At 39.4% G+C, this 72089-nt stretch overlaps 1 protein-coding gene and 1 non-coding gene across 2 annotated transcripts; both read left to right on the top strand.

Annotated features, from left to right (window-relative positions):
- The first annotated feature begins 18146 nt into the window (after positions 1-18146).
- Positions 18147-20275, top strand: LOC130737474 (isoliquiritigenin 2'-O-methyltransferase-like). The gene is made up of 4 exons (XM_057589240.1): positions 18147-18623; positions 18970-19286; positions 19408-19472; positions 19778-20275. The coding sequence occupies exons 1-4, from the start codon at positions 18199-18201 to the stop codon at positions 20078-20080; spliced, it is 1110 nt and encodes a 369-aa protein (XP_057445223.1). The 5' UTR covers positions 18147-18198; the 3' UTR covers positions 20081-20275.
- A 34334-nt stretch (positions 20276-54609) lies between these two features.
- LOC130741518 (small nucleolar RNA R71) lies at positions 54610-54716 on the top strand. Its single transcript, XR_009020413.1, has one exon. It is a non-coding gene; the product is annotated as a small nucleolar RNA R71 (small nucleolar RNA).
- Positions 54717-72089: the final 17373 nt, after the last annotated feature.

Raw genomic sequence — 72089 nt, 5'->3', positions numbered from 1 at the left:
GATGAACAATTTGGGCATCAAAATGTGTGGACGCGAGTCTGACTTGTCTGACTGCGAGGCTAGAATCGAAGAATTAGAAGATGAGCTTGTCGACTAGCAGAAGGAATTGGACGCTCGGGCCCAGGCGATCGCTGCGGGTAAGGAAACTTGCGTTGTCAAGGACAAAGAGCTTGCGTTCCTGCACGGCAAACTATCGTTAACGAATGAGGCCCTTGCCACGGTGAGAACCCAGATAGAGGCTAAAGACAAAGCTATCGCGGAGGTGGAGACCCGGGCATCCTCCGATGTCAAGGCCTTTGAGAGGAGGCCAAAGATTGAAGCTGCTACTGAAGCCGTGGAAGAGCGTGGTCGTGGCCTCTTCCTTGCGAAGGCCCAAGTCTTGCACCTCTACAAAAAGCTGGATCTTAGCGAGATGGGGGCTTTCAAGAGAGTCACTCCCGAGGGTTTGGTTGGCCTAAATGACCCCCCAGGTTTTAACGCGGAGTACTTCCTGGCTGCCGAAAATGAAAAGGAAAAAGAAGATATTAATTCAGTTGGACTATTTGTATTTATTTTCCTTACCGCTTATTGTAATTATGACTGCCCGGCGAGGCTGACTGCTAATGAAAGTTTGACTCTTTTTATCTTATTTTGCTTTTCGTCTCGCCATGTTCAATTTTGCGTTTGTTTTCGATTTAAGTCTGAATTTCGTTTAACGACTTGGAGGGTGTGTCGGGTTTAACTAGGACTTTTGCTCAGTTTTGAACTAAGGCCTTGTTCACACACTTTTCCCGTAAGATCAGGTGTTGCCTCGCCAGTTTTGCTTGGCGAGGACTTATGGTGGCTTGGGTCCCAATGGCCATGTGGGTTGCCCAAGGCTTAGCCTAGTTAGAAATGCTCGCCTATATTTCGGGGAGTCTTTTGCTCGCACATATTTCGGGGAGGCTTTTGGGATAAGAAGCTTTTCCACACACGTCGCTGATGTCCCTATTTTAGTAGTGTTTTTAGGGTCATTTATTAGTTAGTTTTGTGTCTTTTTGTTGAGTCTCTTGTAGAGTTTCATGCATTCTCATGTCTTTTTATCTTTATTTGTGTTTTTACCTTGTTTTGGTAATTTCATAGTTTTATAGGGACCTTTCTTGCATTTTAATTAAGTTTAGGACTTGCATATCTTTTCTACTTGAATTGAGGGTCTTTTGTGCTAATAAACTCTTGGAGATCCTAGATATTTTCCTTGCTTTGTTCCCAAGCAGCTAGGTCTGAAAACTGATGAAGAAAGAAGGTCAAAAGGCTTGGAAAATTGAAGGGAGGCTTAAAGGGGAGTTAAGAAGAAGGTCAAGAGGCTTTCTAGCATGTAGAGAGCGCTCAGGCGCTCGTGTTGAGCGCCTGAGCTCCAATTGATTCGCTGTTTACATGATGCTAGAAAGGAATTGGCGCCTGAGCGCTCCTTTTGAGCGCCTGAGCGTCAATTACCTCCAGAGGCTGCTTTTTCCACTTGGAATTGGCGCTCAGGCGCTCTGAATTGCCTATAAATAGGCTTTTTGTCATTTCTTTTGTAACTTTTGTCATTTATATACATTCCTAAATAAGTTAGAAGTAGGGTTAGGCTCTGGAGCTTGAGGAGAAGCATTCTCCAAGTCCATGTTCCAGGTTTTATCCTTCTTTTCTTGTATGGATTCTATAGCCATGCTTGGCTAAAACCCCTTTTGCTTTGGGTTCTTTGTAAGACTTTGAATGTTTTAGCTATCAATCCTTTTCTATTCATGATGTTCTGAGTAAACCCTTGAATCTCACTTCTATGCTTTATCTTTCAAGCTTGAATGCATGCTAGCTTCTTACTTTTCTATAATCATAACGATAGTTTGTTATAGAATTGGGACTTGTTGTGAGATTACTCCTTCTATACTTGTTGCTAGGAATAGAGGAAGGGTTGGGGTTTGTTGGCCTGATTTGTATGCTTAGTGCTTCTAGCAAATGTTTAGGATATCAAGGACTTGAACCTATCTTTTGATTAGGAAGGGTTTTCTTTAGGAGGCATCGGTAGATGACTAACTAGGCTAGAACATCAAGGAGAGACTCGGGATTAATTGAATAGGAAGCTTTGCTAAAACTGAAATAGTTGAACAAGAACCCAAGGCAATCTCATCTCTGTTTTTCAATCGCTTTATTACTTGATTACTTGTCTTTTTACAAACTCAAGAAACAACCAATTATTAAAACTGAATTTTACTCGCTTTCCTACTGTGAACTCGAGGCTTAAACTGAATTCACATTCCAATTCCCTGTGGTTCGATAAATTAAAACTGGGTAGATTCTGTGCACTTGCAGATTGACCAACAAGTCGCCAATGGGTAGCAATGGTTGCGCCAGACTTTCCGGAGCGATCCCCAGGGAATTATTCCCACCGAGCCACTGTTACAATTCATTTGTGAATTAGGAGTATTGCTGTGAATATCTTTTGTGTTTAATTGTAAAAAGAGGTTTTTACATTTATTGAGGGATGCCTCGTTAAAAAACTCCAGCGATGGAGAAAAAAATGTACATCTTTATTTTTTTGTCCTAATTTTTGCTCCTTCCCGCCGTGCCATTGATTAGAGTACCACGCCCAGCACATGATCTTTCAGCCTCGACGTGCTCGCCACCATTCCTCATTCCTGTGAGGCCGGTCGCCCCACTCGGCCACCCTGTGGTAGAATGGGCTCTTCCCTAGCTTGTTCCCTTGCTTGACGTACCGGGCCACCTTTATAGGCCTCAAATTCGCGGCCCCCACTGGTTTCCCACACTACACCTTCCTTTTCCCTTTGTTCCCATGGCGACGCGCTTGGCACCGTTCCTCTTCGGCCTCCGGCTCGGCCCGTGACTAGTCAACTTTTCCCAATTTGCTTTGCTCGTCGCGGCTTCGTTGTAGCTTCAACTAGACCGCACCCTGCAGCACTTCCCCCCTCTCACAACTTTCTTCCTGTCACATTCATAGAAGGGTTGGCTTTTTGAACCTGGGCAACCCCCAGAATACCGCATCCTTTTGACTCCAATTGAAGAGGTCAAAATTGTCTTCTACGAACTTCTCCAAGCGCCTTTCCTAATCAGCTGTGAGTCTGGGCTCAATCGTTTACACTCCCCTACTGAATTTATACATTTCCAGGTTCCCAATCACGTTTGCCCAGCGCTCCTCAGCTTGAGCATCGGTAAATTGCCCATCTTTCCTTGTCCTGTCGTCTGGCCTTTCCTGATTTCGGTTCCTTCTTGGTCCCCCGTATCTTTCACTGATCCCCCATCCCTGTCTTCTCGCGCCGTTCTGATCCCGGCCCTGGACGCTCCGCTGATCTTGATCGCCTTCCAAAATCTCAATCTATGTTCCATCCAAGAACATAGAAAGAAGGTATAGTACCTAGAGTGAGAGGATTGCAATGAGATAATCTAGAGAGAGAGAGAGAGCGTGTAACCGCTTAGAAAGAGAGTGTAACTGAGTCTCAAGTTTGTTATTCATCAAATCAACTAAGAGTCCTTTACAATTGGTAACCGCCCCTATTTATAGGCGAGGGGTTGGGCTTGGCGTATCTAACTGTCCTCAGTGGGCCGGTTGGGCCTCTCGGAGGAGGCCCAGACCTTTGCCCTGTGCATCGCCCTTGGGTGAGCAACACTGGGCGAGGGCCTCTGGGTTCTCGCCTAGCCCAAACGTAACTATGATTAGAAAAAACAAATTCAATATATGACTTTGGATTATAAACAAAAGTCAAATGTGATGTAGTATATAGTATAAAATTCGTACTCGCATATGGCGACACACTGATTCTGCAAGGTAGGGCACGTTGGTGGGGTGGAAGAAGCACGACAAAGGAAAAGGGATTTTAGTAAAGTAATATATATTTAATAAATAAAATTTTTTAAATCTAATTAATCTGAACCGTTAAAATATAAAAACAATTAAATCAACGGGTGTATGTGAGTTCAAAACTGGCCAACGGTAGATGAAACCGAAAAGAAGGGACGTGAATGTGGGAGAAAGACAAGAAATGAAGAAGAAAAAAGAAAGCTGGTGGTGATGCTTCTGAGAGAGAGAGGGAGGGAGAGAGAGAGAGAGAGAGAGAGAGAGAGAGGATGTGAGCGAGAGTGAATAAAGTGAGAGTGGAGGGATAAGGTGATTGGGTGGTTGTGAGAAGAGAGGTAAGATATTTTGAAAAAAATCATAAATTAAAACGAATTGATTTAGATATTGTATTATTTAACTCTTAAAGTTAAGTGAAAAATATAGAGATGATATGTTAATATACCAAAAATTATGATGAGCTATATGAAATAATAGAATATAAATTAGGATCACTTTGAGCAAATTAAAATGATACATGAGCAAGAAAATGAGTTAAAACTGAGCTAAACAATAATCGTGAAACAATTAGAACCAATATGATGTTGTCATATTATACATCTAAGCTAAGTATAACTCCATAAAAGGTCGATACTTGCTTCAGATATCATTTAAGTGAGAAAATATTTTGGAAGTGAAGGTATGAAAAACGCTAGAAAAGGGGTGGGGGGGTTTGAATAGGGTTTTACGTTTAAAAACTTTCCCACTAAGATTTTAACAAATCTTCTCGGTTTCAAGAACACAAAGTGCAAGAGATAAAGAGATGAGAAAAGCACACAAGTATTTTATCCTGGTTCACTTGATAAATGTCTCAAGCTAGTCCAGTCCACCCGTTAAGGTGATTTCTTCCTTCGTAGAATGAAGGCAATCCACTAATAAAAAATTGTTACAACTACACTAGCACACCGTGCTCAGTGACTAACAAATCTAAGAACTAGCTACACTACGACACACAAGTCTTAGTCTTCTCATGAAATGTGACCTAACTGGTCTCTCAAGGAACTACAAACAGATTGTAGAAGTTTGGGTTTACAATGAGTTGCTTCTAAACAAGCAGGAGTAAACATAATAAAAACAATGAAGAAATATTGCTAAGGTATTCGCTTGTAGGTTTCACTTGTAATGCAAAATAGTTTCTTAGCCAATTTCTTCTCTCTTCAGCATTTTTATACTCCAAGGTGAGGTGTTGTATTCGTTAAAAGAATCTATCCGTTGGAGGGAAATTCTGGAAATTCCAGAACCTGTTGTGGCTGAACCTCGTAGGTAAGGCGGTCAGAATAGTACACTGTTTTTGTACTATTAACAATGACATTTGCCTTAGCCTAGTTGACTTCTGATCTTGGCGGCTGGACTGGGCGAGAACCCAGGGTCCCTCGCCCAGGAGCACTGGCCGGGGGCGATGAGCGGACCAGGGACTTGGACCTTCATCCCGGAGGCCCAATTGGCCCATTAGGATGATTCAAAGGCGCTAAGCCCAATTCCCCCAACTATAAATAGGGGAGGAATACAAATTGTAAGGGACTCTTAGCTCATTTATGAAATAACAAGATTGAAATTCAGTTATTTTCTCTCCAAAGCGGTTACGCTCTCATTTTCCCTAGGAATCTCACATCACGTTCCTTACACCTTAGGTACTATACCTCATCTCAATGTTCATGATGGAACATTTGGCGCCGTTTGTGGGGAACAATAGATTTTGATTCCCGGACTACGTGGATTGCAATTTGGTTTAGCAAAATTCGATTTTCTGTGAGGTTTTCTACGATTTGAAGGTTTTTGTCGAATTCTTGGTCCATCGACGGAGCCTGATGGATTCGTTTCGCCAACGGTGTAGCGAGGAACCGGAGCGGAGCCACGTTTCTTCCCCGCGCACCGCAAGGTTAGATAGACATTGTCGTGCGGAGGCACGCCGTGCACTGAGTGGCGACTTAAGACTGCAAAATGAGTGTTTGCAGGAGCAATTGGAATACTATCACCTTAGGCAGTGGAATGAGGAGGGGAAGGAGGTTGAGGCTGCTGCGGGGGTCAAACCATTCTCGGCAGCAGTGCGAGAGGTGACCGTACCGGACGGTATGACAAGCCTCGTGTTGGAGACGTACGACGGATAAACCGATCCGAAAGATCATCTACTCCGTTTCAATATGAAGATGGCAATGAGCGCGGTTTCGGACGCGGTAAAGTGTAAAATGCTTTCGTCCACATTCCGAGGCGCAGCAACGACCTGGTTTATGGCTCTGCCACAGGGGTCCATAAAGAAGTTCCACGACTTCGCGACGAAATTTCTGGGCCAATTCTCTGCCGGCGAGGTCGAGGATCTGTTTCAGATTCGGCAGGAGGAGCGAGAGACGTTGAAGCAGTACATGGAACGGTACAGCGCCGCATCTGTAAGATTTGAAGAGGCGGAACCTCGGACATGCGTATGCGCTTTTAAGAGCGGATTGTCGTCAGGAAAGCTAAGCTGCGAGCTGAGTAGGAAACCAGCGCGCTCGATGGCGGAGGTACGTACCCGAGCGAGAGACTACATCATAGAAGAAGACGGCAACGCATGTAAGAGGAAACGGTTGAAGGCGGCAAAGGTGTCGCTGGCGAGGAAATGGATACAGGACAAGGAAGCAAGTAATGTGCGGAAGGTTAAGGAAGTTGACCAATTAATTAAGGAATTCAAGGGAAAGCCACTCTATTCGAGAAAAGAGAGCGTGGAGCGCAAGCGCTCTTGGCGGGCAACTAACTCTCGCCGACGAAAGAGGCCAGAGGGGGACGCGGGCGATGAATTGGCAAAGTCACTCCTGGAGGCGACGGTTGCGGAAACAAGCGAGGATGGCGAGTACGGAATTGACAACTAGCACGACGTCAAGGGTCGGTCCAAGTGGTGTGAATATCACAACCTGGAAGGCCATAACACCAGTGACTGTTTATCGCTGAATGGCCAAATTAGGCAGTTGCCAAAGGCGAGGCAACCACGGGTCGCAGGACATGGGTTGGACAGGGACAGCATGAAGCGAGCGCCAAATACAGGAAACGAGAAGATAAATATGGCAAAAGGAAAGGAAGCAGAGGAAGACGTCGACGACAGGGGCGGGGTGATAGCCAGAACGGTTAACGCAAACACAGGGGGCCTTTACGGCGGCGACAACACATCAGCGGCAAGGCAAAAGCGGGTAGAGGCGGTGGCAACAGTCCAAGGATAACCAGCTCCATTTGGGTGCCGACACCCATATATAGTAGTATCATCCACAAATTTTGAGGGAATCAAGGCCCATACAACTCAGCGGATATCATCTACGGGGACGGATTCGGACAGTTGGGGCTGACAGACAAGGATTTGATGCCATACACAAGAAACCTGGTAGGTTTCTCTGGAAAGCAGGTTTGGGTACGCGGCTATGTGGCTTTAACTTGTATGGTAGGAGGGGAGCTGGCGACGGACACCGGTGTCATGAGATTGAGGTACCTAAAGGCAGGCAAGAGCGTCCGGCTACACAGAGCCAGAGCGACGCGGGCAAGCAGGAAAGGCAGGTCAGCAAAAAGGCGAATAGGACGAAGAAAGGGGGAAGTCAGGGCGAGGGGGCCCGGAAGGCAGGGCGAGACGGATCCTTTACTCGTACAGATAGTAAGCGGTATGGAGAGAGCTGGGACATGGATGCAACCAGTAGAGGCGTACTGGCGATTGAGCCTAGGCTCACCCTTGAGCAAAAACGACGCCTGAGTAAGTTGGTAGAGGATAACGTTGACCTCTTTAGCTGGGAACAAAAGGAAACCACTTCCAGGGGGCTGTCCACATTCAGCCCACCCGCGCAGAAGGAAAAAGAGAGGGAAGAAGAGGCGGAGTTAAAGATAGGAAAAGGGGAAATTCGCCGGCGGACTGAGACTGAAGGAAAGAGAGAGGCAGAAGGAAAGGTTAGTCAGTGGCAGTGTCGTCAGGATAAGAGGAAATGCAAACAACTAGGGGATAGGAGTAAGAGGCTAACGAAGTCAGCCCGGCGTACCGAGCAAGAGGATGAACCAGGATGGATTCCCTTTTACAACAAGGTTGTCAGGCGGGGCGACGAGAATCGAGTACTGGAGTGATACTCTGATCAAGGGAGCGGTCACAAAGTGGGGACATGGCGAGGAAACAACCGAAAAGCTAGGACTAAAAATAAAGATGCACTCTTTTTCTCCGACACGAGTGTTTTTTAACGAGGCATACCTCGATGTAAAAATTTATACAAGTCAAATACAAAAGGATATTCTCAACAATAGTCCTAACTATTAAACTTTGGCGGCAGCCTGGTGGGAAAAATTCCCTAAAGGTGGCGATCGCAACACGACCTTGATGTCTGGAAATCGCTCCGAAAAGTCCGGCGCTGACTGTAGCCCTCGTTGGCGACCTGTGCGGATAAGCCTCTTATCCAAAGAACCTCCTCGAAATATGGGCGAGTCAAGTCTTCTCGAAACGCGGGCGAGCATTTTAACTAGGCTGAGACTGAAGGAAAGAGAGAGGCAGAAGGAAAGGTTAGTCAGTGGCAGTGTCGTCAGGATAAGAGGAAATGAAAACAACTAGGGGATAGGAGTAAGAGGCTAACGAAGTCAGCCCGGCGTACCGAGCAAGAGGATGAACCAGGATGGATTCCCTTTTACAACAAGGTTGTCAGGCGGGGCGACGAGAATCGAGTACTGGAGTGATACTCTGATCAAGGGAGCGGTCACAAAGTGGGGACATGGCGAGGAAACAACCGAAAAGCTAGGACTAAAAATAAAGATGCACTCTTTTTCTCCGACACGAGTGTTTTTTAACGAGGCATACCTCGATGTAAAAATTTATACAAGTCAAATACAAAAGGATATTCTCAACAATAGTCCTAACTATTAAACTTTGGCGGCAGCCTGGTGGGAAAAATTCCCTAAAGGTGGCGATCGCAACACGACCTTGATGTCTGGAAATCGCTCCAAAAAGTCCGGCGCTGACTGTAGCCCTCGTTGGCGACCTGTGCGGATAAGCCTCTTATCCAAAGAACCTCCTCGAAATATGGGCGAGTCAAGTCTTCTCGAAACGCGGGCGAGCATTTTAACTAGGCTGAAAGTCTCGGGAAACCTATATGGCCATTAGGCCCCGAGCAACTATAAGACCCCACCTAATGAGGCTGGTGGGGCCCCACCTGCTCTTACGGGAAATATGCGTGTGAACAAAAGCCTCGGTCCAATACCGAGTGAAAGTCCTAGTTATACATGGCACACTCTCAAAAGCTACTAACGCAAAAACTCGGAGTCAAGCACTGAAAACACATGCTAGATGGCGAAGAGACGAAAGGCGAGGCTCAGGACGGCAACGCCCGCATCGCCTCGCCCCCTTTATGGCAATCGAGCCCAGGAAACCCGCCCGTCTCGCCCGTTTATTTACTCGCTCGTTTTCGTTTTTTTTGTTCATTATTCATTTGCTCATGCATTCATGATAACACACATATAGAGGCATTCATAAAAAACAAACTACAAAAACTCTTTTTTATTCATATCATTCGCGTTACATCTTAAAACGAAGGATTTCTCCTTATAAACCTACATTGATGACGATACTGTTTTTCCTCAAGCTCCAGGCAGTTCTGCTTGTTTCCAGACGGGACAAGCTTCGACGGACCTCCTGCTTCTCAGGACCCTCCGCCATGGCCTCCAACGAAGCCTCCACCGCTCGAATGTCGGCGTAATTATCCAGATCCCGCTGGATTAGATCATGAAGCCCCTCCATAAACGCGAGGAATCCTCTGAGTTTGTTGTCCACCTTGGGGCTTAGGCCCATGCCTAGCAACTGATTGGTCAGTTGATAGACGCTAGGGTCCTCTAGATGCCTAACGTTGATATAGAGGTCTTCATCGAAAGCTTTCTTCCTCAACTCGCTGATACAGTTTTCAAAGGATGCCATTGTGATGCCCGAATTTTGAAATAGATGAGATGTGAAAACTGTTGCAAATTAACTGCCATTTATACTCCAAGTTCAGTCTCCAGGAGTTATTGCCAAAGAAGTTTCTCGAGGAGTTTTCCTTGAAAAATGATGCGGCTCGCAATAAAGACATAAGTATTCCTGGCAAGTGGTCAACGATAACTTTCCGTTGGAGTTCGGGGAAGGAAGCGTTTAAGCGAGGATTATGACTCTCTAAGGAGAACGGCTCGCGTGATTCATAGTCTCAGGGCCTTCTCAGTATAGAGGGAGGGCCTAAGCTTGATTGTATAAAATAACAAGGCAAAACACAAAAGGAACTCCAAATTCTCATTAAAAAAAAAACAACAAGAGAATAAGTCACTATTGCAGAATTGACCTAAGAACCGCTAACATTTTTCGGTTTGTTCTACGTCTTCTTCGTTCAGGAAACGCTCGGTGACGAAGCCTGGGGGATCGTCGATTCCAACCAACCCGGTGGGAGTAACCCTTTTGAACGCCCCCATCTGGCGGAGATCGATCCGGGGACGGAGATGTTCGACTTGGGCTTAGGTGAGGCAAAAACCGCGGCCGCGCTCAATAACAGCAGTAGCAGCAGTGTCTGACCTCATTTCTTTCTTTAAGGCCTTCGCGTCGAGCTGAGCTTGAGACTTCATTGTAGATAAAGCCTTGTCTTTCTTCGCCAGTTCAAAACGAAGGTTTCTAAGGTTGATCTTTGGAAGCCGCCAGATCCGCCTTCGCCTAATATTCCAGCTGCACCTCCTGCTGAAGCTTCGCGAGAGCTTTTTCCAAGTCAGAAATTCTCCTGTCTCGAAACTCCAAGCTAACCTCAGCACGGCAGGTCTGCTCGCTCAACTCTTTGGAAAAGGAGGTTTCTTTGGCTTCCAGGTGGGCAAGGAGCGCTCGGCGTTCCTCAATAGATTCAGCATTGAGGGCGCGGAGGCGCACCACCTCAGATTGCAACTCGTCGGCACCCTGGGCGGACCGTTTATAACAGTGAAAGGCGTGGAGCATTATCGCCAACGCGCTTTCCAAAACTCTGTCCAAGCCTTGCTGCTTGACCACTTCGTCCATCCTCGCGATTAGCGTTGATGTCAGGGATAGAGAATATGGCAATTCTCGGTTTGAAGAGCCCGAAGGCGGGGCGGGATTATGACTGGGCGAGGGTATGCTGGCGGATGGCATTAAGTGTTGACTAGGAAGCGGCGGGATAACTTTCGCACCAGGGGAAGGCCTGTCAACAGAATCACCCTGGGCATCGGGCGAAGAAACTGGAACCGCCTTTGAAGGTCTGACGGGCTAGTCCGACGTGGGAGTCTCCTGGATGGCATTAAGTGTTGACCAGGAAGCGCGGGATAACTTTCGCACCAGGGGAAGGCCTGTCAACAAAATCACCCTGGGCGTCAGGCGAAGAAACTGGAACCGCCTTTGAAGGTCCGGTGGGCAGGTCCGACGTGGGAGTCTCCTCAGACTCATAAAAAGCTGCAGAGATAACAGGAGTTCTTTCCCCGCCAGAAGACGATGCAACAGCCGCGGGGTGCGGTCTTTTTGAGGAAGGGCGAGGGGTTTCCTCGCCGAGAGGCCGTTTCCCACTTACTTTCGACAAGGACGTTTTGTCGCCTTTCTTCTCGAAGGCGGCTAGAAGGCCCTCACTGGCATGGCGTATTTTTCCTAAAGCAAAGAGTGACAAGGATGAGCTAGCAGAAAACAGGGAATATGAAGTAAATAAGGGAGAAGGATTTACCAATTACACGAGTGCAGTCTAAAACCGGGAGTCTAGCCAGGAAGCTGATGACAGCTTTGTCCTCAGGGGTTAAGGAATCCTCAGGTGGGTCAATTACTTGGAGCACCTCTTGGGTCCAGTAGAGGGGAAATCGGGCGGTGCAATCCCTGTGGGTAAAAACCTCGGGATACTCATGGGACACCACGACCCTGAAGAACTTCCAAGCCAAATCAACGGTAATGTTGACCATAAAGGGTTGAAGCGCTGATGTCCGAATCTAGCTTCCAGGAAAACCCAGCTACGTGGCGGCGACAGCTGGGCGAACACGCAATAGAAATAGAAGAAGTGGGAGGGTTCGGGCTCTTGCTAAATCGCGTCGCAGAGGATTTCAAAGCATCGCAGGAGAGCCTAACTGTTGGGGTGAAGTTGGCTGGGAGCGATATTGATGCTATGAAGCACGGAGCAGATGAAGAGAGAAAAGGGAAACCTAATTCCCAAACTGGTGAACATGTATCCATACGCATAGAAGAAGTGGGGAACACCCGCGTGGTTGTCTTGTGGACGGAGCCAAGGACGCTCGGCGGCTGTGCACACACCGTAATACATAAGATTGTCAAGAGGTTTTTCATACAAAACCCACCGGATTTCGAAGAAATTTCACAAATGGATGACCACTGATCCAAGCTAGATGGTTGGTTGGGCATCGTCCCGGCGGGCAGAGCCCTAACGGCGGGGGCCGGCAAGGATTCCCATGTCCTCGTTCGGAAGGCGACAATGTCCTTTTCTTCATGCGGAGCTCCCCCTGGGGGGAGATCAACAGGAGGAACGTACCGTAGGGGGGTGGCGACGGTGACGTCGCGTTTGGCATTTCTGGTACGGCGCTTCGGTTTCATTACGAAAAAGGGTATAAGGAGTAAGGGTTACTTTAACGGTGTGAAGGTCCGTCGGAAGGAAGGGCGGCGGGTGGGAAGCTATGAAAGTGAAGACAGTGGTCTGCGGAGGGAGATTCGCGCGTCGTGAAAAGATTAAGGGGTAAGGGGAACAACGTCTTTATAAGCAAAAGGTAATGATTAAAGAAAACGTGTGAAGGGACGTTGGGGGCAGTTGTTGGAAAATGTGGAGGAAAGGTGGAAGATCGTGCCCAATAAAAACGGGGGAAATGATTGCAGTTGCGGGATTTCGGGAAGTAGAAATGACCCAGTAAGTGGAAATTGCAAATGGTTGAAGATAATTGGCTAGTATCTAAAATTGACAGGTTTCGTGGGGATTCGAGGGGACGTTTCGGGAGAGCAGTTGAATTTTGCAGACCCAGGCTGCCACGTGTCGAAGGCCCTAAGCGCATCGAGATCTCAAGATTCACGGCACGTGCGTAGCCACGATAGTGCGAGCAGATCAAGCATCATCGCCACAAGCTCACTTGTGGACTCAAGCCGCCAGTGGAGCGTGATGGGACGTTCGAAGCTTGAATTTTGAAGCTTTAAATTACCAAGCCATGTTGGCAATTGTCCTTTGATTTCATACCTTATGTTTTAACATTAGTTAGTTTCATTTAGTCGTCGCCTTGTTTCTTCAGTTTAAAGACACACTTAGCTCTCATACTTCGAGCTCGGTGTCTTGTGGACTTGTGGACTAGGTGAGACCCCAAGGTCCCTCGCCAGGAGCGCTGGCCTAGGGCGATGAATGGACCAGGGACTTGGCCTTCATCCCGGAGGCCCAACTTGCACATTAGGATGATTCAAAGGCGCTAAGCCCAACTCCCCCAACTATAAATAGGGGAGGAATACCAATTATAAGAGACTCTTAGCTCATTTATGAAATAACAAGATTGAAATTCAGTTATTCTCTCTCCAAAGCGGTTACGCTCTCATTCTCCCTAGGAATCTCACATCACGTTCCTTACACCTTAGGTACTATACCTCATCTCAATGTTCATGATGGAACAACGGCGCTTCATGTTGGAACTTGTGAAGTAATTTGATCAGAGTCAGAAGGAAGTTTGGATCCTCTGACATTTATAACTTCTGCTTCTGGACCGTTCACCCAGAACTTCGGGTCTTTAGAATCAGAGTCACTCCGGTCTTGAGAGCCAGCTTTTACTTGGACCTCAGAATCTTCAAGTCTTCAGCTTTTAGACCGTTCACTCGGAACTTCTGGTCTTCAGAACTTCAACACTTGAATCATCAGAGCCCACATCAGAGCTTTAATCTTCAGAGCATCTGAAGCATTTACTACCGTTCAGAAGAACGTAGTGATTGCAGAAGTGTTACATTGGTTACTCTTTGGTCTTTAACTTCTAATGGATATGTCTTTAAATCAGAATCAGAACATGTTTGTCAAACACTTAACAGACAAACGTTAGAGTACCATAATTGTTCATACACAAATATGAACTTGTTATCATCAAAAGATAGAGTTGAACCACATGACCAAATCTTGGTCTTACAAGAAGCAGTCTACTAAAAAATCTGACACAGAACTGATTAGGGAATTATTCTCTGGCTGTGAAAACTTCCTTCACGGAATATAAGTCTAGAGATGAAAGGAGTAAGACATCGCGGACAGAAATTCTGAAAGGAGCTCCGAACACAAAATCCTTTGGCCCGAGGGTTCACTTAAGTCCCTGCAGAGGTTAAGTAAAACCTTATCAAGCTTCCAGAATGAGAACCCTATTGATATTACAGTCTAAAGTTCTAAAATGGAACGTACAATCATACAAAAAAATACCTTAATGGTCTTATTTTCACGCCAATTCAGAATTGGGCTTAAACAATGTTCTAGTAGTGGGAAAAACACTTTTCAAATACTTTGAACCTTAGTCGGGTGTGAACACGACTCAGACTAGTATTTAAAATGCCTATGATCTCATACTTATACATATATAAAATATTCTACATTGTTTCACTAGTCAGTTTAACCATTCCCTTGTCAAAGTCCCCCTCACGCCTACATAGAATCCTGAGCGTGAGTCAGAATTAATTAATAATTCTAATAATAAAAATCTAAGTCTTACAATACTCCACTTGAAAATAAACTATCCCAATAATTTCACTTCACTTGGAGGTAAACCATCCTAAGAATTTCTACATGTCGAAACCATACTTAAAATTTATGGTGCTACTTCCAAGTTTGCTTTCTCTAGAAGTTCATTAGCCACCGACAAAACCACACACCTTGCATCAATGCAAACCTATGTTGCACGGTACTCAAAAAATAGCATAGTACCCGTACCGGGTACGGGTACGCCATGGGTACGCCATGGGTACGCCATGGGTACGCCGTGGGTACGTACCTGGTACGTACCCAAATGCACCGCCAAACAAAAAAATCGGGATACGTTTTGGGTACGCCGGATGCTTAAAAAAAAATGTTATGTCTTATGTTATGTCTCTTCCATGTTACTCAATCTTATGTTAAGTTTTTTCAATCTTAAGACTATCTCTAGTGGTATGTGTTTCAAGATATATGTTAAGGTGTTACATATTATTTTGATGATTTTCATTAGGTTGTGATGATTTTTATGTTGGTCTTTCACATGAGTATTGACCATTAGGAGATTTGATATTTTTAATTAATAATATTGTGGTAGAAAACATTTTATTTCTATTTATATATATATATATATTTAAATATATATATATATATATATATAACTGGCGTATCCGTACCCTGATTTTTCAAAAAATGTTGTACCCCGTACCCGTACTAGTACCCGATGCCGGTACCGTACCTATATCCATGCAACATAGATGCTAACCAATGCTCACTCACTATCCCACACATCTTCCATCCATTTCAACAAATGCCCGTGTGCTTTCATCACATACCTTGCATTTAAGAATTTCCCCATATTGAAACCATACTGAAATTTTTTGATGCAACTTCCATTTTGCCTTTCTCCGGAAGTTCATTAGTCATCGTCATTACCACACACATTGTATCAACGCCAACCAATGCCCACTGCTATTGCCACAGACCTTGCTTCCATGTCAACTAATGCTTATGTATGTGCCCAAAGGCCAAAACGCCTATTGTAATCTTGAACTGCATGAGCTTTTTCATGACTTGTCGCAAGGAAAAATTTCAACTGTAAACAATGCAACAGTAGGTTCCTAGGAAATAGAGGTGAGTCACAACAGCCACACTCAAATACCAAGTGACACCAAGCCTGAACCTTTCAAGAGTAACAAATATTTCACAATATTACACTTGTTCAACACCTTCACAATATAACACTATTTTCTAATGTGGAAGATCATACAATGCAACCACAGAGCATACTAAGTATATATGATATACTTCATCAATTCCTAATTATAAGACCTAAAACCAAAAATGACGCTTATTAAGAAGCACTAAATGTGTCCAATTAGTGGGTACTAGTTTAAAAAAAATGCATACATTCTTCCATATTTACCCTCTTGTCATTTTCTCTCACTAGTAATAATGACATTAATGGTAGGTGGTAATTAAAATTTTAGAAATGAAAAAATACAATTAATGTAAGGGGATATGTATGAAAGAGTACAATATATATATATTTTGCTGAATTATTGAAAAAGGTATTATATTTAGGAACATGAAAAATATAAAATTATGTCTTATAATTTGGAACGGAGGGAGTACCATCCAACCAAAAGCTTTAATACCACTAGTTAGGGAGCACAAAACATGAGACCATGAACTAATTAATGAGCCAACACCGAAGACTATCAAATAATTTAGACACCACATCTTTACAAAAAACCGTAAGACATTGAGTTTATGAGCAACATCTCTTATAAATATTTCACATCACTCATACTTAATAAATATAAGACTTTAATTGACACTTGAATTCTGAACATTATTTCCTCATCCGCTGTTAATTGCTGTGAGAAGGAGGCTATGTTGGCCGTATTTTAGTGTCCTCCTTTGTAAAATGGTTCTTTCTTGTAGTGCGGGTTTTTTCTCATGTTATCCAACAATCATTATACAATTAATATCTAAACCCACACTGAATTTGTGGGACTAGATCACTGTGACAACTTTCCGCCTACCTCTTTTGATCAGTTAAGTAGGTGAGCGGATCTAGTCAAATAGGTGAGCACATGGTGCATACTCACTTCAAGAATTATACGACCATTATAGATGCTTATCAAAAAAAAAAAAATACGACCATCATAGAATATGACAAACTACGGTACAAATTTGACGTTCTCATATTAAAGAAAGCCATCATATTTCTATCAGTGATCAAACCGGTTTGTAAATATTTGAATGTCTAATAAGGCTTTGATCACAAATAATAACATATAAGATTTAGAATGGAATAAACGTTAAAATTATTTACCCGCGACTGATTATGGTAGCTATTTCTCTTAGAGATAAGAAAGAAATAAAAAAACTAACTATCTTAATTAATAACCAAAATTCCGTTAAAAACCCTAAAATATATTATCATTGTATCAATTATTATTTTCTCTATAAATTATTGTATAGAAAATAGAGTAGCTTGTGGAGGGTGAGGAAGCATCTATAAATTATTTTCTTCATGCTGAGCTGTGGAATTGGTTTATGTTTACTGTGTTTAAAAGATTTCCAAAAAGTGATTATTGAGTCTGATCCTAATTTTGATTGTACTGGTTCCTACCCTTGTGCTCCGTTGATAACCCAAATTCGTCTTTTAATTTATTTATGCCTTTTCACAAGTGATTTGGGGATATTTTTTTTCCGAAGGCTAATGTTGTCGCAGATACACTTTGATAAATTTTGATGAGATTTGATGTATTTACGAGTTTTTAATGTGTTTTCTAATTTCTGTTTATGTTCAGTTTGTATTAGATAGCTCATAGATGTTTGTAGTTTTTTATTTTACTTGATTTAATTGGTGTTTCTAGCCGGCATTCTTCACCAAAAAAAAAATGTAAAATTTGTTCATTTATGTTTTTGGTCTGAGACATGTGTCATTTTTTGGAGGCAATTCTATTCGAGCCGAAAACATTCATCTCATGGTGAGACTAACTCTCTAAGCGTAAGTTTTTCCATCTACAAAACTCGAACTTGTTATATTTACCCATCCCCTATACACATTTTTTTATCTCTCGAATTTTCAGGTGTCTTCTTCTTCACACAGTTTTGTAACTTATATTTATGGCAATGAGGTTTGAAATATTGATTTCACCTAAACTAATCAAACCTACCACCAATGTAAATTGCTTTTTCTCACATTTCGGCTAGTTTAGTATCACTTATCTTGGTTGTGTACTTTTCTGCTCTAGTGTAGTGTCACTACTAATCTTTGTCGTGGCAAAATGAACAATTTTGAAGAAAAACAACAGCACATGATGATATCTCAAGTACCCAGTCAACCACGGCAACGTTTATAATTATTGAAAAATGCACAAAAAATTAACATATATTCTTAGTGACAAAAGAGACATAAATAATGTACACATTTGAATGTTAAAAGAAAAATTAAAGAAAGGGACAGGTTACATCAAAAGAAAAGTCCAGGTACAAACTCTACTCAAAAGAAAAGTCATAGAAATATATATATATATATATATGACCTGGCTACATCATTGATGATGTCATTTGATTTTAACACAAATAATTTGACTCTAATTCAAACTGATGATTGCATATGTGCAGTTGAAACATCTTGCCTCTCTATATAAACAAGACGGAAATTGAAGAACATAAGCAACAACTTGTTACTGAATTGAAGTAGCAAGAATAAAAATGAGTTCCAATTCCAAACAAAATCAGCACTCTGTTGAAGTAACAGAGGTTGATGATGCTTACCCCATTGCTCTGTCACTATGCTTCAGTCGAATTTTTCCTGCAATTTTGAATGCTGCTGTTGATCTCAATTTGTTTGATATCATTGCAAAGGCACAAAAATCAAGTGGTTCAAGCTTGTCTGCTGCTGAAATTGCTTCTCACCTTCCATTTCAACACTCAGAATTGGCCATTAGGCTTGAAAGGATGTTACCTGTGTTGGCTAGTTTTTCTCTGTTAACTTGCTCCATTCGCACCACTGAAGGTGGTAACAGAGAAAGAGTCTATGCTATCTCACCTGTTGGAAAGTACTTTATATCCGACAACAATGAAGGCTCTTTGGGACCCCTCTCCGCTTTAATGCATAGAGGATTTCGCGATATTTGGTAATCAAGCATTTATTACTCAAACTCATAGCATGTTGGGAAATTCTTATATTATTAATTCTAAGAACTTAGAATGCGTTTCGTTAAACATTGAAAGTGGTAAGAAAGTGGGTAACACGGTTTTTATGTATGTTTTTCCAAAGTTTTAAAATTGTTTCATAAATAAAATAAATTTCCATATTTTTGTCAATGCGTATATAAACATGTTTAGAATACTTAGAATCAATTTATAGGGAGAAACTTATATATGGGGAGACACTTTTAGATATTAGGTATCAAAATTAATTTTGGAGAAAATGGATTTATTGATTTTTAATATGATCTCTCATTTTGTTTCTTTTTTCAGGAATGATGTCAAGGATGCCATTGTTGACCCTAACAACAATAACCAATTCAAAAATGCCTATGGATCGCTACCTTTTCAATATATGGAGAAAAATCATGGATTGAATGACTTGTTCAACAAAGCAATGGCCGGGGCCAGCACCTTGGAATTGAATCAAATCCTTAAGATATATAAAGGATTTGAGGGAGTGTCAACATTGGTTGATGTTGGTGGTGGAGTAGGTCAGGCCTTGGAACAAATTCTCTCTCAATATCCTTCAATAAAAGGAATCAACTTTGATTTGCCTCAAGTAATTCAAACCGCCCCACCTCATCCAGGTAATATACATCATTCTCTGTTTTTATTTAGAACCTACAATATTGTTTACAAAATGGATTTATTAATTAAAATTTCATTTGGACAAAATTAATAATTACAAAACACATGCTTGGCTTGAAGGGATTGAGCATGTTCCGGGAGATATGTTTGAAAGTGTTCCATCTGGTGATGCCATCATGCTAAAGGTTAGTGAACCAAATGAAATATCAAGTTTATGTTTATATAATGAATAAAAATGATTCGTGTATTATAATTTTGTGGCAAATCCTGATATTTGCGGTAGTTTTTTATTGCCACAAATTACAAAACTTATTACAAAATAAACTCTGCAATTTATGCAGGTATAAAATCCTTACATAATGTAGGTTTATAGATATCTACAACAAAAGAGTGGTACACGAATCAACTCGGTATAAAGAATTCAATATGACATAAAAAAAAGTTCTAGTACTCACGTATGTATCATGTCTTTCTTTTCTGGTTATTTCAGCGTACATGTCACAATTGGTCCGATGAAGATTGTGTGAAATTTTTGAGAAATTGTCATAAAGCTTTGCCAGAGCATGGAAAGGTGATTATTGTGGAAAATATATATCCAGAAGTTCCAAACTCAAGCGTTATGTCTAAGTGTGTCAGTGCTGGTGACAATCTCATGTTTTTGGTACATCGTTCAATGGAAAGAACTGAGAATGAATTTCGAAGCTTGTGCTCTAATTCTGGATTTTCCAAATTTCATCTTGCATGCGGCAGTGGTTCCTCGTCTGTAATGGGAGTGATGGAATTTTATAAATAAGGATGACAAATAAGAAGCTCGGATTCTCAACAAGTTGCCAGCTCTCTTGAAAAATGTTGAGAGATCGAGGAAATAATGGAATCTGTTTTGCATTGTTTTTATGTACTCGTGCTTTATTTAATATTGATCCGTTATAATAATGTTACAAATAAGTTGAGTTATATGAATGTGAACAAATACATTTAAAACCTATAATTCTGATAAGCGCATTGTAGTGTTGCAATCACATTTTCTCTTTATTCTCACTTAAACCTGCCACATAATATTTTAAGGTGAGGTGTCATATTCTAGCTCTTTGTGTTTTTTGGTAATCTTATGAAAAACATTTTAGTTTATCAATCCTACCAATTAATCTATTCGGTCCGCTGCCCCTCGCCCCTTACTTTAGCTTCTTAGGCACCCTTCAATATTCCATATCATTTCTCTCGCATCGCGAACCCGACTCGCTCCGTGTATTGCTTCAACGTTTAATGAACAGACACAGGAACGTGTAGCCTTACCTGTCACCGCCTAGAATTGGCTTTTATGGCCTAAAATCTCGGGGCTGAAGAAGTAGCACAGTGTCAAGTATTAGATGATGGACTCGCTCCTCTACAAAGACATCGAGCGCAAAGAAAGCAGCCAGAGTACCAGATCTAGAGCTTGTTCGCACGTTCTTTGTTCCATGTTTCTCTTAGTTGATCTTTAACACACACGACCCCACTATAAAGGATCTCGGTACGCGGATCGATTGCCAATTGGAGGTGCATCATCGATTCTCATAACCTTGTTCTTAAACAAGGAAGAAAACACTATGAAGGCCAACCGCTGAAGTCCAAATGGTTTATTTCGCTTGCTTTATGTATAATGACTCACACTGAGAGTTTTATGGAGGCACCATGGAGATCGAACCAGACCTCCCCTCTGTGCGCGTGTGCGTGTGTGTGTGTGCGCGTGTGGATGTGTGTGCGTGTGTGTGCATGCGCGCGTGTGATGAGGTAGGTAATCAATTCCATTCAACCTTAACATTGGCTTTTTTTCAGCAATTGATTCTCTAGTTCAAGCCACAGGCAATCTTGACTTTTAAATTTTTTTCTCTACTTTCTTGCTAACCTGTGAGCTATCTTTTCAATTTCACAGTCAAACTGCAAAATGGGCTTCACAAAACCAATTATCATGCACCTTCTCCACATCAAGTACAAGAATAAAAATAAAAGTTAAAAAATAAAAATTGTTCTGGTATGGAACTAGCAGACTTAGGCTAACCAGTTGAGAGCAAGCGAAAATGAACAAGTTAAGTAAAAATGCGTGAAATGATAAGTCCCCCTACCGCTTGGGTAGTGCTTGGTATTTATAACTTGGGTTTTGGTCCGAATGAACCATGGGTTGCCCGGCCCATTCATTACATAATCTTGGTCAGCCCAGTCTCTAATAAAGTTTGTGCGCCCATATCAGACCAAAAATAATAGCCTAAATCAACATATTTTAAAACATGTATCAAAACTTAGATCCCCAACAACGGTGTTGTGATAAAAACACACATGCGCAAAGAGTAAGTGCACTCTATCTCAATTAAAATATAGGATGGAAGTCCCAGTTATAAAAGCCAATAGAACAAAGTATTAGGATGTCTAACTCAACCCAAAAGCTAGCTCAAGAGTTGAGGTTCGCACAACCATATATAAGCACTTGATTGACCACATATCTAGTCAATGTGGGACTCTAACACACCCCTTCACGCCCAGAGTTGGTCTTCTGGAGCGTGGATTGAAACGGGTGGCCCAAATATGGGAGGTCAACAAATGGATTTAGGATAGGCTCTGATACCATATTAGAAATTTGGAGGCCTATACTCAACCACAAAAGCTTGCTCAAGGGTTGAGGTTTGCACCACCCTTATAAAGGTTATCTATGCTCTATCTCTAGCCAATGTGAGACTTCTAACACATCCCCTCATGTCCATGACTGAACAACCTAGAACGTGGGATCAACAACAACAGGTGGCCAAATTATGGGAGGTCCCCACAACAAACAACAAATGGATCTATGATAGACTCTGATACCATATTAGGAGGCTTAACTCAACCCAAAAGCTAGCTCAAGAGTTGAGGTTTGCACAACCATATATAAGCACTTGATTGGTCACATCTCTAGCCAATGTGGGACTCTAACACAAAGTAGCAAGCATTAGCTTAGGGAACCTCGTAATGTCTAAGAGGCCAAAAGTTGGGTTGATTTGTGAAACAATCTATGAGAGCAAGAATAGAAACGAAAGAAATAAAATTACTCATGTTATGATGGTCTTAGGATTATTAATGCAGTTAACTTTTCTTTCCCTAAATTTCAAACCATTTGTTAAATCCATCAATTTCTAGTCATACCCCTTGAAACGTTAACTCAACTATGTTGTAGTTAATTGCCCTATTCAAATGCACTACTAGTGAGAAACCGTCATCACTGACGTGATCAATTAAATAGGCTTGAAGAACGGAGGGGCTACCTAATATGAAATATCCATGAAAAGTATAGCATGCATCTTATTGCATAAGAGAATACAACTGTAATGATCAATCATTTCTGGAAGTTCCTTCTTCTTCGCACCAAGAGGAAATAATTCGCTCTTGGAATTATAACTCTTCTGGTGCACTCTCTGGGAAGGTTGTTGTGTTGTTTCTCCAAAATTTTCACTCCTTTTTCTAGGTTATATCCTGCCTCTTGTAGTTGGGGCTCTACTGCACGACATGGCACGACCGAGCTTCTTATGGAGGACCGGTAGATGCTAAAAGGCTTGATACAGCAGTGTGTTTTTTTAAGGTAGGGCAAATTGTATAAAAGAAGTACAAGGGGTACTTCACCCAATGAAAAAAAACAAGTAGAAGAAAAGAGGAGAGGATCAGAACAAGTCTGCAAAAAGAAAGAAAAAGAACACAGTTAGAGGCAAAACAGGGCACTCAGTGTGCTAGCCAGAACTGGTTCAAAGAATAAAGAAATAAAATATGATAAACATCACTCGAAATTCAGTGACGGATCCAGGAATGTTTGGTTGTGGGGGCAATATTACTTAAAAACTTTACCAACATTTTTTTATTCTCTACACGTACAGTCAAATATTTGAGGCTTCATTTATTTTTTTACCAAGTAAGATTTTTGCAAACAAATTCCTTTTTGAAAACCAATTTTTATTTTATCACACAAGAGGTTATTTAGACTAGAACACGTGATTGTCATAGGTCCAAGTCCTAAAAACACCATCTTGTGTAAAAACTTCAGGTGATCAAACCCTTAGTGCACCCACGCATGCAGAAGTTTTGTGCATCAACTGCCTTTTTTTTATATGAATCAAGTAAAATTACATATTTATGTCATGTATATCTTTTTATTTTGAATGTGCACAAAAATGAAAAGCAAAGTGACAAAAAATCTGATAATATGATTAATTTATTTGTAGCTAAATAAAAGAGTAATGAAAAATGGAAACCAAGTGATTTATAGAAGCTATTTTATTTAGCCGTTCGCCTGTTACAAATTAAGAAAAGAAAAGAATTATCCAATGTATATAACAAGTAGTTATAGTATCTCTAGAAGTATGGGGGCATTAGCAATTTTGGTGGGGGCAACTTATAATACCAGAGTATATGTTAATGTATTGCTCACAAATTTCATGGGGGCATTTGCCCCACTGTCCTTCAACCTACGTCCGTCCCTGACTCGAATCCAAGGGGTCCCAGCGGTTAAGTTCAGGTGCTTGAGACCTTTCTCCTATGATTAAGACCCATTTGACATCTAGTTCCAGAAGCAATCACGAACATAGTTGCACCAAATGATTTCTGTTTTGTGCTCTGAATTGTATCTCCAAACCCATACTCCGTTGAAGCAACCTTGGAAATTAGAGTAAGGTAAGGAAAATCTCAGGATGTGTTTTCCAATCATATAGAGAGCAACTAAAACCCTTAACCTTTTCTTTAAGCCAACTCCATGATTCAAATTGAATCAAACCCAAAGCCTTATCTGAGATTGATGCTTCCCCTTTGAAGATCGCTGCATTTCTAGTGTGCCAAATTGTCCATATAACTGAGGTCAAAATTACCCATGTCCCTTTCCTCTGAGTTTGTGACCAGCAATTGAATACATGTTGGAGAAAATGGCTTCTTCCGTCATTGCAGGCAAAGGAGCAAGAAAAGAAAAGATGAGCAGTTGTTTCAGTCACCTGTACGCAGTGAGTAACGTTGATTGATGTTTATTGTTGGACAATTTGCAAGTGCACAGATATCTCCCGGTTTTAATATCGAATCCACAGGGACCGTGAGTGAGAATTATGGTTTAAGCTTGAAGCTTGTGAGTTTTGAAAGCAAGTAAATTTCAGAATTTGATTCGATTGATTGTGACAAAGAGTTTGCAAAATAAGCAAAAGTAAAGAGTTGTAATATCAATTGATAAAGATGCCTTGGGTTATCGATCATCAAATCCTCTCTAGTCAACCTACCCTATGCAAATGAAATCTTGATTCAATCCCTTGTTGCTCTAGCCTAGTTACTCACTTATTGATTCCTCACATAAACAATTCTCTCATACTAAAAGCTAAGCCCAATTCCTTGTGTACTTAGTCATTTATATGAGGGTTTTAGATCATGCAAATTCAAGCCAACAAAACCCAACCCTTACTCTATTCCTAGAAGCAAGCATAAAAGGATCAATTTCAACCCAAGTCCCTAAACCACAACTCTTCCGATATGATTATAGTCTAGCCTTTAGCAAGGGTGCACGTACCCAAGCTAATCATGCAATATAGAATTGAAATTCAAGGTAGATTCAAGAACATAAGCATAGGAATAGGAATGAACAACTATAGATTCATGAAATCACTTAAACCCAAAGCAAAAAGAGAACCAGCCACTCATGGCTAGGAAATCCATACAAGAAATGTAAAGAAAACCTGGAAAATACAAGGTGGAAGCTTCCCACAAGCCCCAAAAGCACTTCCTAAGCTTCAATACTTGGTAAAATTATAAGAAAAAGTCATAACTTCTGAACAAAATGTCCTAAGGCCTTATTTATAGGCATTTTGGTCGAGTAGGGGCGCTCAAGCACTACCCTGGGGCGCTTGAGCGCTCATAAGGCAGAAACAAAATTCCTTCATCTGGAAGGCTGGCGCTCAGACGCCAGGCATGGGCGCTTGGGCGCCAGACACACGTTTTTGGTGGCTTTTTGGCTTCTTGTAACCCTTTGATTGTTTCCATCAATTCTTCAAGATTTTTGGTCTTCCCTCTTCATGAGTTACCTGCTGAAGCACTTAAGGACCAAGACAAGGAAAAATATCAAGAAATTCAAAGGGTTTTTAATCACCATAGTCCTCACAATTCAATGGAAAACAAATGCAAGTCCTAAAGTCTATAAAAATGCAAGAAAGACCCTTATAAAAATACAAAATTACTAAAACCAAACCAAAACTCAAATAAAGATAAAAATGCATGAGAATGCATGAAACACTACATGAGACAAAGAAAAAGACTCAAGACTGTCAAAGAAATGACCCTAAAAACACTACTAAAATACGGTCGTCATTTATGTGTAACATTTGGCGTGGGTGTTATCTGATTACTACCCTCTTCTAATGAGGTGTACTGTGGTTGTCAAAAATCGAGGTGCTAGGCATTTTCGTTTCATGAAAGCATAAATCTTCTTTGCTAGGTAAGTTGCAAAATGTGCAAGTAGCCTCCCTTGACTTCAACAAAAAAACTGTTTGGTAGCAATCACAGAAGGAATCGGAGGGTAGACTTGCATTTGCATGGATTTCAACAGAAACTTGAGATGATGCAATCTGAGGCTATTGTTCATTTTGAGAGAGAGCTTCCTCCTGGAGGAACTTCTTTGGTTCAAGAAGTCTAGGGACAATTTGGTGCAGTTTGGCGATCATAATACCATATTTTCATACAAAGATGATTGTTAGACGCATGTACAATAAAATGTATTGCCTTTTTGTGAGGGGTGGAGAGTGGTGCACTGATCTTGTGGTGGTTCAGAAGGAAGCACAACTTTTTTCACTAATTTTTTTTTTCTGTCGACATGCAGGTGAGCAGAAATTACGTTTTCGAAAACAGGACCCCTTCTATTCCAATCTTGGAAAAAAAGAAGCTAATTCAAACTGTATTTTTGAAGGAACTCAAACAAGATGTCATGGACATGTATTCCTTCAAAGCGCCTAGTGTTGACTATTCCCAAACATTCTTCTATCAGCAGTATTGGCCTATCATTGGTAGAGATCTTCATCAAATGGTATCCATGACGTTTTATGGGGCGAAAGCATATCAAATACTTCTTGAGAGCCTTATTGTCCTTATTCCTAACGTAGACGACCCAATCCTCTTGAAGGATTTACGGATGATAAGCATCTTCAATGTTTCCCATAAGGTTATCATCAAGCTTCTAGTTAATTTGTATAGACTGCTACTTGATAACTTGGTGGGCCCACTGCAGGGGTGGTTTATTCTAGGGCGGGGTACTAAAGATAATATTATCTTGGCCCAGGAATTCATGCATACTCTTCAAACCCATAAGAAGGGTGAGGGTTAGTGGCGTTCAAGGTGAACCTGGAGAAGGCTTATGATAGATTGAGTTTAGACTTCCTTTGTGCATCCTTGTATGAATTTGGTTTTTCTCCTCTGATTGTTGATGTATACAAGCGTCTAACATTTCTGTGTTGTGGAATGGGTCTAAGCTACCTCCTTCTTTACACATAGAGGGCTTAGGCAAGGGGGCATTTGTCTCTTTACATGTTTGTCCTCTGCATGGAGAGACTTGCGATTCAAAAACTTGTTGATAAGGGATTTTGGCATCTCGTGTTAAGAGGGAAGGTATTGGTATATCTCAACTTTTCTTTGCATATGATGTCCTTTTTTGCCAGGCTTCTAAGGAGCAAGTGGGTTTGATTACATAAATCTTGCGTGAGTTTTGTGAGGAAATTGGAATGAAAGTAAACTTGTAAAATTTATGATGTTTTGTTCAACGAATGTTGATCCTAGGAGACAACAAGAGTTTTCAGACATTTTCAGTAAATGCAGAGATAGAAACATTAGGAATTTTCTTGATTTAACACTCTTCAAGGGAAGGATGACTAAGGAGGATTTATCCTAAATTATTGAGAAATTCAACACACTTGGCTTCTTGGAAGAATATGTTTTTGAACAGGGAAGGTAAATTGTGTTTAGCTAAGTCTGTTTTGACTTCACTTTCAGTTTACTCGATGCATTTGGGGAAAGGGAGGACATAGCTGGAGCTAGAACTTGGTAGCCTGAGATGAGCATACTCAACCTAAAGCAAAAGAAGGACTTTTTCTTCGAAAACAGGCTTTAATAATGAAGGAATGTTGGGAAAATTAGTTGTCAATCTTCTTCAGAGGGAAGAAAAGCCTTGGGCGAGCATTCTTGCGTAGAAGTACCTCACTAATAATTTGGTGCTTTCCGCTAATTATCAGCCAGGGGACTCATTGATCAATGCATAATTGATGCATATTATTTGTGATTTTATGAACTTGAATGAATTACTTTTATGCATTATTTTTGTTTTTTAGCTCAATTCTAACCTTTCACACCTATTTGGGTTTTTGATGGAAAAGCGTTTAATTTTTTCCTTTTAGCTTTTATGATTCTTTGCACTAGAACAGGTTGAATATGAAGCTAAAGAGATCCAAATGAGTTGAATAATATGTCATTGGAAATTTTACTTGAAGCCCTACAACTTTTATTTCAACAAAATTCGAGAATCTATTTCTAACTGGTCAGAATTGTCTTGCAGATTTGTTGTCCCTAATCCTGCGAGTCTGGACCAGCCTGCACTAAAACGAGCATATCTTGGGCTACAAAACTCAGAATTGGGAAAACTCATAAGGCCCATGAAGCTAACTTAAAGAGCTACAACTCTAATGTTTACCTCAATTACAGATTCATCCTTCGTTTGGGATCCGTAGATGCTTGAAGTGTTCAGCAGCTTACTTCTCAGTGGGCCTGTATTTGTAAAGACTTAGAGAACAAGGAATTGTTTCTTGATGGAAAATTCAGTATATTAGTATAAATAGATTAGTTGAGGCTCTTGTTAGGCACCTCACCTCTCCTCATCTAATCCTAATTTTTTAGTATTCTCTTTATTTTTCCTATGGTTTGCTAAACTTTTATGTTAGTCTTAAGGTTTTTAATTTTCATGTATTTGCATACCTGAGACTCTAACAATAGTTCATCTTTATGTTCAAGTTGATTTATGGTCTTTTCTTATGCTTGAAGATGATTTCGGTTCATGACGTATGAATTCAAAGTCTTATTTCGTTCTAATGGTTTATCTAAGCGAGTGAATAAGTTGAAACGATTGTGAATGTTGTTCTCAAAGTACGTACATCTCTAACACCGATTGGTTGTTAGCTTTGAGGATCCTGTCACTTAATATTATTCTTGTACTTCGAGGGGGCGATGACTTTTTCTTAACTTGAACAAATTAAATTCTGGACGATCTTCCTGTAGAAGATCTAGGATCCAAACTCACGATCATGAGTTGAGTTTCTACTCAAAGGCTTAAATAATTATTGAATTAATATTTTGTAATCGTTGAAGGTTTGCTGCACTTAACTATTATAACCCGAGGATTGACGTTTTTCTCATTTGATAATCCAACCATTTATTTTAGTGCTTGACAATCAATCAACCAACCAATAAACCCCCCCCCCCCCCTTTTTACATGCTTTCATCCATAAATTCAGTTTATAATCCCCTTTAGTCCTGGAGAGAACGATCATGGTATTACACCTTGTACTGACCTAATCATTTTTATTGCAAGATTACTTTGACATACAACTGCGACAGTGCGTTCATCACTCATATCTTTGGAAGGGTATTATGAAGGCCAGAGATGCCCTTCGTAATAGGTTCGAGTGAATTTGAGGGATGGAAGTTCTTCGCTATAGTATGAGAACTAGTTGGAAACTGGGAGAATTTGAGACCCTATATCTGCAAGTTGATCGTCTGTGTGAACATATGAAATATCAATATGACCCTTTGCAACATGATCTCTTATGAAGTGATGTTTGATCTCAATGTGTTTGGCTCTTGAATATTGAACAGGATTTTTGGTGATGTTGACAGCACTTGTGTTGTAACATAATAAAAGAATGTTTTTCTCATCGATGTTATAATATTCTAATCGAGTTTGATCCATAGAAGTTGAGTGCAACAAGATCTAGATGCAACGTATTCAACTTCAGTAATGGACAGTGAGATGGTTCTTCGTCGTCTACTGGTCTAAGAAATCAGACATTGTCCAAGGAAATGACATCCTTCAATTGTGTTTTTCCTTCCTATTATGCCTCCAACATAATCAACATCAAAAAATATTTTTGACCTAAAATAATCACCTTTCGCAGTACCTATCAAGTATCTAAATATTCGTTTAACAGCAGAGAGATGTGATTCTTGAGAGTTTACCTGAAATCTTGCACAAAGGAAGACACTAAAGATAATGTCTGGTCTACTAGAGGTGAGATATAGTAGAGGACCACTCATTCCTCTATAATTTTTTGGATCAACAGGTGAGCTTTCACCGTTCTTGTCCAGAACTGATCCAGGATGCATAGGATGCATAGGAGAACTCATCTTTTTGGATTTTTTCATGTTGTACTTCTTTACCATATCCTTGACGTAGTTTGTTTGATGGATGTAGGTTTTGTCTTTCTCTTGCCTTATTTGCAGATCCTGAAAGTACTTTAATTCTCCCATCATACTCATTTCAAATTCACTTTGCATGAGATCTGAATAGTCTTTGCCCAAATTATCATTTATTGTACCAAAGATGATATCATCCACATAGAGTTGTACCAAGATAAAATCATCTTTAACTTTCTTCTGAACGAGGTATTGTCAATCTTTTATCTTGAGCATCCATTTTCCTTTAGAAAGTTGTTGAGCCAATCATAGCATGCTCTTGGTGCTTGCTTCATACCATACAACATTTTCCTTAGCTTGAATACATATTCTGGAGCATACAATTCTTCAAACTCTAGTGGTTGTTTCACATAGACTTCTTCTTCAATGAATCCATTCAGAAAAGCGCTCTTAACATCCATTTGATAGAGTTTGATTGAGTGTTGACAAGAAAATTCCAATAAGATATGAATGGCCTCAATTTAGGCAACAAGAGCATACGTTTCAGTCAGTATCTTCTTGTTGATTGTAGTCTTGAGCAACCAGCCTTGCATTGATTGTAGACTTAGGTTTTGTCTTTCACTTGGTAACAATGATTGTTTTCCTGAGGGCTTTGGTACAAGTGGTTAGACTTGACTTTGTTCAAATTAATTTAGTTCTTCTTACATTGCCAAAATCCATCATTTGTCTTGTAAGGCATCGTCTAGTGACTTCGGTTCAATCTCAGAAATAAAAGCACAGTTGGTTTCTTCTTTGTATGAGGATCGTGTCCTTGCTCTTTCTGATATACTTCCAATAACTTGGTATAGAGGATGATCAGATCTATATCTCCAATCTCTTGGAGTGTTCCACTAGAAGTCCTAACAACATCAGATAGAGGGGCATTGGATGATTGTAGTTGGCTAGACAGTTGTTCTTGATAAGAAACTGAAGGATTGTCAAACGGTTGAGCTTTATTGGACGGTTCACCTTCATATTTTTCTAGATAACTCCAGATCAATGAAGTCTTCCTCAATTTTTTCTTATGAAGTATTGTCATTAAACTTTACTTTGATAGATTCCTCCACCATGAATGTTCTTGATTTGTATACTCAATAAGCCTTTGATTGTGTTGAATACCTAAGAAAGATTCCTTTATCTGACTTTGAATCAAACTTTCCAAGGTTTTCCTTTCTGTGGAGAATGTAGCAAGGATAGCCAAATGGATGAAAGTATGATAAGGTGGGTCGCATTCCCCTCCATAGCTCATAGGGTGTTTTCTTCAGAATTGGCCTCATGAGAATTCTGTTTTGAATGTTGCAAGCAATGTGAATGGCTTTTACCCAGAAGTACTTTGGAGTGGATGTTTCACTGAGCATAGTTCTGGAAATTTCTTGAAGTCATTTATTCTTCCGTTCAGCAAAACCGTTTTATTGAGGAGTTCTTTGAGCTGAGAATTGATGTGCAATTCCCTCTTGTTAACAAAAACTTTCAAATTATTCATTAACAAATTCTCCGCCTCTATCACTTCTGATTGTTGCTATACAATAGCCTATTTTCATTTTGAACTTTCTTACTGAAGACTTTGAAGGCTTGGACGGTATCATCTTTGTTACTTAGGAAATGTGTTGGGAGCAATAATAGAAAGGCGAGAAGAGAGAAAGAAATAGCACACAAGAATTTTTAACGTGGTTCAGAACACAATGTGTGTACCTACGTCCACGGCTACACTAGGTAGTAATGTAACACCCCGATTTCGGTGGCGTCACTTTAGTAACCAAAATAAACTTAATGCGGAAAAACGTAAATATTTTTTTTTCGATAATAACTATGACTGAAATAAATAAAACCCAAATGCGAAAGGCAACAGAACTAATACACAATACATATAACATCCCCCGCTGTAAGTAGCAACCTCGTCACGAGTAACCTCCAGTGACGGAAAGTAGAAAAGTGTAACGCCCGTAGGCAAAATGTACATTCCCAAAAGGATAGGTCAAGTGTCAGCAACACAAGCCCTCAAAAATAAGAATGAGTCAGAGCTAGGACACTAACACCCAACCTTAGTAGACTCTAAACACCCATCCCCTATACTTCCCTCATCGACTCTCATCTGGTCATGCCTGAAGTCCGGGTCCACGCCGAAGGCTCAGTAGTAGTCATTTCGCTCCGGGTCTTCCCCGAACGACGAAGAATCACGAAAGAATCCATCAACGACATCTGACAAAAAGGGCATACATAGCCCCCCAAACACAGGTAGCACGTGCAAGGGTCAACTTACGGAATACAGTATGGAGAATACAAGACATCAGGTAAAGTATAAGGGGTATATATATATATATGTTGTATATATACATATAAGTTCTGCATTGTCTACCCTAAGGTTTAAACATAGCATGTTATCAAATCTCTAGTACAATCCAATCATCAAAGCACATAACGATATTTATCAACATCTACTCATCAAAACACATAACGATGTTTATCAACATCAACTCCTATAAACACATAACGATGTTCATCAACATCAACTCATCCAAATCCCCAACGAATATAATTAGAGTGCATGATATGTCAATGCAACGTCAATCTCGACGATTCCGGAAGAAGTAGGCTGGGCACGATCGAGTCGGTCCTAACACTGGCATTGTGTCGACCATAACCCTCGAGTGTCACTTACCACCTTGACATAGCCGGATCAGTCCTAACCCTGCGGGTCGACTTTTCCCTCCGCTATGCCCGACAATCAACAGGTCGATCCTAACCTCACGGTCGATCATATCCCCCGTCGATGTCCGAATTACCCGAAGGCATAAACTGTACCCGAAGGCATAAACTGTACCCGAAGGCATATACTGTACCCGAAGGCATATACTGTACCCAAAGGCATATACTGTACCCGAAGGCATAAACTGTACCCGAAGGCATAAACTGTACCCGAAGGCATATACTGTACCCGAAGGCATAAACTGTACCTGAAGGCATATACTGTACCCGAAGGCATAAACTGTACCCGAAGGCATAAACTGTACCCGAAGGCATAAACTGTACCCGAAGGCATAACTGTACCCGAAGGCATAACTGTATCTCATGATGATCTCCAAATCATCCGACACATCTCCATCCGATGGTCAAAAACTGCTCAGCGAGCAAAGAGTATCGACATACTCGGAAACTATCAATTTCCCGGCTTATCCCTCGGATAGCCCAACGACATAACTGCTCCCACAGCACAAGAGTATCAACATACTCAAAACTTCTCAACTTTCTCAACACTTGGATCCGACGACACTTCTCGTTTTCCAAAACTAAGATCTTCCTCCTAAGCTTCCTTTCGAGTTTATTATCATTATTTGAAGATTTAGAGGTTGTTTAATGTCTTATGAGTTTTATTTACAAAATAATATCCTTTTAATCTTATCGCGAATCTTATAAGTTCCCGGGATCTCCAAATCCCAAATGACTCCAGAGAATGTCTCGATCCATGAAAAACCATAACAAGGCCCGAATCTCATTCGTCCTATCAAACTTTCTCAAAACTCTCAAAATAAAATCGGCATGACCTGCCCGCTATTCTCGCTACTCAGAAACTCAGCTTTCATTGCAAACGCATAAATAACTCAGCCCAATCAACCAGCATGTCACATATCCACATATTATGCAATAACCACGTAACACTTAGCATATAAAGCATGCACCACACATCCTAAATTACCCACTTAGCACTTAGCATGAAATTCAATCTCAAAAGCATTCAGTAGATGAATCATCTACATTGTCAGCCGAAGCCTCAGAAAACATTTTACCAGTCAAACACAAACAAGTGCATAAACAATAAATCAAGTGGAATTCATCGACACCTAAAGCATTAACTAGCAAGGTAAGTTGCCCTTACCTCTAGTTATTCCAGCGTTCTCCTCAAACGTTCCTTCACAATGAGCTCCTTGATCTTCAGGAAATTCCTCAAAAGCACCTTTAAAGTAAAACCACAGAAATACTATCAGAATCTATCGAAAACTAAGCTATCGATACTTACTAAGGTTACTCGAAGTAGTTCATACTCCGATGTACGATAATCTAGCGCGAAAGGACAAGTTTTCGGAAAAGGAAATTTTCCTCCTCTCCCCCTAATAGGTTCGGCCACTTTTGGTAATTGGGGAACTCGATTTTTCTTCGATCAAACTTGGTTCCTATGCTTTCATTAGCCGTAACTAAGGGTATTCTGAACTCGGAAAAATTATCGGATCAAAAACTGTCGCAGGGGTATTTTGGTCATGATTTTTAACTTAGAAATTTCAAAACTGAAATCCCAAAAACCAAATTTGACAGGGACGTTACTAACGACGTTTATGACAACTAATCCTACTAGCACTAAGCTAAGGCGATAGTTTTCAGCCTAAAGGTTGAAGCTTTACTCCAAAAACTCCAAAAATGGGTATTTAAGGCTAAAATTGATTCCGGCGGAAATCCGGCGGCATAACGGAAAATATAATCCGGCAGAAGTGATCTTGGGCACATAAGGAAGAGGTTTAGAATCAGAAATGAAATATTCAGGATAGTTTTGCAAAAACCTCAAAACTATCAGCTCAGAAAAGTCTACAGAAAAGCTATGGAAAAAGCGATCAGAGGTAAGGATTAGCGACTATACCTCGAAACCTTGAAGTAGCAACTGATTAATCGACGATCAAGCAAGAAATGAAGAAAATCTCTTCTCCTCCATCTCCTCCAAAGCTCGCGGCCTCCTTGAGAGAAATGGGTAAGTTTTGTGATATTTTCTCATTTCTTGGCTATATATAGAGGTTGGCAAAACGCGGTAAAATGAAAGTTTCGCGAATCTGATTTTTCCGGCGTCATTCTCCGTGAATTCTAAGATATGTTTTGGCAAAAGAATTCCAAAACTAAAATGAGGTCTCCTTGTATTTTTGGCAACTAATGCATAGTCGGTGTAAAACTATTTTACCCGATAAGTTACTTTTTGCATCGGATGTCGGAATAGAAAACTTCCTTCTGAAGAAAGATTGAAATCATCAAGAGAAATGGGTGTACGCGTGTAGAATCTTCATTTGATGTTCCGAATAGAAAAAGTCCTCATAGTCGGGTGATTCTAGGGTTTTGAAATACCAGGGTTTCGGTTTCGGCAAACTTCCGATGATTGGAATCAGACGTTCGTAGATTCTAGAGTTTCGCCTCGAAACGATTGTGATATATGGAAAAAGAGAAGTTCTAACATTTCTCTGAAGATTTTTGGAATTAACTTCCATCGTGCCTAAAAGTGAAAACTAGCTATATACTAGGGTTTCTGACCTTGGTTTAAGCGTATAACGATCATGCTATAACTTTTATCGACTTTGGTACAATCCTTAGACTTTTCCTGAACTTTCTCCTTCATAAATTTATTTCATTTGGTAAACTCTAGTTCAGGTTTCCCTTCACGATACAACAACCCTAATCGTGAATAGGATTCTATTTACTTGGCATAAGTTTAAAAACTCGGGCCTTACAAGTAATATTTCTCTTTGGTGCAAATAGTGTTTACAATGAGGTGCTTATATATAGCAATAGTAAGACAAACTCTTTCTAATTCTGAGCGATGTGGGACTACAAATAGACTACATAACATAATAATTCTCCCACTTGGAGTCTAATTGTAGTAACTTCTAGTAAGCAGTAAGCTCTTCTGCTCTTCACCTAGTGTAGAGCCTTCGTCATCAACTATCCTCGAAGGCCAGTTGAGGCAATGCAAAGTCTCAGCTTACCAGCTGTAACAGTCATGGTTAACATATCAGCTGGGTTCTCTGATCCTAAGATCTTCAGCAAAGATAGTTCTTCATCATCTATAAGTTCTCTGATGAAGTGATACGTCATATGTATGTGCTTGCATCTGGAGTGAAGACAAGTGAATCTTGTGTAATCGTCTACTGTGACAAATCAATATCTTTTTCCAGAAAAACTAGTTGTCCTAGTAGGACCAAACAAATCGATATGCAACAATTCTAGAGGTTTGCTTGTGCTTACAACATTCTTAGTTTTAAAAGAGGTTTTTGACTATTTACCTTGTAAGCATGCAGAACATGTGACGTCAGATTTGAAAGACAGTTTTGGCAGAATACGAACTAAGTTATGTTTGACCATTTTAGTAATGGTCCGTAAAGAAGCATGCCCTAGCTTCCTATGAAAAAGCCATGTATCGTCCTCTGATAACACTAGATATGTTGCATTTGATTTGCAAGGTTTTCCAAGTTCGTCTTATATAGATTCCCTTGTCTTTGACCTTCAAAGATAACGTTCTCATTGTTATAGGTAAAGTAATGTACTCATTGGGCAAATCGCTAATCATCGTATCAGATCCTCCATCCTATTGAGTAACAGTTTCTGATATAAGAAACTAATTTGGACATGGGTTAACCAAAGCACCTCATACTCATTTTCGTCTGTGAAAGACTTAATTAAAAGAAAATACATTACATTTTGAAAAAAGTTATTAGAGTTAATGGTCAAATTAGTCATTGATTTTGTAATCGAGTTTGATATTAGTCCTCAGCGGAAAAATGTAATTGCGATCAAAAGACTACCAATAATAGTTAAAATGACCGCCACAAAACAAAATGTCATTTTTTCAACTACAATCAAACTCGTTTACAAAATCAGACATTAACCCTTGTTATATATTACTTTATTTTCACTCACTCTTTTATCGCATCACCTCTCTTTCATACTAAACATGCATCTTGTCACAAACTCACACACATACAACATACAAACCAACACTTAACACATAAAACATAAAGAAAAGAAAATGAAGCACAATAATAGGTAACAAAGGAGACAAAGAGCCACCACAACATTAGCAACAACAGAGTAGCATCATTATAGTCATTCATTAACAACATAGTCAAATAAATAAAGTAGTGGAAAAGACTCAAACAAAACATGATCCTGCAACTAATTCTCCCCCGCCCCACAGCTAGTCTAGATTGAATCTCTCCTAGTCTAAATCTCTCCTGGGTGAAGTGAACATCGCTCGATAATCCCTTGCTATGAGGAATGTACTTCTCCGTGCCTGACCTCTAGTACGGAGTCCCCTCCATAGAACAGGTGGATCGGGCTCAGGATGAAAACAAGGAGAACTTGAAGGGAAGAATTAGGTGGAGCTAGTGGGGAGGCCTCCACAGCTAATGTAGCAACAACAACATTATTTAATTCCCGTGTGAGCATCAATATTATTATGTCACTACCGACCAAAAATATGAGATAAAATATGTGCATAAGCAACCATGAGATTAGTATTTCAATTCGGAGTTGGATTAGTATTCAAATCCGAAGCTACCCCAACTCTGTCAAGAACTAAGTCTTTGCGAGGAAGTTTCATGGTCTAAATAAAGAAAATTCAAGGGTGTGGTGAGATACAAAACAAAGAAAAAGATCAATGTCACAACAAATAAAATGTAACAACATAGTAAATATATGTTTTAAAAGAAATACAAATGTATGAATACTTTCATTGAGTTTCATTTGAATGATTTAGAATACTATTTATACTCACTTACTAATTAACTTAATCAGGGTTAATCAACTTAACTTAGCACCAACTAACTCTAACTATCATTATGCAAGCTGAGATACAAAACAAAGAAACAAATGTAAGAATGAAGAATACTTTCATTGATTTGAATGATATACAAATTATTTATAGTTACAATAGTTACTAATTAACTTAACTATAATTATCCTTTGTTAGTCACCAGGCCAAGTTACTCGTTAGCCTAACATATTTGAATCAATGTTAGTCAACAGATCAAGTTAGTCGATAGCCTAACATATTTGAATCTAACAAAGGATAACTAGAGTTAAGTTAATTAGTAACTATTGTGACTATAAATAATTTGTAAATAAAATCAATGAAAGTTTTCTTTATTTTTACATTTGTTTCTTTGTTTTGTATCTCAGCTTGCACAATGATAGTTAGAGTTAGTGGTTGACTCTAGTTGAAGCTAAGTTAAGTTGATTAACCATGGTTAAGTTTATTAGTAAGTGAGTATAAATAGTCTTCTAAATTATTGAGACATTAATCTTTTTCTTAGATTTGTATATGACTCTACCCTTGAATTTTCTTTTTTTTAGACCATGACACTTCCTCCCATAGACTTAAATCTTGAGTGAGTTGGGGTAGCTCCGGATTTAAATAGTAATCCAACTTCGGATTGGAATACTAATCTCATGGTTGTCTAGACACATCTTTTATCCAATATTTTGGGATGGTACTGACATAGGAATATTGATGTTGGTACAGAATTAACTAATGTTGTTGTCGCTGCATTAGCTCAGAGGCACCCCCACCAGCTCCACCCACCTCGTACCCTCAAGTTTGTCCATCCTGAGCCCTATCCACTTGTCCCTAGGAGGGGACTCCGCACTAGAGGTCAGGCACAGAGAGGTGCTTTCAGCACAGCAAGGGATTATCGAGCGATGTTCACTCCTCCTAGGAGAGATTTAGACTAAGAGGGATTCAGACTAGACTAGTTGTGGGGTGGGGGATAATTGGTGGCAGGATCATGTTTTGTTGGAGTCTTTTCTACAACTTTATTTATTTTACTATGTTGTTGATGGATGACTATCATGATGTTACTTTGTTGTTGCTAATGTTGTGGAGGCTCTTTGTCTCTTTTGTTACCTGTTGTTGTGCTTCATCTTCATTTCTTTATGTTTTATGTGTTAAGTGTTGGTTTGTATGTTTTATACGTGTGAGTTTGTGGCCAGGTGCATCTTTAGTATGAAAGAGAGGTGAAGCAATAAAAGAGTGAGTGAAAATAAAGTAATACTCCCTCCGTTCATTTTTAAGTATCATTTAAGAAGAATTTTTTTGTTCCTACTTAACTGTCATTTTTATGTTTTAAGGTTACAATTTGTCAATTATACCCTTACTTTTTCAAAAACTCCACTTCACATTTACCATAAAATTATGCTTTCTCATTAACTATGAAGAGCTTTATGACTGGGAGAGTGATAAATGGTTTAATGATATGAGAAAATGGATAAAAACTAACACTCTACTATCTTAGTTGAAGACCATTATCACTTTATGATTGAGATGTGAGATGGTAGAATGAGAAAGAAAACTCTAACAATTCACTTTCTCGGTTTAGGAACCTTATGCTAAAACACACTTAAAAGGAACGGGGGAGCATATAATAATAAGAGGTGATGTCTTATTTTATAAATGAGTTTGATTTTAGTCGAAAAAAGGATATTTTGTGGCGGTAATTTTTACTATTATTGGCGGTCTTAGACTGCCACTATGTTTTTGATCGCCACTACATTTTTCCGCTGAGGACTAATATTAAACTCAATTACAAACTCAATGACTAATTTGACAATTAACTCTAATAATAATAATTTTGTATCCTCCTCCTGCAATTGGGTTTCTCCTTCGTCCTCTTGGGTTTCTCTCTTTCTACTCTTTGCTCCTTGATTGCAATTATGCTTCCTTGAGGCACTCGGATGAATTGTTAACACCTCCTGCTGGTGGGCTTTGCATGAACTAAATGCTTCCATCTTCTACTCTTTCATGTTCATTTCAGGAAAAAAAAAATGAACTAAATGCATCATTAAGTTTTGGTTGGATTTTGCTGTTTATAATTTTGCATAATTTACTTCTCTAGTTATCTTGTTTTTTTTTTTTTTTTTTTTTTGAAAGATTCCCTAGTTTTCTTGTTTTTTTTTTTTATGTATTTACTTTTCTAGTTCTCTTGTTTATAGTTCTCTTACTGTATTTACTTCTCTAGTTCTCTTGTTTAAACGATGGGTGGTTGTTGCAGGCAGTTTTAATGTTTGAGGCAAATTTTTTTTTTTTGATAATATGTTTGAGGCAATTTTTATTTTCAAGTATTATGGGTGTTTAGATAAATGAAGGGTGTCTACATAATTAATGGGTGCTTAGATAAATAGTGAGTGTTCTCGTAAATAAGTGTTTACTAACTAGTAGGTGTTTCACGACTCCGTAAATAATGGGTGTTTACATAACTAATGGGTGTTGTCTTTAATAAATAGTGGTTGTCAAATACATAGTGAGTGTTTACTAACTAGTAGGTGTTTCACAACTCTGTAAATAATGGGTGTCTATATTTATCCTTCATATAAGCTTTCCGATTTATGTGGTGAAGACATGAGATTATCTCAATAGTTCAATTCGTGGAGCGATGGCACCAGAGTGGCACGCGGTAGTGCTGCTCAAGACAGGACCTCAAATTTTCCAACCATCATCAAATCAAGTTGTATCGCGTAAGTACTACTATAAGGCACCATGGCACCTTTCTAACAGAGAGGAAAACAAATTTTTCTATAATCACATAGCGATGGCATCAGTGGTTAGCGCTATGGCGCTTTCCGAGACAGGGGCTGAGAAAACTAGACATCATGAACCCTGCTTATAGGCGCGACACATTTTTTTGCACCAATGTTTCATGTCAAACAAGAAGTCAATTTTTTTAACTTTAGACTTGGATAATGGTGCGATAACTCGGAAAATAGGCGATGCAGTGTCATCGTTGGCAAGGAGCAGCTTCATCTAAACTATTTTTAAACAGAGAAGCTTTGTCAATACGTTGCTTCTGCAAACGCGTATTGACTAAATGCGTATCAAGGGTGCTTGCCACGAGTGGATGCATCAATATCATTGATGTGGGCTAAGGTTTAGTATCTTCCATATGAACCTTAGCTAGGAGATCCCTTATGTACTTTGTTCGACACAAAAATAGATAACGATCTAGCAAATGTTTAACCTGAATTCCCAAAATATAATTAAGAGAACTCAAGTCCTTGAGAGAAAACACTGTATTGAGCTTGGAAATAAGATGTTGGATGTGACTAGGAGAATCTTTGATGTCATCTACATGTTGGTGATTTTAGAATCATCAATGTATTTTAGTAGTAATGTGATCTACTATAGGCTGATGCAATTACGCGTTAGGCTCGGAATCGAGTCAGGTTAGTGCGGAGTGCACGCTCGGTGAGCCAACGCATAATTGACTGCTGAACAGAAACAGAATACAGAAACAGAAATTCGAAAAACAGAACATCTCTACTTTCTTTATCTGTTCTCTTGTGCCAAGAAACAGATTGATTGTCAAGTATTATCCCAACAAAGATTTCGTGAACCCAGGCAATTATAGGGTTGAAATAATTTGTTCGGAAAGTGGACGCTCACGATTCTTGACTTTATCCAGGATTATCACAACCAGTTTTCTAACAAACGAACAAATTATTTCTTGATAATCATGGCTGGAGAAGGCGCTATCAAGGAGATGACTACTAAGTTCGGGAAATTGGACAAGTTTCAAGGACAAGACTTCAGGCGTTGGCAGAGGAAGATGCATTTCTTGTTGACAACATTGAAGGTGGTATACGTCCTGTCTACACCGATTCCTGAACTTCTGGAGGAAGAAACTGTTGAAAATATAAGAAGCAGATCAAAGTGGGAGAATGACGACTACATATGCGGAGGACACATTCTTAACGGTATGTCTGTTCCTTTATTCGATATTTATCAAAATGTGGAATCTGCAAAGGAATTGTGGGATTGTCTTGAAGCCAAGTACATGGCAGAGGACTCATGCAGTAAGAAGTTCTTGGTGACTGATTTCAACAATTACAAAATGGTTGAATCAAGGTCTGTCATGGAACAATACAATGAACTTCTACGAATTCTTGGACAATTCACACTGCACGGATTGAAGATGGATGAAACAATATCTGTCTCAAGTATCATAGACAAGTTGCCCACTTCATGGAAGGATTTCAAACACAATTTGAAGCATGGAAAAGACGACCTGTCTTTGGTCCAACTTGGAAGTCACTTGCGCATAGAAGAATCTCTAAGAGCGCAGGAGAGTGACAAGGGAAAAGGAAAAGAAGTTGCTGGTCCCTCGGTTAATATGATCGAGGATGGTAGTAAGAACAGTAACAACAAAAACAAAGGAAAGAAGCGTGCTTTCAAGAACAACAAAGGAAGTTTCGGATCCAACAAGAAACCGAAACTAGAATGCTGGAAGTGTGGTAAGACAGGCCACTTCAAGAGGGATTGCCGTTCTGGAAAGAAGCATGATAACGCGAATGGAAGTGGTTTGGGAAAGGGGTCTAAGGACCAATCCCAAGACCAAGGATGATGCTATCTCGTGTTGGATTGATTCTGGCGCCACAACACATGTTTGCAAGGATCGTTTCTGGTTCAAGACTTTTGTTCCAGTGGAAGATGGATCTGTCCTCTACATGGGAGATCATCACTTTGATCCTGTTGAAGGCAAAGGAAGCGTGGTGTTAGAATTCAGTTCTGGAAAAACTATTACTTTGTTTAAGGTTTTTTATGTTCCTAAACTACGTAAGAACTTAATTTCTGGTCCTGTATTGAATGAGCTTGGATACAAGCAAGTGTATGAATCCGATAAATATGTTTTATCGAAGTCTGGTGTGTTTGTAGGATTTGGATATTATAATAATGGTATGTTCATGATGAATTTGAATGGAGTTCCTAATGATTCTGGTTCTGTATTTATGTCCAATTCGAATGTTATTAAATCATCTTTATGGCATGCTCGTCTAGGACATGTACATTATAAAAGAATGCTTGAAATGTCTAAAGATGATTTAATTCCTGTTTTTGATGGAAATGTAGAAAAGTGTAAAACTTGCATGTTAACAAAGATTACTAGGCAACCTTTTAAAAGCATAACAAGGAAATCTGTCATACTTGAATTGATACATAGTGATTTATGTGATTTGCATGCTACTCCATCATTAACACATAAAAAGTATCTTGTCACTTTCATAGATGATGCATCTAGATTCTGTTATGTTTATTTGTTGCATTCTAAAGATGAAGCCTTAGATAAATTTAGAGTTTATAAAACTGAAGTTGAATTGCAACAGAATGTGATGATTAAAACATTACGTACGGATAGAGGTGGTGAATATTATGATCCTGAATTCTTCCAATCCGTAGGAATCATTCATGAGACTACGACACCTTAAACACCTCAACAAAATGGTGTGGCTGAAAGGAAGAATAGAGTTCTTAAAGAAATGGTGAACGCCATGTTATCCTATTCTGGTTTGAGTGAAGGGTTTTGGGGAGAAGCCATGTTAACGGCTTGCTATTTGTTAAATAGGGTTCCTAATAAAAGGAACAAGACTACCCCATATGAACTTTGTATAAGAAACGACCCAACTTAACATTTCTACGTGTTTGGGGTTGTAGGGCCGTGGTTAGACTCCCGGATCTTATTAGGAAAACTTTGGGTGAAAAGGGTGTAGCTTGCATCTTCGTTGGATATGCTGAACATTCCAAAGCCTATAGGTTCTATGTTATAGAACCTAATGACTCGGCTTCTATTAACACAATTATAGAATCAAGAGATGCCATATTTGATGAGAATTGTTTCTCTTCTATACCTAGACCAAAGGACCTTATATCTAAGTCGGATGAACCTATAAAGGATGATCATTCAACTAATGTACCAAGTGAGACACTCGAACCTCGGAAAAGCAAAAGTACTAGAAAACCTAAATCTTATGGTTCTGATTTTCAATTATATTTAGTTGAGGTATCAAAGGATCAGATTGATAATCAATACTATTATTCCTATAATATAGAGGAGGATCCAAGAACGTATGATGACGTTGTGAAATCTCGAGATTCTACTTTTTGGAAAGAAGCAATTGATGAAGAGATGAGTTCTATCATCGAAAATAATACTTGGGTATTATCTGATTTACCACCAGGTTGTAAACCATTGGGTTGCAAATGGATCTTCTAAAAGAAGATGAAAGTCGATGGTACAATTGACAAGTTTAAAGCTAGATTGGTAATCCAAGGCTTTAGACAGAAGGAAGGGATTGATTACTTCGATACCTATGCTCCAGTTGCTCGTATCACTACTATTAGATTGTTGATTGCTTTAGCGGCTATTCACAATCTAGTGATCCATCAAATGGATGTCAAAACAGCATTCCTGAATGGTGATTTGGAAGAAGAAGTGTATATGAAGCAACCTGAAGGATTTGTAAAGCCTGGTAATGAGCATAAGGTGTGTAAGCTAGTTAAGTCGTTATATGGGCTGAAACAAGCTCCGAAGCAATGGCATCAAAAATTTGATAAGGTTGTTTTGTCTAGTGGTTTTATTCTAAACCAAGCTGACAAATGTGTATATAGCAAATTTGATACATCCGGTAAAGGAGTTATTATTTGTCTATTTGTGGATGACATGTTGATCTTTGGCACGGACCAAAATCAAGTTGATAAAACAAAGAATTTCTTGTCATCAAAGTTCTCCATGAAGGATATGGAAGAAGCAGACGTTATTCTTGGTATTAAGATTAAACGGGAGAATAAGGGGATTGTAATTACGCAATCTCATTACATTGAGAAAATACTCAAGAAGTTTAATTATGAAGGTTGTTCTCCAGTAAGTACTCCCATGGATCCGGGAGAGAAGCTTATGCCAAATACAGGTAAATCTGTAGATCAGCTCGAATATTCAAGAGCTATAGGATCTTTGATGTATGCTATGATTAGTACTAGACCGGATATTGCTTTTGCGGTTGGAAAGTTGAGCAGATTTACTAGTAATCCTAGTAGACATCATTGGCATGCGATAACTAGGGTATTCAAGTACTTGAAGGGTACTATGAATTATGGATTGTCATATGTGGGATTTCCTTCGGTATTAGAGGGTTATTCGGATGCTAGTTGGATAAATAATGTTGAAGACTCATCCTCTACAAGTGGTTGGGTGTTCTTGCTTGGGGGAGGTGCCATCTCGTGGGCTTCCAAGAAGCAAACATGTATAACTAGTTCTACAATGGAATCTGAGTTTGTAGCATTAGTTGCTGCTGGTAAAGAAGCGGAATGGCTAAGAAACTTGGTATATGAGATTCCATTATGGCCTAAACCGATATCACCAATTTCTATCCGTTGTGATAGTGCTGCCACATTGGCCAAGGCTTATAGTCAAATGTACAATGGAAAGTCTAGACACTTGGGTGTTAGACATAGTATGATTAGGGAATTAATCATGAATGGGGTGATATCCATTGAGTTTGTTCGGTCGCAACAAAACTTAGCTGACCACTTGACGAAGGGGTTAGTTAGAGACTTAGTGAAGAAGTCGGTAATTGGAATGAGATTAAAGTCCATTTAAATCTACTAGCTATGTTATACCCAATTCCCTTCTAATACAACGTTAGAAGTTGAATTCAATGTGGAGAGATCATAGTTAGAGATTGGAGCACTTGTGTTTATCTTCCCAAGGTATGTGCTCAGACCTGCAAGTGATGGCTAGGTTGAAGTATATCTTGTTAATGGTTCTTTTGGAAAATTGTAAATGCAGGTGCAAGATTAAAAGGATCACCTATGTAAGCATGAAGTTTTGCCGCTTCAAGAAGCTTGGACTTGGCTTCCTATATGCTTATTAATGGATAAGAACACATGGCTTGTAAAGTGTCAAGTATGAATAGTAGAGTGTTGTAGAAACATATGTGTACAATATCTTTAGATATTCAAATGGGTTGACGGGTTCAATCTTTAAAGACACCCCGATTCTCGAGTATTTGGAATGTGTATTTGTACTAAAGTGGAAATTCAATCGCAAGATATTTTCATTTATGCATTTGTTTGATCGTTATATCTGTGTGTTATAAATTTGTATATATTTTCTTATATAAACTGAGTAGATCAAGGATTACACTAAAATGGGGGGGGGGGGGATTTGTTGGTGATTTTAGAATCATCAATGTATTTTAGTAGTAATGTGATCTACTATAGGTTGATGCAATTACGCGTTAGGCTTGGAATCGAGTCAGGTTAGTGCGGAGTGCACTCTCGGTGAGCCAACGCATAATTGACCGCGAATACGAACCGGGGACCAAGGGGCGGAGCCCCTGGCTGGGGTGCGGGGCAGCGCCCCGTTCGAAATTTTTTTGAACGTTTGTGACCCTAGTTTGAAATTGTTTGAAAAATTGTGACTTATTTTCGAACGGTTGTGATCATTCGTGCAAACACAACCTCTTATATAAGGTTACTTGCAGCCTAAGGAATTCTGAACAGAAACAGAATACAGAAACATAAATTCGAAAAACAGAACATCTCTACTTTCTTTATCTGCTCTCTTGTGCCATGAAACATATTGATTGTCAAGTATTATCCCAACAAAGATTTCGTGAACCCAGACAATTATAGGGTCGAAATAATTTGTTCGGAAAGTGGACGCTCACGATTCTTGACTTTATCCAGGATTATCACAGCCAGTTTTCTAACACTACATAGATGAAAAGAAATAACTATGTCCACGTCAGTGTCATGTGAGGAGAGATGAATAACACTTGCACCTCTAGAACCCTTCCTGAATCAATGTGGTAGCTCCACGTGTCTGCTTAAGGCCATAAAGTGCTTTTGTGAGCTTGAAAACTAGGGTTATGTCTGAGGCCTTGAAGCTAGGAGGCTGCTACATATAGACTAGATATCTTTAGTTACATGCTCATTTAAGAAAGCATTATTGACATCAATTTTCCTAATGTGCCATTGTTTGGACACTGCAAAGACAGGTCAACCCTCTTGCAGTGACTGGCTAGCTCGTGAGAATGTTATCGTAAAATCAAAACATTTTTGTTGTTGAAAACCCTTTGCAACTAGATGTGCTATATACTTATTCAATGAGCCATCAACATTTTATGTGATCCTAAAGTCCAACTTGTAGCCTATGGCATGCTTACGATGTGGTAATGAGACCAACTTCCATGTGTGATAGTCTGGGTTGGTGAAGGCCTTCCTATAGGATGTGGGTTCTAGGTGAGTAAGGAGAAGAGTTGGGTGCAATCTAGTAAAGAAAATGCATAGAATGATAAAATTCAAATAGAATTACCTATGCAATAGAAAATTTGGAAGTTGTGCTGATGTCAACAAACTAACTTCCTTCGGAATTTGTTTATCTCATCCTACACAAACCACATTATCTATCATCTCTCATCTATCCTTTCCAAACGCTAATGGTATTTGAATGGAGAATTAAAATTAAAGTTAGCATACCTGAGTGTAATTACGAATTGGTTTTGGGGAACCAATTTTCCATTAGTTTCCATTAGAGCTTGAAGAGATGAATTAGCATAATGTACTAACTAAAACAAAAGTAAGATAACCACCACCCAAACAAAACTCACCCATTGTCTTGTACAATATGTTTTTCAACTCTGAATTTGCAACTGTAATCTTTGTCGTCAAATATTTGAATGATCTCCGTTGAAAAACGACTCCTACACAACATTACACAAATTAATTCTTGCAGAAATTGATATTAATCTTAAACCTGAGACATAATGAAATGACACAAAAAATCTCCTAATACGAGGTCTTATGGTCCATCTTCCAGGTCTTGTCCTATAATTCTCAGTTTTGTGCTATATGGTTCATCTATGGTCCATATGTTCCATGTGAGCCTTTGTCTACGCCCATCGTATCCATCATCAAATCCATCAATAAAAAAGACTTCCAAAAACATCATCACATGCTTCAACACTTTATTTTTGCGTGAATCGAGTTGGTTAACACAAGCTGGAATTGCTTGAGGCTCAATGAATACAACGTCCTTAAGTGCTACGGTCGTGAGAGTCTTAGCAGCCTCGAGCTGAAGTTGAGGGAAATTATGTTGCTGGATCAACCGAACCAATATAGGCATATCAACTTTCTCAAATGAAGTTTTTCCATTCTCAACCAAGTTGTGTACCGCTCAGTGTAGTTAAAATTTGTCCTGATAATCATCGTTGAGTAAAATCGTCGTCGTATTCATCAATGAGAAATGTATTTCATTAATAACACTAATATACCATTAACAACACTAATCTATATTTCCAAACTCATATCTAATCTCTAATTCATTGCAGATCAAACACTACAATCATAAATCCCTGCGCCACCAACAACTTATTCGACATCAAAATTATCCATTAAATTATCAGTTAAACAATAAAACTTTCAAATACTTAATTAAAGAAAATATATTATGTTACCTTAGATATATATTATTCAAAGAAATCACATTTGTTGAAAGATGGAGGAGCAACACCACGTAAAGAGCGAGCAAATAGGAACCATTGCATTGTAGAGTTGTTCCATGGCTTATTAATCCAAATGGAAGACACTACACAATAAACTTGAACAGGTGATTAAAAGAGCCTAAACAAAGGAAAGTTAGATGCAATTACCAAATGATAAAAAAAAAATTGGAATTGATGCAATTAAGAAATAGTATAAAGAAAAAAGTGGAATTAATGAAGACTTTTTCCTTCAAACAAAACTATTTAATCAACTTGAAAAATGTTGCAATGGAAACACTTTTGTTTAACCTTAAACAACTCTTTTGACCTGCAAAAGCCCTCACCCTCACCCTAGCTTAAACGTAAACCTTAGGTGAACCAGAACAACTATACAAGCAAACAACATCCACTTCACTATACAAGATCCATTGAAGTGAAGACATTCCTAAACTTGACAAGCCCACCCACCCACACCTGAATTATGTCTAAAGATAAACAAATCAATTCTAACTTCTATAAGCCGTCTGCCATATAAGCACCGATGAATTAGAACAAATTAAGAAAAAAGAAATAGAAAACAGTATAGAATGAGGAATGGAATACATACCCCTTGAATCCTCTTGCTAGAGATAATCGGGGCACTGATGTGGATGGAAACAGGAGCCTTGCATTTAAGAATTGGAAAACAGGGTCAGAAATTTGCAGAGCAAATAGAATTGAAGAAGAATCTTATTGAACAAGTAGAATTTTTGTTACGATTTACAATGCACTACCCTTATTTATACTAGCTAAAGTAGAGTACACCATAACTATTCTGTTACTCTGCTACACCCTATTCTATTCCCAAATCAGGTAGCCATAACCTTCTTTTGCTGAGCTGGCTTGCTTAGCTGTCAAGTTTGTTACAACAGAATTGCTGAGTTGTCCACAGCTTGTATCAACACTGCTAGGAATCACTTCTGAATTTGTAACCTGTGTGAGCTTGTTTCCTTCATCCCTTGATACTATAGAATTTTCCTGATCTTCATTCAATAGCCTCCCACAAGCTGAACCATGGTAGATGTCTAACATGTTGAGCTTGCTTAGTAGAAAAGAAAAGGGTCCTACTGAAAGAGCCTTTGTGAAGAAATCTGCCACTTGAAATTTTGAAGAAATAGACAGCAACTTCATTAAACCAGCTTCTGATTTCTCCCTTACTATGTGGCAATCAATCTCTAAATGCTTAGTTCTTTCATGAAAAACAGGGTTAGCAGCTATATGAAGGGCACTTTGGTTATCACAGTAAATGACTGACGATCTTACAGGTTCAATCTGAAGATCCTTTAGTAAATAAGTAAGCCATTGTAGCTCACAAGTGGCTGAAGCTAGAGCTCTATACTCTGCTTCTGAGGATGATTTAGATATTGTCTGTGGTTTCTTTGATCTCCAACAGATTAATGACTTTCCAATGAAGAAACAATAGCCAGTCACTGATCTTCTAGTGTCTACACAACCTCCCCAATCTGCATCACTAAACCCCAACAATTGTACTGCAGAATCCCTTGGAAAAAATAACCCTTTTCCTGGACTCCCTTTCAGATACTTTAAAACTCTATGAGCTGCAGTATAATGAGTCACAGTTGGATTGGAGAGGAACTGACTTAGTTGTTGGACTGCAAAAGTTATGTCTGGTCTGGTTGTAGTAAGATAAAGCAGTCTTCCTATGAGTCTTCTGTATGAAGAAACATCTTCATAGAGTTGCCCCCCATCTTGAGATAATCTGGAAGATGGATCAAGAGGAGTACTCACTGGTTTGCTGCCCAAGACACCTGAATCATGAAGCAAGTCAAGACAGTATTTCCTTTGGCACAAAGAAATACCTTTGGCAGAATGAGCAACTTCTAAACCAAGAAAATACTTTAAGACTCCCAAATCCTTGATCTTAAAAGCAGTATCCAAGGCTGTTTTGATCTGTGTAAACTCATCCAAAGAATTTCCAGCTAAGATAATATCATCCACATAGATAAGCAAGACATTAAAACTCTGACCTTAAGTTTTAGTAAACAAAGAATGATCAGAATGTGCTTGCTTATAGCCACAAGTAACTAACAAACTAGTGAGCTTGGCATACCATTGCCTACTAGCTTGTTTAAGTCCATATAAAGACTTATGAAGCTTGCAGACTTTTCCAGAATCAACACAAGAAACCCCTTCTGGTACCTTCATATACACATCCTCATATAGATCTCCATGAAGGAAAGTGTTGGTCAATTCGCAAGTGTACGAATACCTCCGGATTTTAAATTATCGAACCACAGGGAATTGGTGTGGCAATTCAGTTTAAGATTCACGTTTAAGGTTGAAAAGCAAGTAAAATTCAGTTTTAATAATTGGTTGTTTCTTGAGTTTGTAAAAAGACAAGTAATCAAGTAATAAAGCGATTGAAAAACAGAGATGAGATTGCCTTGGGTTCTTGTTCAACAAATTCAGTTTTAGCAAACCTTCCTATTCAATTAATCCTGAGTCTCTCCTTGATGTTCTAGCCTAGATAGTCATCTATCGATGCCTCATAAAGAAAACCCTTTCTAATCAAAAGATAGATTCAATTCCTTGATAACCTAAACATTTGATAGAAGCACTGAGCATGTAATCAGGCCAACAAACCCCAACCCTTCCTCTATTCCTAGTAGCAAGTATAGAAGGAGTAATCTCACAAGAAGTCCCAATTCTATAACAAACTATCGTTGTGATTATAGAAAAGTAAGAAGCTAGCATGCATTCAAGCTTGAAAGATAAAGCATAGAAGTGAGATTCAAGGGTTTACTCAGAACATCATGAATAGAAAAGGACTGATAGCTAAAACATTCAAAGTCTTACAAAGAACCCAAAGCAAAAGGGGTTTTAGCCAAGCATGGCTATAGAATCCATACAAGAAAAGAAGGATAAAACCTGGAACATGGACTTGGAGAATGCTTCTCCTCAAGCTCCAGAGCCTAACCCTACTTCTAACTTATTTAGGAATGTATAGAAATGACAAAAGTTACAAAAGAAATGACAAAAAGCCTATTTATAGGCAAACAGGTCGAGTCTAGGCGCTCAGGCGCCAATTCAGAGCGCCTGAGCGCCAATTCCAAGTGCAAAAAGCAGCCTCTAGAGGTAATTGGCGCTCAGGCGCTCAACCAGGAGCGCTCAGGCGCCAATTCCTTTCTAGCATCATGTAAACAACGAATCAATTGGCGCTCAAGCGCTCAACACGAGCGCCTGAGCGCTCTCTACATGCTAGAAAGCCTCTTGACCTTCTTCTTAACTCCCCTTTAAGCCTCCCTTCAATTTTCCAAGCCTTTTGACCTTCTTTCTTCATCAGTTTTCAGACCTAGCTGCTTGGGAACAAAGCAAGGAAAATATCTAGGATTTCCAAGAGTTTATTAGCACAAAAGACCCTCAATTCAAGTAGAAAAGATATGCAAGTCCTAAACTTACTTAAAATGCATGAAAGGTCCCTATAAAACTATGAAACTACCAAAACAAAGTTAAAACACAAATAAAGATAAAAATGCATGAGAATGCATGAAACACTACATGAGACTCAACAAAAAGACTCAAAACAAACTAAGAAATGACCCTAAAAACACTACTAAACTAGGGTCATCACACCACTATACTCAACGACAGCTCGCCCTCGAGCGTAAAAAACACTCGCTTGCCCTCAAGCGCAAGAAATGCTCCCAAAACAAGTGCCCAACAACGAATACTTGTCACAAAACCGGGGGATTTAGCAACCACAACTGGTTCCAAAAGAAAGACACAACAATCCACTTCATGCAACTTTTAGACAAAGGAGAGTGTAGAGTCCATCATGAGAAGCATATAGATCTAAAATTCCTAGGATGAGATATATATTAAGTGCACTGAGCACACAAGCAGTTCATAGGTTCTGGACATCATTCACTCAAGAGCAACAAAGATCAAACATGCACAAATTCAAAGAGACTTTCAAAGGGTTGAAATGTTGGCTTGGTGAAGTACAAGGTGGTTGGTCCCTAAGGAAGTCTAAAACTTCAAGCATCTTGAGTGTGGTCCTATTAGTAACCCCGGAGCTTTCAACAACAAACTTTTTAAGCACAAGTCTCTTGACCCCTTTTTCAACTTTCTTTTCTTCTATTTTTTCTTTTCTTCAACTCCAACTTGATTATGAGTCTTTTTTTTTTTCTTTTTTCTTTTTTTTTCTTTTTTTACATTTGGGGCAAGAGACATTCCCAACTTTAATTACTAGCTCCAACACAATGCAAGGACCAACACTCCCCAAAATCCAACCTATCATTCATCCCAATCATTTAGCTAACAAAGAAATCTTCAATAGGCTCAAAAAAGACAACTAGGGACAAATGTTCAAGCCAACAAACTCTGAAGCTCAAAAACCTACAGGTCTCAAGAATTGTGCAAGTATCACAAAGCATGCAAAGAGTAAAATCAATACAGAACCAAGAAGTACGAGTGAGACAGGATCCTCGAGGGAAATTATATGGTGAAGGGTCAAAGATGGACCCTTATGGACTCACACCAACTCTATCCTTAAGAAACACTCGAAAGACCGAAGTCTCCTCCTCTCTTCCCCAAAGCATGCAATCACTCATCCCCAAAAGAAACACAAGTATTCACAAAAACATTTTCAAAACTAGCAACATGTTAGAGAGCAAAACTACGGGCAAAAACATGTGAGTATAGGGAAGTAACGACCAAAAAAAATGACTCTAACAAAACAATGCATGAATAAAAGAAAAATAAAAGCTACAAAAGAAAAATATGCAAAAATGCATGAGCTAAACTAAGGGAAATAGTTTACCTCCTTTACCAATTACCATGGAGGCCTTAGACACACCTCATTCTCCAGAATCCAGGCTCTCATTCCCTGCAAAATGCAACAAACAAACAAGCAAAATAAAACAAGACTTGGGTTGTCTCCCAAGCAGCCCTAAGTTATAGTCCTAGGTGGACTCTCCTTCCTTTGGTGTTAGGAAGGAAATTCCTTACCATCAATCTTCTTACCACATGAGCAAGGTAGGAACCTTGCACAAAACTTTTGGAAAAACTCCACCCAATAGAGGGTATCATCTAAACCATCATACCAAATCCTTGCTCCCCCTTTCAAGGAGTGAGGGAAGAGCTTAATCATGAGCTCATCACTAGTCACACCTTCCGTCTTTACAAGGTGACTAGCTTGTGTGAACCGGGCGATGTGGGCTTGAAAATTCTCATCTTTAGACCCCCCATACTTGTTTTCACTAACAAGCTTGATGAGAGCTTTATTAAGCTCAACATCTTTTTCACTTACCTTGGGGGTCTCCCTTGAAGACCTGGACAAGCTTTTGATCATATCACAAACAAAACCATCATTAATGTTAGTTTGCAAATTAGAATTGAAAACCGAAAATCTTACCTTGTCCTCACCAACTCTGAGAATGAGCTGACCCTTATCAACATCAATTTTAGCCCTACCAGTGGCTAAGAAGGGTCGGCCTAGAATGAGAGGAATCTTTGCATCCTCTTCTATGTCCAGCACCACAAAGTCCACAGGGAACACATACTTATCCACCTTCACCGTAACATCTTCAATGATCCCATAAGGTGTTTTTAGGGATCGGTCCGCCATTTGTAAGGAGAGCATGGTCGGGGTGACCTCTCCTAAGTTCAGCCTTCTAAACATGCTAAGCGGCATCAAGTTGATGCTCGCTCCCAAATCACACAAGGCTTCAACAACAGTTAACCCCTCAATCTCCACTGGGATAGTGAAACTCCCAGGATCCCTTCTCTTCTTAGGCATTTTCCTTTGCAAAATGGCACTACACTCCTCGATCATCATAATAGTTTCATCAACCTCACTCAACTTCCTCCTCTTATTTAAAATGTCCTTCATGAACTTAGCATAGATAAGCATTTGCTCTAAAGCATCAGAAAAAGGGATATCAATATGGAGTTTCTTAAAAACATCCATAAATTTTGAAAACTTTTTATCCAAATTCTTTTTAGCCAATGCTTTAGGAAATGGAACTTTGCTAAGCTCAGGAATAGTCATTCATCACTCTAGTTTTAATAGGAACACTCCTTTCCTCCTCAACTATCCTCTCACTTTTTTCTCCCTCTACTTTCTTTTTTAACTCATGTAACACTCTCCCACTCCTAGTGGTAACAACAGCAGAATTTTCTTGTTCGGGATTGGGGATAGTATCGGAAGGAAATTTACCTTGAGGCCTTTCGGCAATTTGCTTGGCTAGCTGGCCAAGTTGGTTCTCCAAGTTCTTGATAGCCGCCTCTTGGTTCTTATGGTTGTTGTTCATGCGGTTGATGCAACTCTCCAATAGCTCCTCTAAGCTCCTCTTGCAATTCACCTTTCCAACAACTTGTGTTTGGACAAGAGGTTCATGATTTGAGGATGGAACTATGCTTCCTTGAGCTATAGCTTTGGCTTCATTGCTCTCAGCATTGACGGTACACAAGTTACTAACATGAGGTCCACCACAAGACTTGCACTCCACACAAGTCATTCTTGCACCAATAGCCTTGGTCTCCTTAATATGCATTCGAATCTCCGCCACTTGTTCGGTGAGTTGCTTGTTGGAGGCCAAGAGCTTGTCATAAGCTTCCACTTCAAACTTACTCCTTCGGGTTTGGCGATCATTTTCAGAGTTCATGGCTCTCGCTGCCATCTTTTCTATTAAGTCATACCCCGCTTGTGGGGGAAGAGCATCGAACTCCCCATTTGAAGCCGCATCTAGGCCAAACCTCCAAGAGTATTGTAGACCATCATAAAATGTTGCAACCAATTCAGCTTGGGTGAGATTGTGTTGAGGACATTTCCTCAATAGCTTCTTGAAGCGCTCCCAAGCTTCATAGAGATTTTCCTCAGTGGTTTGCACAAAATTCATAATGTCTTTTTTCAGCTTCCTCAAAAGAGCTCTTGGGAAGAACCTTGTTGTGAATTTTTCTACTAGGTCTTCCCAAGTAGTGATACTCCCTTGAGGTTGTGAATTCAGCCATTCCTCCGCTGCATCCTTCAAAGAAAATGGAAACAAGCTCAACCGAATTGCATCCGTCGGAACATTGTTCACACGGTAAGTGTTGCAATTCCGGATGAACCTCTCCATGTGAGCATGTGGATCTTCCAAAGTACCTCCACCATATTGGTTTTCGCTCACCAAGTTGATGAATGTCGGCCTCAACTTAAAGTTTCCCACTCCCTCAGGAAAGACAATGCTCCCGGGATAGTCATAACTCATGGTAGCCGAAGTGAGTTCCCGAAGAGACCGATTGGCATTCTCAACTTCTTGTTCACATAATCGGAGGGTGATCCCCTCTTGGATTCTTGCCTCGATATGGGCTTGCATCTCCTCCTCCGTCATATGGCCACCCATGACGTTGTCTCTCTCGAGAGCAACCTGAAAGTTTGATACTAAACAGAGAAAGATTAGTAGCACCAATTCTAGACAAGTTCAAAACAAAAAATAAAACCACAAACTAAAAACTTAAACCAAAAACCACAAACAATTCCCCGGCAACGGCGCCAAAAACTTGTTGGTCAATCCGCAAGTGTACAGAATCTACCCGGTTTTAATTTATCGAACCACAGGGAATTGGAATGCGAATTCGGTTTAAGAATCAAGTTCACGGTTGAAAAGCAAGTAAAATTCAGTTTTAATAATTGGTTGTTTCTTGAGTTTGTAAAAAGACAAGTAATCAAGTAATAAAGCGATTGAAAAACAGAGATGAGATTGCCTTGGGTTCTTGCTCAACAAATTCAGTTTTAGCAAACCTTCCTATTCAATTAATCATGAGTCTCTCCTTGATGTTCTAGCCTAGATAGTCATCTATCGATGCCTCGTAAAGAAAACCCTTTCTAATCAAAAGATATATTCAATTCCTTGATAACCTAAACATTTGTTAGAAGCACTGAGCATGTAATCAGGCCAACAAACCCCAACCCTTCCTCTATTCCTAGTAGCAAGTATAGAAGGAGTAATCTCACAACAAGTCCCAATTCTATAACAAACTATCGTTGTGATTATAGAAAAGTAAGAAGCTAGCATGCATTCAAGCTTGAAAGATAAAGCATAGAAGTGAGATTCAAGGGTTTACTCAGAACATCATGAATAGAAAAGGACTGATAGCTAAAACATTCAAAGTCTTACAAAGAACCCAAAGCAAAAGGGGTTTTAGCCAAGCATGGCTATAGAATCCATACTGTAAGGCCCTAAGTTCAATTTGGAACAATTTTATGGAAGTTTGAATAAAATTGAAGTTTTTGGCTATGTTTGATAACTGGCAGATTAGAACTGTCAACTTGTGTGACTTTTTAGAGGGTCTTAACGACTTCATGTGGGAAAACTTCCTTCATGAGAGGTGTAGCCCCTCAAGTCTAGAAAATTCTCCAAGTGGTTTCGTGTCGATCCGATATCTGTAGCTCCAGATATCCCCGTTTTAGTGAACGTATTTCCGGCTGTACAGTGCCAGCGGGATTATTACATTGTTTTTCTTCTAAGTCCGAATTTAATTATGAATTTACCTTTGAGGGCTTAGGTTTTAGTAAGTTTCAGGTCTGATTAGGTAATTAAATTGGTGGGTTAAGGTTGAACTTGGGTCGGGCTTGTGGAAAAACAAAACCCTAGCCCACTTGTGGGTTGCATGGGATTTTAGCCAAGGGGGGAAACCCTATTCTTCCACAATCAGAAAACAGAGATACACTACAGCACCTTCACGTGAAAAACAAAGAGAGAGCAGAAGAGAGAAAAGAGAGAACGTGTGAGAGAAGAGAAGGGAGCCGCCGCCCAAGCCACCACCATTGTCGCCGGTCACGCGCGCGAGCAAGGGAGAGAGCGCGAATAGAGAGGGTTTCGCGAAGGAGAAGGAAGGTGAAGGAGACTTGGACAGCAAGAGATTGTTCTTCCAAACTTCATTCTCTTCTCTTTTCAGATCAAGAATCAAGGTAAGGGCTGGTCCTAGGACTTGGGTAGTTTATTAGGGACTTGTTGCTATGTTTGTTTGTGAAGAATCTTGATTGTTGAGGGTTTGCATGAGGGTTTGGGTTGAAGGTTTGCTTGCTGTACTATTATCATATGAGACCTATGTGATTTGATTTTATTGCTGGAACATAGCTTAAAGCCTTGGGCTGAGATGGTTTATAGCTTAAACTAAAGGTGGAAGTTTCGCTGCCAGTTTCCTGTACTGGACAGCGGACTTCAGAGCCCCTTTTTACCTGTTTATGGTCATCAAATGAAAACGTGATTAAAATGAAAGTTGTAGATTTTCGAAATATCTTTCCAGACATATAAAAATCATAATTTTTGGTTTAGTAATGTGATCTGGGGGTCGTGTTTAGTAACTGTCACACCTGCTGTCTTCCTGTTCCGGACAGTTAGCTTTAAGGCCTAATATCACCTAATTCTGGGACTCAAATGAACAAGTGTGTAACTAGAGAGTTGTAGATATTTACAATAGCTTTCTAGAAAGGTATCATACGTGATTTTTGGTTGAAAGATGCATTCTGTGGCTCTATTTTTGTGAAAGTTGTTTCTGCTGTCAATATGTTGAAGTTGCGATGATATATTATGCATGAGTGAATGTTCTTGCGTTCCTTTACGTGGATTATATTTATTTTCTGAGTTAATGGTTCAAGGGTCGCTCACCTAGCCGTAATTCCCTTGTAACCCGTGAATGTTGTGTTGTGAAGGTTGTTGTATAAAGAGTATGATAAGACTCTAGGATTGATTTTAGAGACTTAACAAAGAGAAAAGTGTAATAAACTCGCTTGCAAGTAAATGTGAATAATTGGACATAGGTCTGGTGAGGACTATGGACCATGAGAACGATGGTACCTTGCACGCGAGGGTGTTTTGTGGGTTGTACGGTGAGTCCCCACGTGATTGGCTGACTGCGGTCGCCTTGTGATTCTGTGGACGGACGGTGAGTCTGGCGGACGGTGAGTCCCCCCACATGATTGAGGGTTGTACGGTGAGTCCCCTCCGAGATTTGTTCATCTGCGGATGATCGTGATTATGGCCATGGAAGTTTTGGTGGGTTGTGTGAAGTGAGATTCCGTTAGTAACTGACTCTTTCCCATAAAAGACATATAATGTACTTATATTATATATGTTGTTGTTGATTTTGTCATTATCATTCTTTTGTTGGACCTGACCCTGCTTGTTTGCTATGTGTTTGTTTGGGGGGGGTAGATGGTCGTGAAGATAATGGCGATGACTCATTCTTGGGAGTTGATGCTACGTGACGTGCCAATACTGGAGGACGACTACACTTTAGAGGAAGAGGAAGAGGCTAAGGAATAGGGTTTGGGTTGAGAGTCTTTTGTTTTCTGTTGGGGTTGAGAGTTTCCGAAGTGTTGGTATCGAACAATTTTATTGCTTAAATTCGAATGAACAAGTTTTGATGTAATCTTTATTTTCATTCAGGCCTTTGTTTCGTACTCTTTACAGTTGGTTATTTAAAAAGTTTTACGAAGTTGGTTACTTCCGCGTGTTTTTTGGAAAGGTTATGTTTCAAGAGTTTTTGTAAAATGAAAGGTTTGTCATTAGTTGAAGATTAATAAGTGAATCGACGAAAACTCTTTACGAAAATTGGTTAATTAGTTACTGTGTAACACTCGAGAAATCGGGGCGTTACACATACAAGAAAAGAAGGATAAAACCTGGAACATGGACTTGGAGAATGCTTCTCCTCAAGCTCCAGAGCCTAACCCTAGTTCTAACTGATTTAGGAATGTATAGAAATGACAAAAGTTACAAAAGAAATGACAAAAAGCTTATTTATAGGCAAACAGGTCGAGTCTAGGCGCTCAGGCGCCAATTCAGAGCGCCTGAGCGCCAATTCCAAGTGCAAAAAGCAGCCTCTGGAGGTAATTGGCGCTCAGGCGCTCAACCAGGAGCGCTCAGGCGCCAATTCCTTTCTAGCATCATGTAAACAGCGAATCAATTGGCGCTCAAGCGCTCAACACGAGCGCCTGAGCGCTCTCTACATGCTAGAAAGCCTCTTGACCTTCTTCTTAACTCCCCTTTAAGCCTCCCTTCAATTTTCCAAGCCTTTTGACCTTCTTTCTTCATCAGTTTTCAGACCTAGCTGCTTGGAAACAAAGCAAGGAAAATATCTAGGATTTCCAAGAGTTTATTAGCACAAAAGACCCTCAATTCAAGTAGAAAAGATATGCAAGTCCTAAACTTACTTAAAATGCATGAAAGGTCCCTATAAAACTAAGAAACTACCAAAACAAAGTAAAAACACAAATAAAGATAAAAATGCATGAGAATGCACGAAACACTACATGAGACTCAACAAAAAGACTCAAAACAAACTAAGAAATGACCCTAAAAACACTACTAAACTATGGTCATCAGAAAGCATTATTGACATCTAATTGATGCAAATGCCAATTGTTCAGAGATGCAAGGGCTAAAACCATTCTGACAGTAGTAAGTTTAGCTACTGGTGAGAATGTGTCAAAATAATCTATCCCTTCAATCTGATTATAGCCTTTAGCTACTAAGCGAGCTTTGTACCTCTCTACTGTACCATCTGCCTTCCTTTTGATTTTATAAACCCATTTATTACCAATAGGTACAACATTAGGAGGTAGTGGCACTAGGCTCCATGTTCCATTAGCCTCTAAAGTAGTGATTTCTAAATTCATGGCATCTACCCAACATTTGTGTTTGGAAGCCTCAGCATAAGAATGGGGTTCAGAATCAAGAGACAGAGACATGACATATGCATGATGTGGGATAGACAAATTAGAATAGGACATATAGTCAGAGATAGGATATTTAGTACCTGAAGATGTTTGGCTAGCCTTACAAGAGGAAGAGGCTGTATGAAGAACAAAGTTTCTGAGATGTGATGGTTGATGTCTAGGTCGTGTAGATCTCCTTGTCTGATCAGAAACAGAAGTTGTTGATGGAGATGTTGGACTTGGAAGAGACACCTGAACTGATGTAGCATCTGCTGAGGGAATTGGAGCCAACAAATCATCCAAAGAATTAGAGAAAGCTGCAGGAACAGGTGAATCTTGCAAAAGATCATTACTAGGGCCCTCAGCATCCTCATTCTCTGCTGTAAAAACAGACCATGGCATTGCTTCTAACTGATGATAAGGCAGAATATGATCATAGAAAATTACATTTCTTGAGACACTCAAAGCTCTACTTATCATGTCTAGCACAACATAACCCATTGTACTAGGTCTATATCCTAGAAAAACACACTTTCGAGCTCTAGGATCTAGCTTGTGCCTAGCATTGTGTAGAGTGGATACATAATGTAAGGCCCAAGTTTTTAAACTTATGCCAAGTAAATAGAATCCTATTCACGATTAGGGTTGATATATCGTGAAGGGAATCCTGAACTATAGTTTACCAAATGAAATAAATTTATGAAGGAGAAAGTTCAGGAAAAGACTAAGGATTGTACCAGAGTCGATAAAAGTTATAGCACGATCGATATACGCTTAAACTAGGTCAGAAACCCTAGTATACAGCTAGTTTTCACTTATAGGCACGATGGAAGTTAATTCCAAAAATCTTCAGAGAAATGTTAGAACTTCTCTTTTTCCATATATCACAATCGTTTCGAGGCGAAACTCTAGAATCTACGAACGTCTGATTCCAATCATCGGAAGTTTGCCGAAACCGAAACCCTGGTATTTCAAAACCCTAGAATCACCCGACAATGAAGACTTTTTCTATTCGGAACATCAAATGAAGATTCCACACGCGTACACCCATTTCTCTTGATGATTTCAATCTTTCTTCAGAAGGAAGTTTTCTATTCCGACAATCGATGCAAAAAGCAACTTATCGGGTAAAATAGTTTTACACCGACTTTGCATTAGTTACCAAAAATACAAGGAGACCTCATTTTAGTTTTGGAATTCTTTCGCCAAAACATATCTTGGAATTCATGGAGAATGAAGCCAGAAAAATCAGATTCGCGAAACTTTCATTTTACCGCGTTTTACCAACCTCTATATATAGCCAAGAAATGAGAAAATATCACAAAAATCTTACCCATTTTCCCCAAGGAGGCCGCGAGTTTGCATAAGGGAGGAGGAGAAGAGATTTTGTTCAATCCTTGCTTGATCGTTGATTAATCAGTTGCTGCTTCAAGGTGTCGAGGTATAGTCGCTAATTCTTACCTCTGATCGCTTTTTCTATAGCTTTTCTCTATGTCTTTCTGAGCTGATAGTTTTGAGGTTTTTGCAAAACTATCCTGAATATTTCATTTTTGATTCTAAACATCTTCCTTACATGCCCAAGATCACTTCTGCCGGATTAGATTTTCCGTAATGTCGCCGGATTTCCGCCGGAATCAATTTATGCCTTAAATACCCATTTTTGGAGTAAAGCTTCAACCTTTAGGCTGAAAACTATCACCTTAGCTTAGTGCTAGTAGGATTAGTTGTCATAAACGTCGTTAGTAACGTCCCTGTCAAATTTGCTTTTTGGGATTTCAATTTTGAAATTCTAAGTTAAAAAATCATGACCAAAATACCCCTGCGACAGTTTTCGAGCCGATAATTTTTCCGAGTTTAGAATACCCTTAGTTACGGCTAAGGATAGCATAGGAACCAAGTTTGATCGAAGAAAAATCGACCCACCTAATTACCAATAGTGGCCGTGAGCTACCCTAGGGGAGGGGGAAAATTCCTTTTTCGAAAACTTGTCCTTTCGCGCTAGATTATCGTACTTCGAAGTATATGCTACTTCGAGTAACCCTAGTATCTATTGTTTGCTGAGTTTCGGACTCATTGTGATTGATTTCTGTGGTTTTGCTCTAAAGGTGCTTTTGAGGAATTTCCTGAAGAGCAAGGCATAGAGTGTGAAGGAACGTTTGAGGAGAACGCTGGAATAACTAGAGGTAAGGGCAACTTACCTTGCTAGTTAATGCTTTAGGTGTCGATGAATTCGACTTGATTTATTGTTTACGCACTTGTTTGTGTTTGACTGGTAAAATGTTTTCTGAGGCTTCGGCTGACAATGTAGATGATTCATCTACTGAATGCTTTTGAGATTGAATTTCATGCTAAGTGCTAAGTGGGTAATTTAGGATGTGTGGTGCATGCTTTATATGCTAAGTGCTACGTGGTTATTGCATAATATGTGGATATATGACATGCTAAGTTAATTATGTTTTTGCAATGAAATCTGAGATTCTGAGTAGTGAGAATAGCGGGCAGGTCATGCCGATTTTATTTTGAGTTTTGAGGAAGTTTGATAGGACGAACGAGGATTCGGGCCTTGTATGGTTGTAGTGGATCGAGACATTCTCTGGAGTCATTTGGGATTAGGAGATCCCGAGAACTTATAAGATTTGCGATAAGATAAAGTGGAAACTATTTTGTAAGGAAAACTCATAAGACATTAAACAACCTGTAAGCCTTTTAATAATGATAATAATCTCGAAGGAAAGCTTAGGAGTCAAATCTTAGTTTTTGGAAAACGAGAAGTGTCGTCGGATCCAAGTATTGAGATATTGAGAGGTTTTGAGTATGTTGATACTCTTGTGCTCTGGGAGCAGTTGTGTTGTTGGGCTATCTGAGAGATAAGCCGGGAAACGGGTAGTTTCCGAGCATGTTGATGCTCTTTGCTCGTTGAGCAGTGTTGACCATCGGATAGAGATGAGTCGGATGATTTGGAGATCATCATGAGATACAGTTTATGCCTTCGGGTACAGTTTATGCCTTCGGGTAATTCGGACATCGACGGGGGATATGATCGACCGTGAGGTTAGGATCGACCTGTTGATTGTCGGGCATAGCGGAGGGAAAAGTCGACCCGCAGGGTTATGACTGATCCGGCTATGTCAAGGTGGTAAGTGACACTCGAGGGTTATGGTCGACACAATGCCAGTGTTAGGACCGACTCGATCGTGCCTAGCCTACTCATTCTGGAACCGTCGAGAGTGACGTTGCATTGACATATCATGCACCCTAATTATATTCGTTGGGGATTTGGATGAGTTGATGTCGATGAACATTGTTATGTGTTTAGAGGAGTTGATGTTGATAAACATCGTTATGTGTTTTGATGAGTAGATGTTGATAATTATCGTTATGTGCTTTGATGATTGAATTGTACTAGAGATTTGATAACATGCTATGTTTAAACCTTAGGGTAGACAATGCAGAACTTATATGTATATATACAACATATATATATATATATACCCCTTATACTTGACCTGATGTCTTGTATTATCCATACTGTATTCCGTAAGTTGACCCTTGCACGTGCTACCTGTGTTTGGGGGGCTATGTATGCCCTTTTTGTCAGATGTCGTCGGTGGATTCTTTCGTGATTCTTCGTCGTTCGGGGAAGACCCGGAGCGAAATGACTACTACTGAGCCTTCGACGTGGACCCGGACTTTATGCATGACCAGATGAGAGTCGATGATGGAAGTATGGGGGATAGGTGTTTAGAGTCTACTAAGGTTGGGTGTTAGTGTCATAGCTCTGACTTATTCTTATTTTTGAGGGCTTGTGTTGCTGACACTTGACCTATCATTTTGGGATTGTACATTTTGCCTACGGGCGTTACACTTTTCTACTTTCCGTCACTGGAGGTTATTCGTGACGGGGTCGCTACTTACAGCGGGGGATGTTATATATATTGTATATTAGATCTGTTACTTTTCGCATTTGGGTTTTATCTATTTCAGTCTTATCTTAGTTATTATTAAAAAAAAAATATTTACGTTTTTCCGCATTAAGTTTATTTTGGTTACTAAAGTGACGCCACCGAAATCGGGGTGTTACACATAACATAAAGATCCAAAAACCTTGAGGTCTGTCAAGTCTGGTGGCTGCTTGTGTAAAAGTTCATAGGGTGATTTATTATGCAGAACTACACTTGGTACTCTATTGATCAAAAACACTGCATGTTGTACTGCATAATTCCAGTATTGTTTTGGCAATTTAGACTGAAACAGTAATGCCCTCCCTATGTTTAAAATGTCCTGCTGTTTTCTTTCAACTCTTCCATTCTGTTGGGGACACTCTACACAAGAGGTTTCATGAACAATGCCTCTAGAAGTATAGAAATTATGAAGTGTAAACTCAGGCCCATTATCTGTTCTAATAGTTTTAACATCAGCACCAAACTGAGTCTTAGCATACATCACAAAGTCCTGAACCTTAGAAGATACTTCTGATTTCTGTTTCAGCATAATTATCCATAGATATCTAGTATTATCATCAACAACAGTTAAAAAATACTTATGGCCATGTACTGTTGTCATGGAAAAAGGACCCCAGATATCAAAGTGAAGTAAGTCAAAAGGTTTTACAGCTTTATTTATGCTCAAAGAGTAAGGTAATCTCTTTTGTCTAGCCATATGGCATACATCACAAACTAAAGCAGTGGCTAATGCCTTATTTACATGAATATAAGGATGAGACTTAGTCATAGCAAGAGGTTTATCTTTGGACAAATGTCCTAATCTAAAGTGACATAAGACTGAACTAGGTATTACTGTAGAAGTGGCTGTAGTAGTAGCTGTATTAACTCTTGACTCTCCCTGTGCTTTCTGCTCTTCTGGCTGACCCTCTAGACCATCAACCATCAAGTAGTATAAGCCTCCCTCTTGCTTAGCCAAACCAATCATCTTCTGGGAATTGAGGTCCTGTATCAAAGAGTGTGAATAATAGGATTGGACAACACAAGATAAGTGTTTACACAATTTGGAAGTAGAGACAATGTTAAAGCTGAATTGTGGTACAAAAAGAACATTTCTTATGGATAACATTGGAGAGAAAACAACAGTACCAGCCAAATGAGCATTGACAATGGTACCATTAGGTAACTAGACATGAATAGGTCTTATCTTGTAATATGTATGAAACAAATCCAATGAAGAACACACATGATCAGTGGCTCCTGAATCTAATATCTAGGAGCCACAAGCTTGTGCAGAAGTAGTGTAAGAAGATAAAATTATGGTTCTACCTTTCCCTGTAACATGAGAAGTATCATGAGACTTATGTTGAGCATGAAATTGATTAATATGATGTGGATGCTCTTGAATCCTTAGCTGGTTGACATGTGAAGATCTTGCAGATTGATTCTCAGTAGTTCCTTGAATCAAGCTTAAAAGTTTCAGACATTGCTCTGGTGTAAAACCTGTGAATGATGGTGCAGGAACAGATGAGGAACTAGTGCCATTAACATGAGAAAACTGATTTGTCTCTGATTGCAAAGACTGATTGTCTTCATTCAAAACAACATGATCACCATGATGATTGTCATCTGACTGGAAATTATTAACAGATCCAGAATTATTTGATCTAAAGGATGGTGGAAAACCATAGATCTTATAGCATGAGTCAATAGTATGGCCTGGCCTCCCACAATGTGAACAAATTATGTTCCCTCTACCAGTGCCTTGATAATATCCTCTACCATTTCCTGTGTTAGCAGTAGGAATAGTACTTCTTCCACCATAATTCTGATTTCCATTATAAGTCTGATTTCCTTGACCTCTGCCTCTACCATAACCATTTCTTGAATCAACAGCATTGACCAAGGAACTTGACTCATTCACATTCTGACTTGAACTCACTGAAGCAGATTGTCTCTCTTGTTGGATAACCAGTGAAAACACCTCATTCAATGTTGGTAAAGGTTTCATGAGTAAAATTTGTGAACAAACAGTACTAAATTCTTCGTTAAGTCCTGTCAAAAATCCGATTATGTAATCTTGATCCTTGTAAGACTTAGCATGACCCTGACAAGGACATCTAGCATTGCAGATGCATATAGATAATGGTCTAAAACCATCAATTGCTTCCCATAAAGTCTTCAACTCAGTGAAAAAATCAGTAACTGTGGATGAACCTTGTCTCAAATTATAAATTTCACTTTGCAATTCTGAAATTCTAATCAAATCTACTTGTGAAAACCGTTCCTTCAACTCATTCCAGACATCAACGACATTTTCAATGTAAACTAAATTCTGTGCAATAGAAGATGTAACAGAATTCATAATCCAAGTATGAACTAGATTGTTGCACCTGTCCCAAGCGTAGTAGAGAGGATGATCTGCATCTGGAACTGAAATGCTTCCGTCGACGAACCGAAACTTGTTCTTGGAGCTCAACGCTCTTCGCATCGAACGCATCCATGTCTGGTAATTTGAACTTGTCAGCTTTGGTGTGACAGAAACTGTAGAAGGTTCATCTCCTGGATGAACAAAGTATGGACTCAAAGGATCAAGTGAAGAATCAAGAACTCCATCGTTGACACCTGAAGATTCAGCGTGTGCGTTGTTTGCCTTCCTCGCCATGGAAGTAATCGAACCAGTAGATTGAAGCCAGAAATCAATTTGGAAAAATCAATCACGCACCAGAACCAAGAATTAGGAAGCAAGAACCAAGAATCACGCACCAGAACCAAGAATCAGGAAGCAAGAAATTGAGAAACTTCACCAATCGAGCAACACGAATACAATCACGATCTTCATGCTTTCGATTGAAACCCTAAACGTGGAAGAATGATGCAGCGGAAGATAGCAGAGCCCCTGTGTAGGAGCTCTGATACCATCAGAAATTTGCAGAGCAAATAGAATTGAAGAAGAATCTTATTGAACAAGTAGAATTTTTGTTACGATTTACAATGCACTACCCTTATTTATACTAGCTAAAGTAGAGTACACCATAACTATTCTGTTACTCTGCTACACCCTATTCTATTCCCAAATCAGTTAGCCATAACCTTCTCTTGCTGAGCTGGCTTGCTTAGCTGTCAAGTTTGTTACAACAGAATTGCTGAGTTGTCCACAACTTGTATCAACACTGCTAGGAATCACTTCTGAATTTGTAACCTGTGTGAGCTTGTTTCCTTCATCCCTTGATACTATAGAATTTTCCTGATCTTCATTCAATACAGGGGAAGATTAATTTCTCAAACAGTTTGTTTTGCACTGCCGTTAGAATGAAATGGGGGAGCGCGTTTGCGTTATTTTCTGGAAGAAGGAAATACACAACCGGCTGGATTTGGGAAAGAACGGACATGGAAAGTTAGGCTTCGTTTGGATTGGATTGATGGAACATAATAGAGCGGAGCGGAATGGAATATAATGGAACGGAATAGAATAAAAATTTCATTCCATTGTTTGGATAAGCCAAATTTGTATTAGAACTTGGAGAACAAGGGGTACTCCAACCCATAAAACATAACAAATAATTCAAGCTAAAACCAAAAGAAAACAAAAAAAGAAGAGATTGCAAGCATAAAAAGAGCACAGTAAAGACAAGGACAAAAATGCAGCAACAATCACCAAAGGCACCACCACTTGGACAAAGGAAGAAGTCACAATGCCACAACGTACACCACCAGCCAGTGAAAAGATAGATGCACACTAAGCAGCCACAAGAACCACGTAATTAAGAGGCCAATATCACCAACAACTGTACAGTTGCAAACATTTGAAGAGCATCTATACCTGCAGAGTGTAAATAAATGTATATCTATCTCCCTGTCCTCACAGTATATAGGGAAAAAATTCAGTTGCAGTGATTCTGCCTAGAACTATTTCAATGGTTCCAAACCTTTGCTGCATTGTTGAAAGCTGGGAGAATGTCACAGCAGAAACACATGGAGAAAACATAACTCTAAACAGACTGATATGAAAAAGAGATTTATGGGCTCATTACCATAAACAATATGCAATGCAAAACATGCATGAACTATTCAGATCTGTAGGCAGTAATGCAAATCAGCAAAATTAAATATAATGACTTAGTAGGGATATGAATAATGAGAAATAATTAATTCAAACCATAATTCATAAATAAAAGGGATCCAAATAATTCATAACAGAACCAATTTAAGTATAAAAATCAGGTCAACACATAATAAAAAGCTTGAAATCCTACATGAATAAAACGTAGATGGGAAAAACTATAATTGCATTATAACTAAAACATAAAACTCAAGAAGCTAATAATTAGGATAATAGTTTGGCACTAGACGATGCAGCAACTCCTTGCACATTTGAAGTGGAACTCCATTAAAAGCTTTCAGATCATCAGCATTTTTCACAAGGTGCACATACACATCAAGCAAGGAAGATGGTTCAACACCTATGTCCACTAATTGTGCCCAAATATCCTCACCACCGGTATTATTTTGTTTCTTGTTAAGCTCAACCGTGTTCATTTTAAACACCTCGACCATTTCTTGAATAGATTTCCCAAGATCACTCGTATTTATATCATCCTCCTCAACTCTTTTTGCCCTCTTCTTAGGCCTAGAAGAGTTCACAACCTGAGAACGGGCAGCAGAAGGCCTTATATGAGATGACTCAAGAGGAACTCCATCATCAGCTTCAAATCCCTCTATACTAGCTTCATTGGCGGATACCAAATTGTCAATGTCTTCTATGGTGATTCCAGTACGTGTAGCTCTTCTTGCTCTAATTTCAGCTGTTGTTTCTGCATCCTCTCCAGTTGCTCGATCTTTTCCAAAAAGTTGTGCTAGTTTATCATAAAATAAGGTAGGCTTGGTTCTCCATTCAGCAGCTTCAGGTCTAGCCTACAATAAAAAAAAAATTTAAATCAAGTATTAGCTAGAAAATGACCAAGCTAAAATTAAAATTATCCATTACTTTATATTTTCATTTTAAACTACTGAAAATGAGTACCATTACTTCCTCCACAGTCTTATATATACTACCAAAAACTTTCTTCTTTCTATCAATCAAACAAAAAGAATAACAACTTATTCCAATGAATCAATCAATGCATTTATATCATGTAATAGTTACTTGAAGGACTTGTGCTGTTAATCCAACTTCTTACAAAGATGCGATAAATTCTACGGAAAAAGATTTTGAGAGTGAATCAATCTGTATCACTTGCATTCACAATTTAAGGGCACATGAAAAGATTAGTTTATATTGTCATTTTAAGTACCTCAATAACATTTTTCCACACTTCAGGTTTAGCAATCCACATACTTGTTATTGGATCCCATGCAAATCCACTTAGACCATTCTTGAAGAGATCATAACAAGAAGTGAACTTCGATTTTAAGTGCTTCATGTGATCTTTTATCTTTTCTTTAGAAATAGGCTTGTCTGAAAGTGGTTATGTAGTTCTTGTAGAATGATGTATATTGCATTTGACATCATAGCATTGCCATTTTTATTCCCCAAAGTTTGTTGATGCAAATATGCATCAATTAAAACCTCGTTCATAGTCATTATCCAACTCAATACAACAGCAACTTTAGGTTCCTTTGCCTTCTTTTTGTTGGCTTCCATATCTGACCTCATTAAAAATGAATCACATATAAACCAACAAGATAATACACAATTCAAACTAAATAATGAACACAAATAAAATAGTACATATTTCAAATTAAAAATCAATCCCAACATAATAAACAAAGGTACGAATAAACAAAAACCAACAAAAGAATACCGAATTACATAACTAGAAAACTTAACAACCAATGAAAACAACTTTTTAGTAATCTCGCCACATATGTCCGGCAACATTATCTCTAATTAACTCTCCTCTAGTTGAATCATCATTATCTTCTCTGAGTTTGGTGACCCTCTTGAAAACCACTTCCACTTGCAACTTCGCGTTGTACCTCATCTATTAAATTCTCATTGGGATCTACACCCATCAAATAATTGTGTAAAATGCAGCAAGCAAGGATATTTTTTTTTTGAGTTGTAACACCAAAAGTGGTTTCAGTTGCACTCTGTATGATTGGAAATCTCTTCTTCAATACTCCAAATGCACATTCGATGACCATTCTTAATGATGAGTGTCGATTATTGAATAATTCACGTGCATTCTGTGGTGGGTTTCTAGAGTATTCTTGTAAATGGTATATTTCCCCCCTATATGGTGTTATGAGACAAGCCTTTAAAGGAAATCAAGCATCAGCAAGATAATATTTTCCTAGAAAATACAAAAAATATAATTAATGAGTTAATTAGTTTGGCCAAAATAGAAACTTCTAAAATGTTTATTGTATTTTCATTACCTTGTGGAACTTTAAGAGCGTATTCATGTGTCAATGCACTTTTCACTATTCTTGAGTCTGATGTTGTTCCTTCCCACCAAGGCAAGACATATGTAAATTTCAAGTCAAAAGAACATGCAGCAAAAACATTTTGTGTGGGGTACTCTTTCCTTCCACGATACCAAGGAGCATGTTCTACTGGAACTTTAACACGCACATGTGTACAATCAATTTCTCCAACACAGTCCTGACATTCATTTATCTAATTAAGCATGTGTGATATCTACTTGTTAATGAAATATTAAAGTATAGCCTAAAAATATATGTTTACCTTAAAATATGGGTTAAACCTATGGTTGTCAAGTATCTCTTGAGGAACATGTGTTCCATCTGGCTGTTTCAAATATACTTCCTCCAACTCTATCACAGCTTGAAGTACTCTATGAAAATGAGGACTAACAGTTTCTCCAGAGCGTCTAAAGAAAAAGGACATTACACGATTTCTTACATTGTGCCCTACTATGTACAGAAATTTTGCTACTTGCTCTTCTATTGTCGCTCGTCGTGTATGCCGAAGTCCACCTAGCTCTCTTAATATTGTGCACAAGCTTAAGAAAGCTTGAGGACCCATACGAATGATATCACGACATCGATCATTGCCTACAATTTGTCTCATGATTTCATCTCTTACTCTATCTCTATGCTCTATGATTCTAGAAGGTAACCGGGATCTTCTAGTCTTGGTTTTTAGTGCACAGATTAGGATTATGAGGCATGACACTTGAACCAATATCATTTGAAGCAACTGCCACTGTAACACCCCGATTTCCAGGTGTCACTTTAGTAACCAAAAATAATCTTTACGCGGAAAACAGGTAATTTTTTTTCGTTTTCTTTTAATAAAAACGATAAGGAAGTAAAGACAAAACCCAACTACTCAACTAACCGATATACAACAAATATAAACATGTACAGCCTCAGCTGCACTCCATGTCACGCGCACTCGCAGTGACTCCAAAGCAGTGTGCCCGTAGGCAAATATATACAGACCCAGAAGTGTAAGTGAGAAAAAGTATAATTACAAACCACTAGGAGAAAGTCGGCCTCAAAATGGCCTAAGCAAAGACCCTTATGGTCCAACTGACTCACTGTGAACCCTCAGTAAGAGAACCACACGAAAAGTCATGCGTCGGAAACCTACCCGATCCCAAAAGCAAAACGAATCAGAGCTATTACAGTAACAACCAACTCCAAAAGACTCTAACCACCCATACCCCACACTACTATCATCGACCCTCCCTCGATCAGGCATGAAGTCCGGGTCCTCGTCGAAAGCTTCAGTAATAATCGTTCCGCTCCGGGTCTTTCCCGCACAACGAATCATCATGAACCGGCTGACAGACGCCTGGCAGCAGGCCGACCGCCCAAACACAAACATACAAACAAAGCCAAGGCGCTAGGGTCAACTTACAGAATACAATAGATATACAATCAACTTGTGATAAAGGGGATATATACATATGTTGTATATATATACATATAAGTTATGTATTGCCTACTCTAAGGTATATACATAGCATGTTCTCGAATCTCCTACACAGTTCAATCATTAATACCTAACGATGTTCATCAACATCAAATCATCATAATCTCAACATATGAAGTTAGGTGATAAGGTTAGTCAAACAATGTATCGTCCTCCCAACACACACATATCCAACTAAACCAATGTTCCCTGCCGTTGCCCTAGGGTAAACGACGATGAAATCTCACGCTTCCATGAAGTCTCACGCTTCAATGGGGTCTTACGCTTTCACGAAGTCTCACGCTTCAGTGAAATCTCACACATTCACGAAGTCTCACGCTTCAGTGAAGTTTCGCGCCTTCACGAAGTCTCACGCTTCAGTGAAGTTGCACGCCTCCGCAAAGTCTCCCGCTTCAGCAAAGGTTCCCGTCTCCACGAGGTCTCCCGCCTCAGTGAAGTTTCTGCTTTCACGAAGTCTCACGCCTCAGTGAAGCTTACTCACTTTCACGAAGTCTCACGCTTCAGTGAAGTTCCATGCTTTCACGAAGTCTCACGCCTCAGTGAAGCTCCGAAGGTATATACTGTACCCGAAGGTATATAGATATACTGTACCCGAAGGCATATACTGTACCCGAAGGTATATACTGTACCCGAAGGTATATAGATATACTGTACCCGAAGGCATATACTGTACCCGAAGGTATATAGATATACTGTACCCGAAGGCATATACTGTACCCGAAGGTATATACTGTACCCG

This window comes from Lotus japonicus, chromosome 2 (assembly GCF_012489685.1).
Source record: "Lotus japonicus ecotype B-129 chromosome 2, LjGifu_v1.2".
Classification (NCBI taxonomy): domain Eukaryota; kingdom Viridiplantae; phylum Streptophyta; class Magnoliopsida; order Fabales; family Fabaceae; genus Lotus; species Lotus japonicus.
The sequence above is the reverse complement of the archived record's forward strand: the minus strand, read 5'-3'. Positions and strand labels throughout refer to the sequence as shown.

Coding starts and splice junctions, on each gene's coding strand:
- LOC130737474 (XM_057589240.1), top strand. CDS start 18,199: ATGAGTTCCAATTCCAAACAAAATCAGCACTCTGTTGAAGTAACAGAG. Junction 18,624..18,969: donor AGAGGATTTCGCGATATTTG/GTAATCAAGCAT, acceptor TTCTTTTTTCAG/GAATGATGTCAAGGATGCCA. Junction 19,473..19,777: donor GTGATGCCATCATGCTAAAG/GTTAGTGAACCA, acceptor TGGTTATTTCAG/CGTACATGTCACAATTGGTC.